This window comes from Coptis chinensis, chromosome 3, assembly GCF_015680905.1.
Source record: "Coptis chinensis isolate HL-2020 chromosome 3, ASM1568090v1, whole genome shotgun sequence".
NCBI classification, from domain to species: domain Eukaryota; kingdom Viridiplantae; phylum Streptophyta; class Magnoliopsida; order Ranunculales; family Ranunculaceae; genus Coptis; species Coptis chinensis.
The window spans coordinates 102,276,696-102,347,577 of NC_141458.1; the positions used below are offsets into that span (position 1 = coordinate 102,276,696).

The 70,882-nt window shown below is 38.0% G+C and overlaps 6 protein-coding genes across 9 annotated transcripts; 4 read left to right on the forward strand and 2 right to left on the reverse strand.

Moving 5' to 3' along the window:
* The first annotated feature begins 1,065 nt into the window (after window positions 1-1,065).
* Window positions 1,066-9,320, forward strand: LOC147512282 (dihydrolipoyllysine-residue acetyltransferase component 3 of pyruvate dehydrogenase complex, mitochondrial-like). The gene is made up of 20 exons (XM_086595258.1): window positions 1,066-1,344; window positions 1,418-1,487; window positions 1,571-1,665; window positions 1,733-1,794; window positions 1,877-1,899; window positions 5,155-5,210; window positions 5,307-5,381; window positions 5,492-5,584; window positions 6,399-6,632; window positions 6,896-6,968; window positions 7,127-7,215; window positions 7,291-7,376; window positions 7,489-7,564; window positions 8,026-8,093; window positions 8,184-8,250; window positions 8,348-8,443; window positions 8,535-8,637; window positions 8,744-8,839; window positions 8,938-9,056; window positions 9,145-9,320. Exons 1-19 carry the CDS (start codon window positions 1,306-1,308, stop codon window positions 9,006-9,008), a joined length of 1,572 nt encoding a protein of 523 aa, XP_086451384.1. The 5' UTR covers window positions 1,066-1,305; the 3' UTR covers window positions 9,009-9,056; window positions 9,145-9,320.
* Window positions 9,321-14,270: 4,950 nt separating this feature from the next.
* On the reverse strand, window positions 14,271-31,590 carry LOC147512283 (U-box domain-containing protein 52-like). Of its 4 annotated transcripts, none has more exons than XM_086595261.1 (9): window positions 31,385-31,590; window positions 19,439-19,539; window positions 18,923-19,044; window positions 18,631-18,834; window positions 18,173-18,476; window positions 17,915-18,016; window positions 16,919-17,347; window positions 15,605-16,473; window positions 14,271-14,652 (listed from the first exon to the last, which is right to left on the reverse strand). In XM_086595261.1, exons 2-8 carry the CDS (start codon window positions 19,484-19,486, stop codon window positions 15,631-15,633), a joined length of 2,052 nt encoding a protein of 683 aa, XP_086451387.1. In that variant the 5' UTR covers window positions 19,487-19,539; window positions 31,385-31,590; the 3' UTR covers window positions 14,271-14,652; window positions 15,605-15,630. The 4 variants fall into 4 exon arrangements, with proteins under 4 accessions (XP_086451387.1, XP_086451386.1, XP_086451385.1 ...); XM_086595260.1 differs by lacking the exon at window positions 31,385-31,590 and adding an exon at window positions 19,699-20,056 and having other exon boundaries at window positions 18,631-18,825; XM_086595259.1 differs by lacking the exon at window positions 31,385-31,590 and adding an exon at window positions 19,699-20,055.
* Window positions 23,157-24,515, forward strand: LOC147512284 (uncharacterized). The gene is made up of 3 exons (XM_086598695.1): window positions 23,157-23,475; window positions 23,620-23,796; window positions 23,956-24,515. Exons 1-3 carry the CDS (start codon window positions 23,157-23,159, stop codon window positions 24,513-24,515), a joined length of 1,056 nt encoding a protein of 351 aa, XP_086454821.1.
* On the forward strand, window positions 26,876-28,938 carry LOC147512285 (nuclease). Its single transcript, XM_086595263.1, has one exon. The coding sequence runs from the start codon at window positions 27,109-27,111 to the stop codon at window positions 28,642-28,644; it is 1,536 nt and encodes a 511-aa protein (XP_086451389.1). The 5' UTR covers window positions 26,876-27,108; the 3' UTR covers window positions 28,645-28,938.
* Window positions 31,591-33,285: 1,695 nt separating the features above from the next.
* Window positions 33,286-34,651, reverse strand: LOC147512286 (ATP-dependent DNA helicase PIF1-like). Its single transcript, XM_086598696.1, has 3 exons — window positions 34,593-34,651; window positions 34,039-34,534; window positions 33,286-33,900 (listed from the first exon to the last, which is right to left on the reverse strand). Exons 1-3 carry the CDS (start codon window positions 34,649-34,651, stop codon window positions 33,286-33,288), a joined length of 1,170 nt encoding a protein of 389 aa, XP_086454822.1.
* Window positions 34,652-52,805: 18,154 nt separating this feature from the next.
* LOC147512287 (uncharacterized) lies at window positions 52,806-55,122 on the forward strand. Its single transcript, XM_086598697.1, has 4 exons — window positions 52,806-53,196; window positions 53,352-53,603; window positions 53,697-53,776; window positions 54,082-55,122. The coding sequence occupies exons 1-4, from the start codon at window positions 52,806-52,808 to the stop codon at window positions 55,120-55,122; spliced, it is 1,764 nt and encodes a 587-aa protein (XP_086454823.1).
* Window positions 55,123-70,882: the final 15,760 nt, after the last annotated feature.

Consider the following 70,882-nt stretch of genomic DNA (forward strand, 5'->3'; position numbering starts at 1 on the left):
ACAATTATATTTTGTTTATGAACAGGGAGCGACTCTAGATATTTTGTGGTGTTTTTTGTGCACAATGATATTTTGTTTATGAAAGTTAAATATTGGTGTTCTCAATGTGTTTTCTTGTTATTATTTATATTATGTTTATTTATAACTAATTTTCATATTATTTATATCCTTTTTCATAACTGATTATCATAATTGGGGCTATGAACATTGATTGTTCATACCTTTAAACAATGAGTGTTCATAGCTTCAATAGGTATGAACAATCAATGTTCATGTCTGGTTTTGGGTATGAACAATCAATGTTCATATCTGTTTTGGGTTCATGTTTTTTTGGGTATAAACACGGATTGTTCATACCCAAAGAAGGTATGAACAATCAATGTTCATATCTGTTTTGGGTGTGAACATTTATTGTTCATATCTGTTTTGTTCATACATATTGTTCATAGTTAATGTTCATAATTTGGGGTATGAACAATCAATGTTCATAGCTATTGTTCATACATTGATAGGTATGAACAATCATTGTTTATAACTGATGTTCAAAATTGGGGATATGAACATTTATTGTTCATACCTTTAAAGAATGAGTGTTCATAGCTTCAATAGGTATGAACAATCAATGTTCATGTATGGTTTGGATATGAACAATCAATGTTTATATCTGTTTTTGGTTCATATTTTTATGGGTATGAACACAGATTGTTCATACCAAAAGAAGGTATGAACAATCAATGTTCTAATCTGTTTTGAGTGTGAAGATAGCTATTGTTCATATATAGATATGTATGAACAATGATTGTTAATTGTTCATACTTATTGTGGGTATGAACAATCAATGTTCATAATCGGGTTGTTTTAGTTGGGTCGGGCCATTTATTTTTTTTCTTCAGGGGCATACTTGACCTTTCATCTATTCGAGCCGTTTTTATTTCGCGTCAAGGATAAACTTGAACTTTCATCCACCCGATCCTTATGAGTGATTACAAAAATAACGTGTCTTCTAGAGTTTCTCTTTTGGCCGAATTGTCCTCTAAAGTCGCTCCCTGTTTTTTATTTTTCCACGAATACAATAGAAACAAAATTGTTGTCGCCTATAAATTTGGACACTTCCACATATAGGGGTTGCATTTAAGAATTAGTAGAATTGGTAAGGGCCAATATATATAAAGTTAAAATAAAAGCAGGGACCTGAAAGCAATATATAAAAAAGCATAAATGGAAATGAATTTCTCTGGAACATTATTTAGGGTAGGAAACACAGAAGCTTGTTTTTCATTTCCTCAATAACAATTATAATAAAAGATGACGTACGCTTCTCAACTCTTGCGTCACTCCAGAAAGGTACATCTTCTTAAAACTCTCATCTCTTCCTTTGAATTTTTGTTCACGACTGATTATTTGCATGCGATTTCAGTTAAGGAGCGCTCCTATTATGGTTCGTTGGTTTGGTAAAGAGGCGAGAACATCGATTGATGGAGGAAAAGGTTCAAAGCTATCCTCAATTTTAGTGTCAGACTCAATGTAACTTAATTTACGATAGCTTTGTATTTGGATTTGCTTTTGTCAGATCTTCTAAAGGTTCGTCAACCTAACTATCGAGAGTCAGTTGGCTTTGGAGGTCGACCTAGTATGGCAGGGAAATTAAATATGGAGATATACTCGGTGATTATACCATTCATTCTTGCTTTTCTTCTTTTTTGTTCCTTCATCATTTTGAATCTCTCTTTAGGTATCTATGCAAGGCCATTTAGCAAGAACGTCAGCAGTATTAAGCAATACTACTTCGAATAGGTGGTTGCTCTCCACTTGTGCATTTTAGTCTTGTATTGTGATGATTTAGCAAACTGATAAGTTTTTATTTGTTTTTTACCAGCCGAGCCTTATCAACTGATTCAGGTGTGTTTTAGACTTATCTCTTTTGGTCGAACTTATAATTGTCACAAGCATTTTGCATATGCATTGCGTGTGATTTACTGTTTAAGATAGTATGTTAATATGAAAAAAGAAGAAGAAGAAGATTTCAATGGTATGGATCGAAAAGAGAACATAAAACTTCTAAGAAAAAACAATCTCAAATGTACATGTGTGCAGTCATATATCAAATTAGTGTAATTATATAATGCTATATATGTTTAGGCCTATGGGCTCAAAGCATGAAGGACCATGATATCAAATAAAGAGTTGAAAGAGATTAAACAAACTATCATATGCGTGAATGTGAAAACTGAATAATGGTTTAGACTTTAAAGCTACACATGTTGTAATTGGTTCCACCAGTTCTCAGCTATACATGCCAAATTCTAAATTACAGGTTTAGCCCCAGTCCACACTCAAACAATAATTCCATAGTTTGTGTGGAAAAGCTATTGAAATTATGTGATAAATAAGGGGAATATCGGCATAGAGGGATAAAAAGTATTGGAAAAAAATGTGGTGGACTGAAATAAACACATGCATAGGCACTGTAGCTCATCCCATAGACTTTAAAGTAGTTAGATATTGTTAACTAATTGTCTTCTTACTTCTCATTTTTATGGGTTAGGATTCACCTCATTCAAGAAGTGTGTAATATATGCAACCATACTATAAATAAGTTCTACAAACATTACATGCTTTCTTTTGGTAACTTCTTGGGTAATTTGAATAGGAGCTTTATGCGAGTTAATTATCAAAGATAGAAGAATAGCTGAAATCAACACATTAATCCTGTGTGGAGGTTAGAAAAACACATCGAAGTGCACGCCTTGAGACAAACACCACTTGGTTTCCTCACAACCACCCTCAATCTTTGTTTGAAGGACAAAACAACCTATTCATGTGGAAAATTGTTCCTTTCAGAAAAAGTAAATAAAATAAAGTTAAAAATTGAGTTGTTTTTGCCAGAGGTTTATGCTCCTGAGAGGCTCCTTAAGCCTCTTGGAGCTGTAGCTAGCGCCTTAAGGTTCTTATGAGGTTTTTTAACCTTGATCCTGTGGAAAGTAAAAGCTTTTTAAAGAATAAAAGTGTTGTTTGTGAAGGTTTAGATTGTTATAGGCCCTCCTCGGTATGCTATATCTTAACGCGCTAATGAAAGTGCATTCATATTTAGTTCATTCATATGTATTTATTTACTATTGATTGATAAAATGTAATTTCATTGCTAATATGAAGTAGTGTTACAATCATTAAAGGACAGCCTTTCCTCAGCAAGAAGTGTTACAATTAATAAAATGTTTTGAGATGTGTTTGGTTTAAGTAGTGGTTTTGTTGGGAATTACGATAATGTAAGAGGTAAGAACAGTAAAGGAGATGGGAAGAAATTGACTTAGTAGGAAAAAAAAGAAAAAGAAAAAGAAAAAGAATACAGGGTAGAAGTGTTCTCTGTGAAAACCTAAACTATAAGAACCCTGAGAAGCTTGTTGGATTTTATTACAAAGGATAAACCTGCTTTCTTTGTCAGGTGGGTTTCATGTACTGCTACTTTCACTATAGAGCTAGAGGTGTCCTGTGCCTCACGACACAATCACGAGTTCTTGAAACTGATATATATCTCCATCTATTGAAGTAATCTAACGCAAGTAGCCATGACATAGCATTGAATTGCAAGCAACACTCGCTATGTCCACTTTTCTGTTGGAAAGAGAAAGAAAGACAGTTCTTATTTTACAACGAACCCAAATCATCATGGGCTGTGTGTGACTAAGTAAACTACGTTGTGGTCCATAAGCCTACACAAAATGCTTTGACCTGAATATGCATGGATTCTTTGGTCATACTTGCTTTCCACCTTTGTTGGCTTAAGCAACGTCTTTTGAGCTTTTGAAATAGGCGCTATCAAATTGACGCCTTGCCACACAACCTTCCTAGATCTACTTTTGATAGTGTGGCTTACTGGTCAAGCCTTGGGATATTGGGCCCAAGTTCTTGGGTTAGATTACCACCTTCACAGTGGAAAAGAAGGGTAGCGAAGGGTTTGGGAATAAAAGTCTATCTATAAAACAAATGAATAATTTGACTTCAGTATATCCTGTTTGGATTGAAATGAGAAAATTTTGTCAACCATTGGATTAATACAACTATTGTGCAAGTGGAGACTGAGTTTGTTTTGTAAATTATTTTTGCTTTTGAAGAGGAAGACATTTTATTGATTGATCTATAATCTGTTAACATCCTGGGTCTTGGAGTTTCATTCTCCCGCGTGTAGCAAGCTTTGGAACATCATCCTTTCCCAATTATGTGGGAACTTTGTGTGGAGAGGAGGAGACATAGTGAGCAGATCCCTGTAATGCAGGAGGTCGTCATTCAAGGGGCTGAGTGTTTAGTTGCTAAAGAAGTGGGAGGACTGGAAGGGTAGGGGTGCACTTTTTTTGGAAGCTTGGTCTGTTGTTGGAAATCTTTGTTGGACAGTTGTAGCTTTGGGTCATTGTGATATATTGCTTCTGCTTTTTCTGTATTCTGTTGTGGTTTCTTGATGTTCATAGGCTATCTAATCCTAGAAATTGTCTCTTTATTTTGATATAATACATCTCACCTTTAGCGATGTAAAAAAACAGATTGTCATGGATTAGGTAAAGTGAGTACTCTATTAACATTAAGTCACTCAGATATTTAAAGAACTAAAAATAAAAGGTTTGTACTTCTTTTAATCTATTGTGAAGAAAATCTAGTTTTACTGATAAGAAGAGAAGTTTGACAGACAGATCTTCACTTATTGCATCTAGTTTGGAGCATTAATTTTATTTGAGTGGGACTCCAAATTAAGGAAAGACGTTATCTAGTTACCTAATATGGGTTGGTGGGGTTTGTATTGGAGGAGAGGTGCTTTTGATTGGGCACTGGGCAAACCTACTTTTAGTGGGATGAAACTCCAAATTGGTATTTGGGATTCAATGGTGTTGTAACCTTGTTATGTTCATTTGGGGGATTAGCTTTTCTTAGTGCCATGCTAAGGAAGCAAGAGGTGTGATGGCATACAAGGAGTGGGTTAAGGGATATCCTCTGTCTTCTTGATTACTTTCCAATTAGCCTCTTCGTTAGTGAAAAACGATTGTTTCATGATAGTAAAGTTACTTTTCATCCTTTACTATCTTTTTTGTTGTTTTTGTATATGCATACAGTTTGGGTAAGTAAGAATTCGATTTACGAAGAACATTGTATGCAATGTGTTTTCAGGTCTTCCTCCGCACCAAGAGATCGGAATGCCATCTCTATCTCCTACGATGACAGAGGTATATACCTTTCCACTGCATGAAGTTAGAAGAATAAAATAAAATAAAAAATACAACGCCCTAATTTTTTAATTTGTTGTATTTATATCCTTACAGGGTAACATTGCACGGTGGTTGAAGAAAGAAGGGGATAAAGTTGCTCCTGGTGAAGTACTTTGTGAAGTTGAAACAGTAGGCTCTTTGCTTACAATTTTCTTTGTTCAAATTTATTTTGTTTTTGGCTATCTGGTTTATGAATTTAGCTTAGAATCTTAATTGTCACTGTCCTCATGCATATATAGGATAAAGCAACAGTGGAGATGGAATGTATGGAAGAGGGTTTTCTTGCTAAAATAATCCATGGTGATGGTGCAAAAGAGATAAAAGTTGGCGAGGTATTTATTTCTTAACTGTTATCAGAACAACTGCACCAATTGTTTTTTTTTTTTTCTAAAATATTCTTGTGTGATAATGTTCTCTTGCTTTCATTACTTTTTGTTTGCTTGCAATTTGTGGAAAGTTTGTTATTCCTACGTTATTAAGCCGAGTGAAACTCTTGTTACTATTATATGTATGAATATAGTAATCAGCGTATCCCACTGTATACATATCACATATCCACGTGTTGTCAACTTGTTGTCTCCTATCCATATCTGTGCTTCGTTCCCTGAATCTCTTTGCATTTCATATGTACTCTGGTTTTCCGGCATAGATGATAATATACATAATTGTTCCCGTTACTGTTGTAGTTTGTGTCGTTACAACTGATTTTGTATTCTCTTATGAGATTCTGATGTTCTCTCCCCCAAAGTCTAAAACTGGAGTTCAGCCACGAGTCTCTTCAATTCTATTAATCTGCTCAGTCAATTCTCCAAACTCTTCCGTGTTTCTAACTTTGCAAAATCTTTCAAGAAAATTACAAAGTTGCTCAGGGCCCTTCAAATTGTTGAGTATTGGTAGTTGAGGTAACATGTTAGAAATTGATCAAATTGGGACATTGTGGAGTACATATTAATGGTCCTCACAGTGAATAATTTAGGCAATTGATATATTGAAGGTGGCAGTTTGAGGCGTATGCTTTTTCGGCCGAGATCTGCTCTTTGCACTGATATGTTTAGTGCAAATATTTAAAAATTTGAAATATTTTGTGTGGTACTACTGGATCTCATTCTATATTCTAATATGGTAAGACATGTTCTATTCCATTAGGTGATTGCCATAACTGTGGAAGAAGAGGATGATCTTGGCAAGTTTGCAGATTTCAAGCCTTCATCATCAGGCTCTGGTGATGTAGTTAAAGAGTCGCCCACCCCACCCAAAGAAGAGGTGAAGGAGCCAGTTCGTTCATCCGAGCCAAAAGTTTCAAAGACTGATGAAGCTCCTCAATCGGGCGATCGCCTTTTTGCAAGTCCTCTTGCAAGAAAGTTTGCGGAAGATCACAAGGTTAGTTAGGCGATGTCTTCCTTGTTAAGTGAAAAATGTCATGATTGTTTCATTATCCTCTGACTTGCAATTTGGGTGGTTGGCTGGGCTGCCGTTCTGATCAATTCAAACCGAGCTGCACCCAGTTTAGTCCCAGTTCAATTGGGTTTGTTTGGATTTGGTTTGGTGGGTGCTTACTGACGTGCTCCTTGCTCAGGCCCATGCCAAGCCCAACCAAAGTCAAAATAGATCTAGCTTAAACCTGAACCACATTGTGAATGCAGGTACCTCTAACAAGCATAAAGGGAACTGGTCCTGATGGGCGAATTGTGAAGGCAGATATTGACGATTACCTGGGTATACTTTTCTCCGTTTGTTTATTTCTTTTTGATTACCAGTGCGAAGGCAAATATTGGTTATTTAGTAGCTGTTCTGCTAACTCGAATCTTCTTAGCCACTTATGTTTTGTATTTAAATATCTATTTTCTTAACGTTTTCTTTTGTTGATGGTGTAGCTTCAAGTAGGAAGACTGTAGAGCCACAAGTCTCCAAAGCCAAGGACACCTTAGATTACTCGGACCTTCCACATTCTCAAATAAGAAAAGTAATTTTTCGTTGACTTTTTGTGTGTTATTTAGTAATAAATATGGACCTCTATCTGACATGCCCTTTGTTGCAGATCACTGCTTCACGCCTACTGCTCTCGAAACAAACTATTCCTCATTATTACTTAACAGTTGATACATGTGTTGACAAACTTATGGAGTGAGTATCAATGTGATAGATTTTTGCACTTTTGAAAAAATTGAAATTGTCAAAAGGAATGTATACATGTTCAATTCTTACTATTGTCTTAAACTTTTCTTATGGCTGACAGTTTGCGGAACGATCTTAATTCTCTGCAAGAAGCATCTGGTGGCAAGCGGATATCTGTGAATGATCTCGTAATAAAGGTACACTGTTTTCATGTTAGCCCCAAAAGAAAACATTGAGCGACAATGGACGAGAGACTCTAAGCTGTTGAGGCAAACTGAAGAATGGATATTAGGGCTGAGGCATTAGACCATCAGTCGCACTGCATAACATGAAATGACTCATCTATCACATTAGATGTTAAGTGTAGTTTCCATTGGTTGTATAATTTAATGTATTAAGTGTACATCTTGTGTCCTAAGGTGTATTTTTATGTGTTTTCATTTTTTTCTCTTTAAAAAGCAAATGCTGGGGTGCAAGATTGGGTGCATTGGGATATAGGGTTGGGCGTAGTAGGGACGGGGCATTAGATCGTCAGTATTTGGCTGGTGGTTTAATGATTTGATGTAATCTGTTGGTTTTATCAATAAAATTAACTTTTATTGTTTGAAAAAAACGAAATAAAGAAGCGAATGCTGACTGGGTTTGAACTGTGTATTAGGCGGCTGCTTTGGCTCTTCGAAAAGTACCTCAATGTAACAGTTCATGGACCAACGATTATATCCGCCAGTGAGTAATGAGGGCTATGTATTATACTTAACATTGTATATATTGTGATTAATGGTTTTGGTTTTAATGGTTTTCTGTCTACTTGTCTAGGTTCAAGAGCGTGAATATCAATGTTGCAGTGCAGACAGAAAATGGATTGTATGTACCCGTTATCAGGGTGAGTGATGGGATCATTCAACATGCCATATATACTCTATTTTGTGTTACTTTTCAAGTCTTATGCATTTTTGAAAATTCATTTTGCATATTTGCAGGATGCGGACAAGAAAGGGTTGTCTACGATCTCTGAAGAGGTTAAATTCTTGGCAGGTAAAGCTAGAGATAATAGCCTGAAGCCAGAAGATTATGAGGTGAGAGATACTAACGTGTTACGAGAATCTCTTATTGGATTATCATAATTCTCATGTCATCAGCGAGTAAAATTTTATAATTCATTTGCAGGGAGGTACATTTACAGTATCGAACTTGGGAGGACCCTTTGGAATTAAACAATTCTGTGCTATTATAAATCCTCCCCAGGCTGGAATTCTTGCTGTTGGTTCAGGTAATGTTGACTGTTCAAGTGTTCTGCTTCTTCTATAACTCAATTTTCTTCTTCTTAATAGATTTTCCCCCTGTCAATGTTGATGGTTTTACTTTATTATGGGCAGCTGAGAAGAGGGTGGTACCTGGTGCTGGTTCTGATCAATTTAGTTTTGCTTCTTTCATGTCGGTCACACTAAGTTGTGATCACCGTGTAATTGATGGTGGGTAACACATTTTTTGAAATATTAGATATTTAACCATATTCTTCCAGGTGCACTTCATTGCGATTGGTATATAATACTGTCATTTTCTTTTTCAGGTGCAATTGGCGCAGAATGGTTAAAGTCATTTAAGGGCTACGTTGAGAACCCGGAGTCTATGTTGCTCTAAATCACGGTGTCCCTTCTCAACATTTTTTCTGTGCCAAACTGAAATAAGGTACAAATTGAAGCCCGATTCTGAGCCAAATTACTATAAGAGTTATTACCTATAGCTAACTGAGAGTTCACCGATTTCATGATCTTAGGACGAAGGGGATTGAGGCGTGAGACCTGGTTGTATTGAACATTGATCAATTGAAGTTTGTTTTTGTATAGAGTGTAAAGACTTCCCCGTCTTGGAGGAAAGTTTAATTCCCTGCTTTCCCATTTACTTGGTAATTCATACTTGAAGTGATCAAAATTTTCTTAAAATTTTGCTCGATGTGTTGAGTTCATTGATTTCTGTCTATGTTTGATCTGCCTATAGTGTGAATCTGCAGCAGTTTTTTCATCTCAGTTTTCCATGGGTCAATTCAAAATATGTCCGAAAATGTTACAGGAGCTATATGTTAGACATGTCCGGACATTCAAGATATCAAGATGTCAATGGCCCAGAAAAGGTTGCCCAGTTTTTTACTCACTTTTTGTTAACCCATGAATTTGTTTGCAATCAACCTGCTAAGGAGAAAATTAGAGTTACTAGACGCATTGGTAAGTCATTATAGAACCGAATGAGACAGATTCTGATGCATGAAGAAAGACCAAGATACGATATATTTAGATAAAAATAAGGGTTAAGTAGTATTATCTCCTACTAGATGGGAAATTAGGGTCTCTCCCAACACACAGTCAATTTGGTTTGACTTGACTGTTAACTTTTAAGTCAAATGGTTAAAAATGACACAATTGCCCCCACCTGGTGAACATTTGTTTTTTGAAAATAATAAAAACATTTGTATAATTTTCAGTTACTTGACTTGAAATTTAACGGTTAATTTGTGTTTAGGAGGTAATACTAGTTAACCCAAAAAACAATACTAATAAGTTTTCTTGCATATAGCTACTTTCACATTAGAGATCCTATGTATTTTGAACGGATACTTAATGTCGTTTCTAATGTGATGTTAAGGGATGCGACAGAATTGGTTTTTCTTGCATGATAGCTCATAGTTGATGCTAGAAGCTATTAAGGTTCCTTTTACATTAATATATTTGACATTGGATGTATAATATGTGTCTACATATGAGGCAGATAATGATGCTAATGATTTGAGTATTTTTGTCACTATGAATATTAAAGTACTGCCCCAGTTCACATAACTGATTTGATGATCCAAATTTGATCTTGGCATTGTAAATAGACTAATAAATCTAAGAACGAAGTGAAGAAAAAACTCAATTTTGTGCGTCTGTGCTAGATGTGTTTGCAATGTTTAGGTTGTGTGTGGATTGACTGTTAGACTTGAGAACTGATTGCAAACTTTTTAGTGTATTTTAACTTTTTTCTTTTTCCTTGAACCAATGATTTGAGCCAACAACAAAGCTAACTCGCCCCATTGTGACTAACTGAGCTGTGAAATCTCGTTATCTTCCTCTCAATCAGGGAGTCTAAAAGGCCCAGGTCTACTGCAGAATGCTATACGAGGCCGGTGCCCTTTCATGGGTATCGTCCCCAAATTTTGAACAAACAGTTTAGGCGAAGCAAGATTCTAAGCTAGGGGTGCGAGACCCCACCCTACGAAGATGTGTTTGCAATGTTTAGGTTGTGTGTGGATTGACTGTTAGACTTGAGAACTGATTGCAAACTTTTTAGTGTATTTTAACTTTTTTCTTTTTCCTTGAACCAATGATTTGAGCCAACAACAAAGCTAACTCGCCCCATTGTGACTAACTGAGCTGTGAAATCTCGTTATCTTCCTCTCAATCAGGGAGTCTAAAAGGCCCAGGTCTACTGCAGAATGCTATACGAGGCCGGTGCCCTTTCATGGGTATCGTCCCCAAATTTTGAACAAACAGTTTAGGCGAAGCAAGATTCTAAGCTAGGGGTGCGAGACCCCACCCTACGAAAAAAAAATATGCAATTTTTTTAAAATTTTTTTTGTCAAAAAGTCTAAACAATAAAAATAACAAAATTATGCATTTATTTTAATTTACAAAACTAGAGTGGTTTGACTACTAAGAATTTAATATGGACTGATGAATTTAACTACTTAACCACTTAAGTCATTAATTGATACTACTATGTCTATATATATCTACATAATCTAGTATACAAGTCTACAACAATTCAATAAATGGTTAACTTGTTAACTTCATATAATATTATAAGTCTATATAATAATCCTACTATCATGTGGAGAAAACTATAAAAGATTAACATTGAAAGTATTTTTTTTAAATTTAATTTTATTATTAATTTTATTATTATTATTATTATTATTTTAATTTTTTTTATATTTATTTTTTAAGTGAAAATTTTATTGATAATGATAATGAATTTTACAAATAATTAGGACAAACGTGCAACAAGCTGAGCCGCAAGTCCTTTATGAATTTGTTTTTTGTTTTTTGTTTTTTTTGGGTTGAGTTCTAATTTAAGAATTGAGAGTGAAAGAAAGAAATGAGAGCTTACGAGTTTGTTATGGGTGATTACAATTATACAAACTGACCGGGCTTTGGACCTTTGACTATTTATTTTAGTCTCATTAGCCCATCAAACATTCAAAGATGCATTTGTCCATCTTTAATAGTTTTGGACTCGAAATAAATGAGAAATGATAATTCTGGAAGGCAAAAAGAAAGGTTAAAAAAAAATATTGGTTAATTAGAATGTTTTTTGTTAGTTCTTTTTTCATACTATTTTTTTTTGTTGATTATATTCTCATTATTCTCACTGTAAATTTTTTGGAATGCGGTAGTGGAAGTTTGTTAAAATAATTGAATGTTTATAGTTTGAAGCCCTATATCTCCATCTATGCAACTTTTAAGCTATAGCTAGCTTGCATATACTGACATACATAATTGGAAAAAAGTTATTTTATTTGTATGTGTTAGCTAGGATCGCTTATTTAATTTGGAGAATCAGAATGGAGTTTAATGTAGTTACATATATTTAGGACTTCCAAAAAAAATGAGTTGAAACATTGTAGAAGCATCATAGTTTCATGCCAATATATATCATAATCTAAAGATTTCAAAGAGATATATGATGGTGAAGCTAGAGAGCATATTATATATACATATATACAAAATACCAGTCAAATATGGAAGTAGAAGCCTATTTATTGGCATATGCAAACATGAAGAACCACTTGACCATAATTTGTACATGTTCTCACTAACAAAGATACAAGACATGAGAGAAGAAGATGAGGAACACAAGGAAGAACGAGAAGGAAGTTGGAAGAGAGTTGTGAGAAGCATTAGAGCCATAGAACATATAATAAGGATAGGAGTAGCCTCGGGGATCAACATTTGGCGGTAAAGGTGGCGAAGGTATGTCCACATAAGTCAATGAAGGAGGAGGTGTTGCTAAATAGTATGAAGTCGTTGAAGGACTTGGCGGTGCTGGTGGTTGGTTGATATAATATGACTCCGGTGGTGGATATTGAATAAATGGCTGTTCTGGACGTGGTGGTGGTGATAAAAACAGTACTGGTGGAGGTGATGCACATATCATTGGGCATGTTGGACAATCACTAATACATACTAAACCTGTCGCCGTCTGAGCATCAACTTGATCGCCGCCCAATGCTACTTCCATAAATAAGATCACCGGCATTATTCGGACCCTTAGAAGCTTGGACATATATCCTCTGGCCAACCCCTTGCGACCCATCTTACTTATTAATTAGCAGTTGCATAAGCTATAGGGACTAACCGTGTGCTATATCTTTGTCACTCAAAGTGTGTGATGTTTATTTGTTTCTTAACTTTATAATATCTTGGCTCTACAGCCATATCTAAAAGAATTGATCTCCATAATCTTCCTCTAATCTTTTTGTCAAAAGTGTACTCTTCTTTTCATGAATGGAAAAGCCCAAAAAGGAGTATTTGTCTGCTGTAAGCTGGCTCAATGCTTCCAATTGCTTTGTTATTTGATCTTAAAGAGAGAGAGGTCAATAATTCTGTAGAATCAACTTGTCCGTAAATTATTGAAGTGAAAGTATAACGGTACAGTTTCTCTTTCGGTGGTGATTGACAGATTGACACAGAGAGTAACATTTATCAAGACTGACCCTACTTGATGACACATGACAGTACTTCATTTTTTTTTTGACAATGACTTTTATGACAATATTGCTTATACGAAAGACTTGACCAAAATCTTTGGCTCCAAAGTTAATCATTTGTTGTTCCGAAGTATTAGTGTTTATTTTGTGACTATAATATACAAATGAATTGATCATGATCATGCCAAAGCTTGATGTGGACATGCTTAATGTGTGGGTTCAGCTCGACTACTCAAAGTGCAAAAGTTTAGCTTAACTTTTGTACCATTTGACCAGTTTAGGCATGGTATATTGATCCTTTTATTTTCATGGAAGGGATCCAAAGCTGAACGTGTTGGCAACTTGGCATGCAGCATGCTGTACGCCTGTACCAGGTTGCTTTCTGAATTCGCAAATCCTTCAAAATGTATAGGTAAAATTTTCTTCAGAGTAGTAAACTGTAAACTCATGTTTTTGACAACTCCAAAGCCACTTTTATCAAGTAAAATCTGCCTTATATCACAAGAAGTATTTGTTGGTTGCTGTAGCATCCTTTTAACTTGAATCAATGGAACTAGAACAAGAGAACATCAAATTGCGCCCTGAAACTGGTTGTATAAAACTGAAACTGATACTAATTTGTTCGTTTGGAACAAACTTAATTTTGCAAATTCTGTTTCCTAGAGGTCTTTTCATGGAATCCTGTTCAAAATAGGCCTTACTATTTCCATGCTACTTTGAAACTAAAAAAGCAAAAAAAAAAAAAAAAAAAAAATAAAAGGTAAAAGAAAAATATAACATTTGGCATTTTGGCAGTTGCAAGATATATAATTTTCAAGAACATGAAATGAAGAGCGAGGTTGAGATAGGCACACAGCTCCTTTAATTCCTTACAACATGAATACTCTATCTGATTGAACACGAATTGCACAAAAGAATTGAAATTTCTGACAGAGTAAAAACTGTCGAGGGTTTCTACCATACACATCCTAAAAAGATTCAAACGCCAACTCAATATTGGTCTATGTATCTTCTTTCCGACTGATTTTTGTTTTCCTTTATTTGCATGCAAAAAGAAAAAAGCAGAACGTAAATTCTGTTTTAAACCTAAGGTAAGGAACAGTAAATCTGTTAACTCAAACTTTTAAAACAGAACCTAAACTGAATTAGGTAAACAAAAATTTAACACTAGAGTCTGGAAAGCTATATTACACTTCTGTCTGATTCACTGAAACAGGATTCCATGGAACTTATGGGTGTTTTGTAACAATACAAATACCTCCTGTGTGACAAAACAGGAGCCAGAAATTTACAATACATTCAAGTTACAAGAAATAATCTATGACCAATAAACGTTTGAATCACTAAGCTTAAGAGTTGAAAATTTTAATTTCCTTCAAAAACTTACAGACTTAAACACACACATTGGAAGCTTCTCCTACACCTTTTATTTGATTGAACAATTCCTTTTCACTTCACTTGAATTGATCAACCTTTGGCACTAGACTTTCCCTTCCATTTCGTGCACTTGGGCGTGAGCTTCAGCGAACTCCTTTAATGTTGCTAAATATTCACCAACAAACACAAAAAATTATGACTATCTCAAGAGGTTTTATAATCGACTTAATCGCGCATATATTTCCTAATTTTTACAGTAATCATCACGCACCTGACTTGGGCTTTTCATATCTCCCTGATTTATCTATTTTCTTCTCAAGTTTAACTTATAAGTAGAGATTCACTATAATTGACTCAGTTGTAAGCCAGTCACCTCAGTTAGATTTGAATTTATTCGTTAATACATGTCGCAAGACTCACTTGTAATTGTATAGCAGATTAAGATCACAACTCCTCGTCTCCTAAGTTCGAGTCAAATGCTGAAAAAGGTATGTAGAGATCGAGTACACAGAGTTTGCAGGTGCCAACTTGCAAAGTTAGTAAAACCTTTGGGTGATGATACCAGAGCTCTGGGGATCAAACCCCGCCCAGGCGCCAACGTCAATGAGTTACTGGTCTCATTTAAAACATGCTTGCCAATTTAAAAAATAAAAATAAAAGTACACAGTTCCTGATTGCCGGTTAAATGCTCTTCATACTCAATATGCTGCTTATACATATAAGTTAGAGGAATGCTAGCAAGCTACCCTTTAGGAGGTATCACCGTGATACCTCCATAAAAAACAATAATTATGACTTAGTGACCTTGTTCATTTTCTCTTGTTGCAATAGAATAGAACTGGTCTGAATAGCTCTTGTAGCCAAAAAAAGATTAATGGTAAAACATCATCTTCTTTCTCTTCTCCTTCACTCCTTTTTCTCTACTTCTCTTATTTGATCTTATTTTATTCTTCTTCACTGAAGCATGTCACCAAAGTGGAACTCAACTTCAAGTTTAAGAAATATCTAGTTATGACCTTTATAATGTGAATCATTTTCATAATAATTCAAACAACTAACAATTCAGATGTGTAGATAATCAAACCATTACAGAAGAAAGATAAGTAGATAAACTAACCTGGCAACCACATGCTACTGCCAACCTCATGTATTAGAATTTTGAGAGCTAGAATTGTTGGAACTGACATTGTTTGAATTGCTGGAATTGATATTGTTTGAATTGTTAGAACTCTGAGAGCTTGTATTGTAAGAATGGTGAGAGCGTGGGCCAAAGCCATAGTTGTGAAAGCCAGTTCTTTCATTACATCCAAGATTTCTCAGCCTATTAAGTTCTGGTAATATGACAGAACTAAGGTCTGGTCTGTCTTTCCTTCTAAGTTCAGCACATTTCAATGCCAATTTGGCAAATGAAAGAGTATCTTCCAAGGGCCAATCTGGAATAGAATGATCAAGCAATTCTGCAAAAGTTCCCTTGTCGATGGCCCTTGCCGTATGATGAGAAAGTCCCATTGGAGGTTTTGCTGTAACAATCTGCAACAGCATTATTCCCAGTGAGTATATATCTGACTTAATTCCCAACATTCCTGTTTGTTGGTATTCTGGATCAATGTAACAAAATGTTCCTGCAGCCGAGGTCATGTGGTATTGAGTCACACTATCAGCTACTGATGGTGGAACTAATCTTGCTAGACCGACATCACTGATTTTGCTGACATAGTTCCGGTCGAGTAGAATATTTGCTGGCTTAAGGTCACGATGTACAAGAGGTTCAGGCTTGGTTTGGTGAAGGAAAAGAAGTGATGTTGCAATTTCTGCAGCAATTTTGAATCGAATTTGCCATGGAATTGTAGGAGTATTTCCCCTTCGGAAAAGCCTATCTTCTAAGCTTCCATGGTCCATGTACTCATAAACAAGGCATCCATATTCAGGACACGCACCTAATAACAGAACCATGTTTGGGTGTCTAATGCAGCTTAATACTTCAACCTGCATGATCATGACAAAGGGAGAATAGATAACATTAGGATATGAGAATGATTCTAAAAATTGTAAATCCATTAGGAAATGTGGCCCACTTGACTTGACGTACTGTACTTATGAGACGAATCGATTTCTATAAACTAGTCATTTTTAAAGAAACTGAGGTACGTAGGTCAAATTAGAATTTATTTAAGTAAATTAAGCCAAATTATATTCAAATCTTGCTTACCCTCCTGCAGTGTATCTATAGCAGAGTAGCATCGAAGTTAAAAAGCACGTTAAGAGTGTCAGCTGATCCTCATTTGTGAAAAGCACATATTTTCTCAGTAGATCCAAGTGCACGTTCATTAAGCAAGTCAAGTTACCAATTGTGTTATTCTTATAAAAAAGTAAAAAAATAAAGAAAAAGAAAAGATAAACAACAATAATAGTATTATACATTCATTTGTACCTCTTGTTGAAATTGCCTTTTCCCTTGTGCAGCATCTGCTCTTAAAACCTTAATCGCCACAAGTGTATGGTCAAGTGTAGCTCTAAAAACAGGTCCATATCCACCTTCTCCAATCTTTAGTGAATCTGAGAAACGATCTGTAGCAGCTTCAATCTCTTCTATAGAGTATTTTCTGTATCGAATGTCATTATTAGCCAACACATTTAATGCTCTCTTCTTTTCTGCAGCTTCTTTTCTGGCCTTCATCTCTGCATTCCTTCTCTTTTGTGCCTCCATTTCAGCTAACCTTTGTGCTGCCTCTGCAGCTTCTATGGCTACTCTGCACTTTGCTTTCTCTCTTTCGGCAATGGCAAGTGCCGCTTCTTCAGCTCGTCTTGCATCCTCAAACCTGCGAGCTTCTTCCACCTTCCATCGGTGAAGTTCGTTGGCCTGAGGTTAAATTATTAGTGCGTAGTAAATTCTTTTACAAGATAATATTATTCAAGTTATAGGACATGCTACATAAGCATGGTCAGTGTACTCTTGTAAAATTTATTGAGAATTTTACCTCTTTGTTTTATTCATGTAGAAGTTTCAAGATAAACAATGAATGATCACACTATCATAAACAAACTTTAGCCATTCTCCAGAAAGACTTTTGTTGTCTGCCTAATAATGGATGTACTAATTAATCGATGCTTCACAAGTTTTCAGGACTAAGCCATGTTTAAATTTTGCTGCTCACCTAAAATATTTCAGCTAATTCTAAAGCTTATAACCCTGAAGTTGAAATGTAAACATATTGTTCCTGCTTACAGAGTGAAAATTCGCTCCACAAGGATTGGGAGGGATCATTCTCCCAAGCATCAAGTCACCACACATGGTAAATATCTATGTAAATAAACCTAGAGATACTTTTATATCACTCTCCTAAGCAATTTGCTGTGTTAACTCTTTGTTCAAATCAAATAGAGTATAATTCCACTCAATCTTGAATGTAAACGCTGATATCATTACCTTCTGTTTGGCTGAGATTGCTTCTTTGCAAGCTGAGCTATACATGTCCATGGTTTGCTTGAGCTCGAGCTTTAACCTCTTCATCTCTGCTTCTATATCTCGCTACAAAAGGAAATTATATCAAGACGATACGTTAAACACATTGGATGTATCAAAAATTCACGAGGACTTGTTTGTGAAACTTTTACCATTTATTGATATATGACTTCAGTTAAATGATCAAATGTTTCAAAAAATCACATCAAAAGTTGCACATACCGATGCTGGCGACAAGGACAATGAGTTCCTAGGGCTTTCAGAAGACAGACGGAAATCAAGATTTTCAGCTGAGATATCAACAGATCCGAAACGTAGAGATCCTGTAAAGTCAATGTCATCTGAGATGGAGTCACGGTTGCGAGGCAGTCTTGCCGTAGACATCAAGTCATATTCTTCAGTTAAAAGATTTTCTGAAACGCTCTTGGGCCTCTCCCTCGGAGGTGTTCTTGCAAAATCCTGGCTGCCTTTCTCCAAAGACCTTCTCCCAGGAAGTACTCCATTCCTCCCCCTAACAAAAGGTGTCCTGTTTTTCCAAACACCGCACACCCAGTATAAAATATTGAATATCCTTCATCAACATATATAAAGCTTGCTACATTGAAATTGAACTGAACAAATTGAAATGCAATTTAAAAGTGTTTAATGATCAGTTAGATAATTTTATTTGTGAAACTCACTTGACAGCCTCATCTTGATCAGGATGACTAGGTGGAAGTCCAATTGGAAATGGCTGCTTAGGTGGAGTTGGTGTATTAGGCAGTGGGCGATTTGCTGATCGAACCGTCGCTACTTTCCCTTTAGCTATAACATACACAGTACAAAATTCTGGGGCAGACTTTGTTAAAGAAGTTGGCACATCATTCTTAAATTTCCTGCGAACGCTAAAGAATTTCCATACACCAGTCAATATGTAGACTTAGAAATTCTCATTTAAAACCGAAATAGAAATATAGCACTTGTTGTAGAAACCTTGCAAGGGCACTCCGGGTTGATGCACCCACTATGATAGTGCTAACTCGATTGGTGTTGATATAATCAACAAGTGCTTTTGAAATATCAGTTTCATCAAGCACCACCTCCTTTGCTTCAACCTGAAATTGTGTCACACGTTACAGTGAGCATTTTCCTTTTAAAAAGTTTTAAGGTTTTTTAACAGTTCAACAGATACCTCGTTTTATAAAAGATAAGACCGTATATCGAATATGATGAAATCCTATGTCGACAAGTATTTGTTTGCCAACAAGGGTCTGAATTATACTTTTGGATTATGAGTACAATGTGACTTCTCATTCCCCATAAGTTATATTTGAGAAACTATGATCATCTACGTACTATCAGGTGTAAATTCAAGAAGGATCAACCCTTACAAACTAGTTAAGGATCAGCCCTAAAGCTGTTGATTTGCAATATTAATCAAACATTTTGCGCACTAACATAACATTTTGACAAAACATAAGTATAAATAGAACAAAAAGAAAATCATACCCCTTTCCGAGCACAATATCCACGAAATGGTAGAAAAAATTGTTGCATCTCTGATTCAGTTTGTTCAGGACCAGGTTCAGGAGTTGCAATCACAAATCCAGCTACATCAAGAAAATCATCCATCTCAATAACAATACCAATTAGAGGCTCATTTTAACATTGATAATAGCAATGCTCATATTTGTATGCATGCATGCATGACTGCTAATTATGACCACGACCACGACACGAAAATGATAAACAAAAGAGAAGGTACCTACGGTTTGTCACATTTCGGACCCGGACATGAACAAGAACCAAATTTGGATTGTTGATTAAAAGGTGATCAACTGTCCATTTAACAGCAAATTGGCTACTTTTGTCCCTATCAATTGCAACAACAGTTGATAATGAGGATTGATCTTCCATTAAGGAAGAGATGTTGGTAGGTGTTGTTTGTGATGTTGTGCAGTTTTATGGTATCACAATATTTTTTACTTTTTTTTTAACCACCCCAAACAAGCAAGCAAAAAAAAAACAAGAGAAAAGGCTTGATTAATGTTGAGGACAATGGGATAAGTGTGTTCTCTCTTTCTCTCTCTCTATCTCCCCATTGCTATTCTAAAACATTTACCTAAACTTGGAGTTGTGGAAGAATAACAGAAATAACTAACTCAAGGAATTGTACGCTTTTTTGCTATTTTTATCTCTTAAATCTCTGACCTATTTTGTCTCTTCTTTATATTATGTTTGACACTTTGACTTAATCTACAGCCTAGGATTTAACTACTTCAAAATTTTGCTCTTCGCAGAATCATCTGTATGATTATATGAAACTCAATAATATATCTATGCATTTTAAGAACTTGCAGGAAAAATTTGGAAATTAAAATACAAATTTTTTTGGACTTGGCCCCTTACTACTACTGTTGAGTTTTATTATCCCACACCTGGTATCTAAAGCTTCCGGCTATCTATTCATTGCCCATTTGATTTGAGTTGCACGTCCAAATTTAATGCAATATCGAACATAATTTTTTCTCAGACTAAAAGACGGCCTTATATACTCGAGTATTGAAATTATTTATAATCCCATATCGTTTATCTTCATTGCAAATAAAGTGTGAATGAAAATGGAAAAGAGGAGTGGGAGAAACTGACATGTACAAGTCAGCGAAGCGAAATGAAAAAAAAAAATATACATGCCAAGTCATACCAAGAATGGCCTAGCCCATGCCGCCCAATCCAAAGCCTTGTTAGCAATTCAGAATATGGCAAAAATTCGGTACGAGCGACTCAAATTCGCAATACGAAAATTATGTGGTGTTTAATTAATGCGCGTTTTAAACATTTTATTGCAAAAATTTAGAAGTAAAAAATTAATGATATTATGTTAGTAAATATTAATAATAGATGTCATTCTTTACAACATAACAAAGTAACAAATATATCCAAGTAATTTAACTACAAAAACATTGAAACCAATTGAACGGTTATATAGATACTTTCATTTATTTATTTTTGGATTGAAATTACAGTTCAAACTTCAAAATACACACACTATGACATGACAATTTAAATATTGTCCAAAAACTTTAAAAATTTGATTTATTGCTAACAAGGATCCAAAATTCCAAACTCGAAAACATTTTTATTACTAATTTACCACCTTAATTTTTACACCATGAATCATATGGGAGGCAATGCCTATGTTTAAAATCTACCCACACCTCCAACTAAATTATTTATTATGAAGGTCATGCTCTAGGGAAAATTAGCCGCTTGAAAATTATCTAAATTGATGAAGAGTTAAAAAAAAATGGACCTAGTCGAAAGTTGAATAGTCAATACATATGAATTTTGTCGAATGATCTTAAAATAGATCATATTCATTAGCAATCAGCCTCAAAGTAACCCACGTTTAGAAAATAGAGACCAGCCTCTAATTTAAAGCAACCCACTTTAAGAATTTCTTAGTCAGTCCGTATAATTTTAAACATGTTTTTTATTAGGACAATTTCAATCAAACATTTGAACAAATGAGATGGAACGTAGACGTTAACCCAAAGGGACAAATAACGTAGCCTCTCCACTCTTCATCATTGAAAATGTAATTGAGTAACCTGTAACCTGTTGATGCACTCTGTACGCTCTCTTTTCTAGGAAGAAAGTCTACCACATGAACACTATCAGTCAGTCAACGATTACCATTACCCGTAATCATATGGAATAATAAAATGTTTGGCCTTATTCAGAATATAATTATTCTGGAAGAAAAGTGTAAAGAGGTTTCCTGTCCTTAAAAAAAGGACAATGTAGTTATCACTCTCCTTCTTTTCTCTTTCGTTTCTGAGGCACGTTGTCGTAGATCTCTTCCCTTTACGCGTTTTTGTTTACCGGGCAAATTAAAGTCCACGTACTTCAGCAAAATTTCAAACTTTTTTCTCAAATGTGTTCCATATTCCCATACTTGATCATTCATTCGGTTGGACAATTAACTAACAGCTAATGATAATTACTCTTTGCTTGTTAGAAGAGAATTTCCATTTCCAAAAGTTTGTTAAAGAAACATTTGCAAGAAATTATTGTAAAATAAGTTAAAATAAGCATGGAGGTGAATAAATATAAAATACTTTATTGATTGGATGTATTTACAAGTGAGCATACAATAAAAGTGAGTGTGCACTAAAATGAATGTGCTACCCTTGATTGATAGGATGCATTTACAAGTGAGCGTGCGTAAAAATAAGTGCACAACACTTGAATAATTGGATGCATCTACAAGTGAGCGTGCTAGAAAAAATGCGCAACACTCGATTGATTGGATGCATCTATGAGTGAGTATGCGCAAGAATGAATGCACAAAACTTGATTGATTAAATGCATCTACAAATATGATTGCAATAAAAGTGAATGTGCGCTAGATTGAATGCACAATATTTGATTGATTGACTGCATTTAAAATTGAGTATGCATTAAATGTGTGCGTGCACTAGAATAAATACGCAACAGTTAATTGATTGGGTACATCTACTAGTGAGTATGCGCAAGAATGAATACACAAAACTTAATTGATTGAATGCATATACAAATATGCATGCATATGACACGTATAATATTTTGTGATTTATAAATTCTCGAATACACTCACAGATTTTGACACACGTTAGTAGGTAGTTAGTAAATAACTCACTAAGTATGTAACAGATGCCAACAAGCAAAATTGGTAAAACTTTTGGGTGATGCTATCAGAGGTATGGAGTTTGAACTCCATCAAAGAAAAAAAAAAACTCACTAAGAGCATCTCTAGGTGGTTGTATAACCTATCAAAATCTTCAAATTTGAAGAAATACTTCAGAATTTTCCGGAATTCCAACTCTAGGTGGCTTCAAATTCGGTCGCATCACCTGTTCGTTCTCATTCTTGTTCGCAAATTTGGCAATTTGGATGCGGATGTAGAACAACATTGGTAATGTCGTGCGCCATTACAAATGTCGCTCAAATTTTTTTTTGACTTTGATCAGCACCATGCGCCAGTGGTACTATCGTGCGCCATTGCCAATGTCGCGTGCTCCAACGATAAAAAAAATAAGCAAAAAACGGCCATAATTCTACATCCATATATCTACACTCATCTCCTTATTCATTTTACATACACTCAACTCAAACATTCTTATAAAAAAAAACTCAACTATTTTACATCAATCATTAACAAACAACACACACACATTGCCAAAAAATGGATCATGAAGTGTATGAGATTTTCCCCCTTCAATCGTTATCTTCATCTTCATCATCATCTTCATCTTCATCTTCTCCAGCGGAAGACTCGGCAAATTGTCTTGATAAAGAATTTGTTAACGTCATTCCCCTTATGAAGCACCATTTGGCTGTACTTGCACAAGCACAAGTACATGCTCCAAAGACACCACATGGTGGTTCAAAGAAAGGTCGAAAAGTGAAACATAAAAACTATGCTTTGACTTTGGAGATCTTGAAGGCCAATTACTTCGTCGATCGTCCTGTTTTTCCGAAAGAGGATTTCAAACAACGCTTTCGTATGATTTTTTTTTATTCATTCACATCTTCAATGATATTCAGACTCATTTTAAGTACTTTTATCCTAAATTTAACAATGCTGATAAACTTGGTATAGATCATCTGATCAAGGTGGCTACAGCTTTGCGTATTCTTGGTTATAGTACGGTGGCTGATCAAATTGACGATTAATTATACATTTCTGAGCAAAAGTGGAAACCAGGCATTGAGGCATTTCTGTGATGCAATTATCAAACTGTATGGTTCAGTCTACTTGCGAAGGCCAAATATTGTAGATACAGAACGCTTGCTTGCACATTCTGTCATACGTGGATGGGCGGGTATGTTGGGAAACATTGATTGTATGCATTGGGAATGACATAATTGTCCAATTGGATGGCAATGTGCTTACAGTGGTTGTTCTAAAAAACTATCTGTTATTCTCGAAACGGTTGCAATCAAAGACCTGTGGATATGACATTCTTTCTTTGGGATGTCAGGGTCACACAATGACATCAATGTGTTTGACAACTCACCGGTATTTGAGCACGTGATCAATTGTACTTCTCTACCTGTTTATTTTGATGTAAATCAGCATAGCTATAATATGAGTTATTATTTAGCTGATGGTATCTATTCTGACTATGCGGCATTTATACAAACAATTTCAAACCCTAATGCTCTAAAGACGAAGTGGTTCACAACGATACAAGAAGCCACAAGGAAAGATATTGAAAGAGCTTTTGGGGTTTTACAATCTAAATTTGGGTTTATGGCAAAACCTTGCAAATTATGGCATGTGGAGACAATGGGTATTGTTATGAGAGCATGTATCATATTGCACAATATGATAATCGGAGCTAAGAATAAAAATTATGAAATGAGGAGGTACATTCCTAATCTAGAAGGGCAATCACAGATCCCACCTACTTGGGAACACTACATTGAGGGGACTCTACGAATTCAATCAAAGACTATGCATGATAGACTTAAAAACGACCTTATCGAGCATCTTGGAGCATTAGGGGTGATCGACATTGATTGTTGTAATTTAATTTAATTTCGTAGATACATATTTATTCTTAATTATCAATAAACAATGTTAATCAATTTCTATTTTATTATATATGTTTTAATTTAAACTAACATATATTTATATACAATTAAAGTTTATTCATATTAAAAATATATATATATATATATATATATATATATATATATATATATATATATATATATATATATATATATATATATATATATATATATACATAGTCACATAAAATAAAATGATTAACCACTCTTAACCTTTTCTATTACAGCACCCAACTACTCACATTTTCTACACACCAAACATTTCAATAGATAAATACCTTTTTCTTCAAGGTTCGCAAACTTTTTCAGCTATCTAACACCATCACAATCATTTCAGCAATACCTATACCAATGATCATCCTCGCGACAACACGTGCATATCAACAAATTGTCTCTATATATATATATTAAATACCAGGACATATATCATACATGCATTTCAAAAATCTTACTTCTTCACTATCTTCGTTACAACTTCTATGTATGAGCATATAACCTTGACAATGTGGTGTTTTAGGACACCTTGCATTCAAATACTTGTATGATAACGCAAGGTGTTTTCTTGAGGTGCAAATTTGGCACCTCTTTTAATCGAGAGTATCAAAATAATATGATTGTTGAGTTGATTCACCAATGTCGGTATGTTGGCTAGTTTTTTGTAATAATGAAGAAAAAGTCATGGTAAAATGAAATGGTTGTGGAAATAGTTTGGAGTGTTAGATGAGAATGAAGCAATTTGTGAAATTCCCAACTTTCTATTCGATAGCACGCGACATTAGTATTGGCGCGCGACAGTATTAATCGCGCGCGTGGTGGAATCTACAATCAATTTTACGATCGATATTTGCGACTACTCAGAGTTGGTCGAAATTTGCGATCAGATTCTCCAATTTTTTTTTTTTTTCAAATATGAAGAGATGCTCTAACTATCTAAGAGCATCTTTAGCAGAGCAACAAAAAAAACACCAAAATTTTGAACAAAAAAAACACCAAGCAACTACGTGGGTTTGCCAAAACCGTGTCATATAGCCTACGCGGTTTTGCCAAAACCGCGCCACTAAAACCCAACTAACAGGCCCAAGACCACGCGGTTTTGAAAAAACCGCGCAATGTATCGCACATAAACTTTTTTTTTTTCTTTCATATAAACCCAATTAGAAGCCCAAGCCCACGCGGTGTTGGCAAAACCGCACGGTTTTGGCAAAACCGCGTGAGTGATTTGGTACAGCACCAAACCTGGAACCAAATATTGGTCGATTTGGTTTTTGGTTTGGTGTTTTCATCAACATGTAGTTCTCTTGAAGTTGAAAAAACACCAAATATTGAGAATTTAGTGTTTGATGCTAGGTTGATATCACGGCTAAAGATTAGCCGTGATATCTTTAGCATCTTTAGCAGAGCAACAAAAAAAACACCAAAATTTTGAACTACATGTTTAGCATCTTAAGAGCATCTTTAGCAGAGCAACAAAAAAACACCAAGATTTTGGACTACATAATCATAATCATAATAATAGGTTTTTAATTTATTTAATTTTTTCGATTTTGAATTACAATTCTTAATTTCTTCAATTGCACAAATGTTAATTTCTTAATTTCTATGCACAACTCATAATTTTTCAAGTTCTATGCACCACAGTTCTAATTTTCAGAAAAAACGCATGCGATTTTGACAAAACCGCGCCCATTGAAGTCCAAGCCCACGCGGTTTTGCCAAAACCGCGCTATAGAAACCCATTTAGCAGCCCAAGCCCACACGGTGTTACCAAAACCGCGCGGTTTTGACAAAACCGCATGAGTGATTTGATACAGCACCAAACCTGAAACTAAATATTGATCGATTTGGTGTTTGGTTTAGTGTTTTTTTGGTATTTTTATTAATATGTAGTTCTTCTGAAGTTGAAAAAACACCAAATTCTTGAAAATTTAGTGTTTGATTCTAGGTTGATATCAGTGCTAAAGATGCTCTAAAGACATCAAAGCTAAACTCAAAAACTTCACAAAATCTACAAAATCTGATTATGCACATGCCTCAATCCTTACACACATTTAGTGACGTAGATTTAAGTGTATAACATGTGGTAGTTGGCTGTCAAATGTCTGCAGTCCTCACCCTCGAAGCGTACAAACTATAAAGGTTATTTTCAAGATTCCACAACAATCCAAATAGAAATTTGTCAAACACCCAATTCAAAAATAATCAAGTTTATCAGCCCAAGTACGCAACTAGTAGCATTATTTAATACATCAATTAAACCAGCTAAGCATTTCATTTCAATCAAGCAACCGCGTTGTCAACCCAAAGTCACCGTCAGAGCGTTACACACACACCTACCAAGAAACATCGTCTCATTTTCTGACTCCAGCCGCGTTCGTTCACACACATACAAAAACACGCTTCTTTCTTCCCATATAAAACCCATCCTATTATCAACTTGTATAGTAGTATAAACCTCAACTTAGTTCACACTTCACCCCATCCACACTATCTATCTACACTAATAATAATAGTAATAATTCTGTTTCAAAGTCTCTGTCTTAAAACCACCCACAACTCAAATGAGACTATCTTCAACAAATCAAGAATCTGGAGATTTATCTTCTTTCTATAGTTTTTTTGAAAACGCTATAAGCGAAATGAGTACTTCATCAAACATCAAGAAAAGAAAAAGAAAAAATACACAAGAACAAGAGCAAGAGCAAGAGCAAGAATCGTCAGCTAATAAAGGTGTGAAGAAAAGGGGGTTGAAAGAGATACTAGCATCAATTTTAATAGATGAGCAAGAAATGGTTGATGAACAACAACAACTTATCAACTCATCACAACAAGAGAAATCCCAGTATGAACAAATTCATAAAAAGAAAACCCAAGCCATGCTTGACATATACTCAGATTTTGAAACCCATTACTCTGATTTAGACGAAGCTGATCGACTACGCGTTAAACGCTCACGTATTTCAGCTGCTACAAAAGCTGTTTCAGCTGTATCTCTCTCTGCGCCATTAAATCAAACCCCTACTGGGAGTGGTCAACAAAGGAGGCTTTGGGTCAAAGATCGTTCCACAGCTTGGTGGGATCGGTGTAATGATCCTCAGTTCCCCGAATCAGAGTTTCGCCAAGCATTTCGAATGAGTCCAGCTACATTTGATTTGATTTGCGAAGAATTGAATTCCGTTGTGGCCAAGGAGGATACTATGCTTCGCGCTGCGATACCTGTTCGACAGAGAGTTGCGGTTTGTATATGGAGATTAGCTACAGGTGAGCCACTTAGACTTGTTTCTAAGAGGTTTGGTTTGGGTATTTCGACTTGTCATAAGCTGGTTCTTGAAGTTTGTTTAGCTATTAAGACTGTTTTAATGCCTAAGTTTCTTCAATGGCCTGATGAAGATACACAAGATGGTATAAAGAAAGAGTTTGAAAAGGCATCAGGAATACCGAACGTTATAGGGTCTATGTATACTACTCATATCCCAATTATAGCTCCCAAAGTTAGTGTTGCCGCTTATTTTAATAAGAGACACACGGAGCGTAATCAGAAGACCTCGTATTCGATTACAGTTCAAGGGGTTGTTAATCCGAAAGGGGTGTTTACTGATATTTGCATTGGTTGGCCTGGTTCAATGCCTGATCATGAAATACTTGAGAAATCAGCTTTGTATCATCGAGGGAGTGGAGGAGCTTTGAAAGGTGTTTGGGTTGTTGGAACCTCTGGTTACCCTCTAATGGATTGGGTCTTGGTGCCTTACACTAGCCAACACCTTACCTGGACACAACACGCGTTTAATGAGAAAATTAGGGAAGTTCAACGTGTTTCCAAGGAGGCGTTTGCTAGATTGAAAGGAAGGTGGTCTTGTTTGCAGAAGAGAACAGAAGTTAAACTCCTCGACTTGCCAACGGTTCTTGGAGCATGTTGCGTATTGCACAACATTTGTGAAATGAGGAATGAAGTAATGGATCCAGAGTTGAATTTCGACCTCGTTGATGACGAGATGGTGCCTGAAATCAACATGAGATCAGGAAGTGCAATGCAAGCCAGAGATAGCATTGCTCATAATCTCTTGCACCATGGCCTTGCCGGCACTAGTTTTATGTAGTTGGAATTTTGGAAGATGTAATTCATCTTTTTGGCTGCGACTTCCTAGGGCGATTTACCATAGAATTCGTGACGAAGCACTGCAAAGGATTCACTGACCCCCAAAATATAAAAGGACGGTCTTTCGACGTCACTAATAGTAGAGGCTCGACTGTGTAACCAAGTTCACATATATACAAACAGATGAAATTGATCCTGATATTCCTTTTGTGCTTATTTGACCTTGTCAAATGATTTTGTACTTTATGTAGAATGGTTGTATCAATATATTGGATTTAAAAGGTTACATTTTTAACATTGACCAATTTTTATACTAATCCATTTTTTCATTCATCAGAGCTAGCACTCTCTTATTTTCATTGTTGTGTTGAAGTGTAAAATCTGAAAATGTATGTTAATGTTAATTGGACAAAGATTGAATGTGGTGATAGAAATCGACAAAAAACAAATTAATTAAAATACTTACTAATGCAAAGTGAATGACCAATAGAAGTGGAGACGAGATTTACGTGGTTTGGCATTAGCCAGTAAATAACCAATAGAAGTGAATACGATATTTACGTGGTTTGGCGTTAGCCTAATCTACCAAACAAAAGAGGAGAATTTTACTAATCAAGAGATAAATAAATAGAGTACAATCACTCACAAACGAATCCCGAAAAATTCACAAATTTTATCTCACAAACTTGAACATAACCAATCCCACAAACCAGTCTCGTATTTATAGAAGTCGTGGGTATCAAATTGGAATTCTATTTAGAATAGAAAACCAAAACCTTAACTGTGTGGTTTATCCAAATCTGAGCCGTATACCAACAGTTAATTGAAAGGTGTTGTGTTGAAACTTCAATTTGAGCCCAACTTTTTTCATCTTCACAGAGTGGATACCGAAATTTTTTCTGTCAGTTGGGATTGCTGTTCAGGTATTGTTCATCATAATGTGCAATGGCGCTCCGACTATAAAGATTGTCATGCACTTCCTGTAGCAGATTCATGCATAAAGGTAATAATATGATCGATATTGTATATATTGACTGTCATTCTTATGAAGTTTTTTTATTTTTTTTCGATAAACCTGTCATTCTTATGAAGTGAATGTATATATCAGTCTCATTTGGTCGTGGTTTCAAATTATTGGTGAACGGAACACCATCAGTGCTTTCTGACTATGTCTTTCTTTGAGCTCAATTAACTCAAAAGTTTCAGTATTGCTATGAGATTTAAGTTGTCGATGAAATAATGTGAATCTTCGTGGCAGGCTCAACCCAAGGTGAGGCCCTAGGCGGAAGCTCTAAGTTGAGGCATTTTTTTCACTATTTTGAAAAATTTCTTATATATATAGAATTTTTTTTTTCACTGGAACGTTTCAATAAATATTTTTTTAGGGCAATGTTTTTTAATATAATAGAAATTATTGCCTATGTTTAAAGAGGTTTTTATGAGATTTATCACCTCTTTTATAGGAGATTATTTTTTTTTCCCATACAAGAGAGATTTTCTTACCACTTTATAAGGGATTTTTGCAATTTTGTTTGAAATTTGAGGATTTGCACCCATGAGAGCATTAGGAGTTCTGGATTTTGATTGTCGCTTGATGACTGAGCACTCGAGCACTAAAACATGTGGTTAAACTTGTTAATCATTGTTTTACTATCGATAGAACTTCATTGTAAATTTGTAACATATAAATATTACAGACATACACAAGGTTTTTTGAGATTTTGTGCTAACCCTCAGCTACGTGAGCGACGGTCAACTGACAGTGCCAGAGGAGAAAGGAGAATCCTTCAAAACAGGTGGAATACTGCAGTTGTAGGCCTGTAGTGCTATTATTCCAACTCTATGTACTGTACAAAGCTCGGCCCATTAGGTTGCGATTATAGAGTCCGTTTGGCAACTGGGATTAGAAACTACATAAGAATGAATAGGAGGGAGTTACTAGTTAGAATACTTTGGAATGGAATTTGATTCCAACTTAAAAAATATTTGTTTGGCAAATTTTATGAATTCACCACAATCCTATTCCAACTTAAAATATGGTTGTTTGGTTGTTATATTGAATCCTCAATTTTGTTATTATTTTTTTTAAAGTCAAATGGATTCTTTTTTTTTAAAAAAAAATTAGAATGCAAAAAATAAAAAAGAGAAACGAATTCCATTGGATTAATAAGGGTCCTCAATGCAAATAAGGAAATAGATTCTATTTAGAATCCAATTCTTTTAAATTCCAAGCTATACAAACTGGCCAAATTAGAGTGGTCAACAAAAAATTCCACCTAATTCTTTTCCTCAAGTCCGATTCTTGGCAAACAAACGCACTCTATAATGTTACGTAGATTGAGGTTCCCCCACACAACAGCCAAGAGAAGTATTATAACTCATACCAACAACAAACCAGAGGAATTGTTGGTTTATTAATTTTTTTTTTATCTCCTCCAGCTTAGATTCTAGATGATTCACTTGATTACAGAGCAAGACTTCAAATGAAATTAGTAATTAAACTGATTTTCAAAAAAAAAAAAAAAAGAAAAGAAAAGAAAAGAAAAGAAAATTGATATTAGAAAGATTAAATTGTTTAGGCAAGTTGGAAGGGTTATTGCATTAGGACATCAATCGGAACTGTCCTAAGGCTTGTATGGCAAGATCATACTGTGGCAGAAAGCGTAGAACTATTCTCAAGTTGAAGGAAGAACGAAAACGCTTATTAAAAAAACGAGAACTAGTAATCGATGGAAACTTACCGAGTGATGTTTTGCTTGAAATCCTATCAAGAGTACCTCTCAGTTCGCTCTCTCGTTTTCGTTGGGTGTGCAAGTCGTCGTTCAATGCAATCCGTCACCTTTTTTTTTGCTAAGATGCATTACTTGAATACAGTTATTCCACATAGGTCCCCTTCGGTGCTTATTGACCAAGATTTTTATTTGGTTGATCGCCATGGTTTCGACCATAATACAAAATATCAGGATATGGGTATTTATAAATATTCAATTTCTAGATATGTATCGTGAATATATCCCTCTCTTTCGGGATATTTGATATTCTTTCACATGCAAATATCGTGGATATTGTGGATATTTCTTAATATATCATGATACATTATTTATATTTATTTGAAATATAATAGTAAATATTAAATAAAATTATTATATACACAAAATATCTCCAAATATCACAAATATCGTTGAAATATCACCGATATTTACAGTCGTATATATCTCTGAACATATCGTGATATTTATATATCTTTTTCTAGAATATGGATAGATATCCCCAAATATCGGGATATTTTGTACTATGGTTTCAACAATCATGAATTGTCAGCAACTGCCTACAGGCTCAAACTTACCAGATTCCATCTAGTATTTGCTGAAACCATAGTGGGCAGATATGGCTGTGTTATACTAGTATACTGTATTACAGTGGGACGTGAGCGTAGTATATAATTTATTTGGCTATCTTTTTTTATATATAATATATTATATTATATTTATTTATTTCCACGACTTGATTAATTCTTTGATAATTAGGCAGATAAATTAAGAAAAATAGACTATATCATTGTCTAGTTTATTGCAAGTGTAACAATATTGAATGAATTTTTTTGCTACAGTTATTTTATTGTGTACTTGAACCAACAGTCGTGTACTAACATGTGTAACGCTTTAGCACGTACACAGAATTATATATCAATGCTTACATGTGTGGTAAATGTGAAGAAGTAGACCTTTATCCCAACAATGAAAGAAGTTAGTATTTGTTGGAATTTCTCCTCTTAAATAGTCATGCATTACGATGGGCACCCCAATGGAACCCTTTTATGTTTGGAGCTAAGTCATATAATATCCTAAAAACATACATTTAATTTTAAAGCAGTATTACATTGTCCAAATAGATAAGAATGAAATTTTCGGCAAAATCTTCTCTATATTTGCAACATTAAATCATAGAACCTGTCACTCCAAAGAAACATGTTTTTGTCTTTCGTTATTTGAATAACCAAATATATATATATACAACACCATCAGAAAACTAAAGTAACATCCCAAAGGTTTTAAAACACTATACATATAAGAAGTTGCACAGTTATTAACTTTAGAAGCAAATATTACATTCTCAACGTAGAAAAATCATAACACATATTTTACGAATAAAAATTTCGACAGAGTCTCCTTTGTATTTTCAATATTAAATCATAAAAAATCTGTCATATCTAGAAATCATTAAACCTGTCATATGTCCAGAAGAACCAAAGTAACAACATCCCAAGGGTTCTAAACTACTATACATATAACAAGTTGTACAATTATTTACTTTACAAACTGCTCAACTCAATTCAAAAGACACAGAGAGGGGGGTTAGCAAAAGTCCAAACAACTATAATATAAAAGGCAGTAGCTGCCATCTGCAGCAACCATCAAAAAATGTCCTCCTATACATTACTTGTGGAAGAACCTACATAAATCCAAACAACAAAATTAAGCATGATAACGATATTAGATATTCATTTATGAGAAATATAAAACATCTTGATGAAGTGAATTTGCAAACAATATAAATAGAAATAAAGGTAGAAAGATGAATACTACATACCGAGATAAAAAACAATTAATTAACATTTCAACGATAAGATTTTCCTAGAACATCAAATGGTTGAAGCAGACAAGTGCAACAAACGATTCTCCTCTTGCAATCGGCCTCTAAGACCAACACATTTTCCAATCTGTTGAAGTCTTTCCAAAGAGAACATAGGGCTAAATGCTAGATCACACAACTTTCTTGTGCGAGACAAAGCAACAAAAGTCAAACCGAGGCTTTCCCTTTCACCAATATCTACCACAGCCCGATCAAGAGTGAGGCCTTGACTCTTGTGAATTGTTATCACCCAACAAAGTACAAGGGGAACCTGAATGCGCTGGCATGAAGCATTACCTAACTTCCAATTTGATGTCTGTGGAGTAATAGGTATTGCATTAGAATCTGGACGGAACCTAGCACCACGATAGTGGTTGAAGTTAACCATAACAGCAAGAGGTATATCTTCTGGTGATTTGCAGCCATTTCCGTAAACAATATCTACAACAGTGCCCATTGCACCATTAACCAGTCCATTTGTGGTGGCAATGTTTGAACGAAGCATAACACGTGCACCAAGTGATAGACACAGAACTTTCTCCAAGCCTTTTGCATCATCTGATGAAGCCTTGGTAGCGGTCTCACAATTATTTAGTGATACAATTCGAGCAACTGGTTTACCAAGCTTAATAAGTCAGGTGAGATTGTAATCATGTGCAGGCTGTTTGGTAGGAAAAAGACGCAAATCACCTTTGAAGGTGTTAATTTCATCCATATTGAGTGAGAAAATATCCCGAGTTAGAAATAATTGCCAATCACTGACGGTTGAAGTTCCATTACTGAGTTTGAACAGTGTTTCTCGAAATGATGCTTGGTCATCCCCTGCTTGTCGAAATATATGTGATAACCGAACACATTTATCGAAACTAGAATACACAATTCCACCATGTTGTTTTTGAATAGACCCACCTTGGACATATAATGCACGGTCACATATAGGAGGTAATTGACACATATCACCAACGAGGATAATAGATACATCATCAAATGGCTTGTTTTTTGCGAAAATATCTTGACAACACCGGTCAATATTTGCAAGCATACTTCTTCCGACCATGCTGTACTCATCGATAATGATAAGTTTGGTGTCTTTAAAGTCTTCTTGCATACGTCGACATTGATCACCTTCAATCTTTTTGGAAGTTTCTTTCACACCTTTCTGTTCCACAGTGAAAGAGAGTTCATGATGGATGGTTGCACCTCCAATATTAAAAGCGGCAACTCCAGTAGGAGCCATGACACGTACTGCTTTGTTTGTTCTGAAAATTGCAAGAATCAATACACAATTGCATTTATGAGTGTGGACTTGCACAGTACTGCTCCCCACAAACAATTAACCGAATACATGCTCCAGCTTGTAGTGCTCTAACAACCATTTCATGAGCCAGTCTTTGTTCATTAGATAAATCATGATCTGGTACAACGGTTTCGCGAGCTGCTTATGAATCGATCTTGGAGGTCAATGATATGGGTTCGTTACGATCTCTACTTATGCTCAATGCGTGCTTAATATTCTTCAATGAGAATATTACTCCCTTACACAGTCCTCTCTCAGTAGATTGTGTTGTTCATTGAAGCGATCTACTGAGAGAAAATGGTAATACGTGTTGAGCATGAGTGGAAGAGCGGGCTGGTGTGAATGGAACTGACTTGTTGTATAACGGCTTGATGTGAGGTGGATGTTGTCACGTGGTTGGCACGTGACGGAATCATAGTAGTTGGCGAGGAAACGTGTTGCCGCATTTTCCGGAATCTTGAAAAGACAGGTCCTTGAGACACGTGTGCGGGCTAGGGCATAGGTTGTAATCATAACGCCTTGGAAACTGAACGGGCGGTTGCACAAAATCAAATTTAGGAGAACTGAAAAGCTATTTTCTGTTTTCTTCTACAGCAAAACTGCAAGCTAGGGTTTCTCAGGTGAGTGCTTTCTCTACCGCTGCTTTTCCATTTTCAGCTTTCTTTCTGCTTGTGCAAGTGTTGTGTGTCTAATAAGTAGGTCGGTGTCAGGTTTTGTTGCTTAGGTTTGGGTATTTGATAAGAAGAAAACGCAAAAATATCTGACTCTGACGATACGCGATCGGAAGAGGTTCAGGAAGTATCTTTAAGTTGTGGTGGATATGAGGAGGATAACGAAGAGTCTGTGAGTCTTGAAAGTCGTTCTGAGTATGGTGAGGTTGAAGTTAGGGAAGATGAGGGTAGTATACGATCTGGCTCTGTGGGTGCTGTGGCTAGCACGTCAGGTCGTGATGAAAGGTCATCCTCAAGTGGGTTGCCCCCTAAGACGGTGGATCATCTTACAGCAAGTGTGTTCCCCAAACTGAGGGCAGCTTACGGGATAAATATACCCGACCTGGAGATATACGAACCAGGGCCGAGTGAAAATGTGCGGAGTGAGGAATACAACCCACCGAATGGTGGGGTAATAATCTGTGAGGGTCAGCTGAGAGCGCATATGCAAATACCATTCTCGAAGCTGGTTTGTGACTTTTTAGCTCATTGTTGGAAATCCCCTTGTCAGTTTGTTGGTAACACTTGGCGGCTGTTCAAGGTGTTCGATCTACTGAATGCGAGTGGTGAATACCACATAGGGGTATCTGACATTATTGAGCACTTCGTTGTAGAGCGATCTCGTAATTTCAATTTTAGCTTGCAAACTATGGCGAAGCATTCCAATGTGATGGACGGTGTAAGCAACGAAGCTTGGAAAAAAAGGTCGTTGCTGCTAGTTGGCAACTACTGTGCTAGCGAATGTAGGTTTTGCCAACTAGGATTTGCAATATCTCCTGTGGGTGGGAGTGTCTTGCTCATGTCATTTTAATGAGTGAATTATTGTTATTTTAAGTGACATGTGTTTTCGTTCTGCTTGCAGAGTTCGCTACAAAGACACGAACTAATCGGTAAGAGATAGAGAGGTTCGCACGGTTGAATCGAACCCATAAGCAAACAAAACTGCCTGCAGTAGCTCATTTTTTTGTAGAAAAGGGAGATCCAACAATCAGGGAGAAAAGAAGAGTTCAGAAGAAAAGGGCTTGGGGTCAAGCTAGTGAAGGAGTGATGGAGAAAAGAACAAGCGATCTGGTAACTAGGGAAGATAGGAACCGAGGTTGCGCTGGTTCTAGACGACCCTCCGGAGGTGCTGGTGCCTCGGGGGCTGGTGGGTCAGGCTGGCGACTTGAAGGGGGGTCGATTGACGCGCCTGTGGAGCTGGAGAGGGTGGTCTTCAACCCTCGTCTTGCCGAACAGCTTCGGTGAAAAAGGAAAGCGCGACGCTGGCGAGGGCGGTGACGCCGGCTGCCAAAGCTGCGAAGCATGTACTGGGGGAGAGTTCCAGTACGGGGGGCGGGTTTGGTGATGGTCGAGTTTGCGATAAAGCCACTCGCAACACCCGGTCGAGGCCGACACCAGTTATGGACTTGGCAACTTTTGGGGCTAGACAGAGCTCGTCCCCTGTGCTTCGAGAGCCTACCCCGCTGGCGAAGGCGAAGGTTCCAAAAAAGGCTAGTGGGAAGTCAACTATGACTGCTGAGGACTTGGAGTCGCAACTAGTGTACTTGGATGATCAGGGGGTACAGCGGATTGTGAAGCGAACTAATGTCAGCTTCAGGTCGAGTAAGGTATCGACATGCTTGCTTGAACATATAGCTCTAGATGGTAACTGTAAGGAGCTAGATACCAAGGGGTTGGCTGATAACCTGAAGCGAATGGAGATAGCGCAATGTCTGGTAAGTGAAACTATCCCGATTTGGTTTGCTTGTTTGCTTACGAGACTTGCTGCGAACTAATTACTATTGTATGTGTGCGATTGCAGCTTGTGAGTAGATTCCAGAAGCTGAAGGAGATTGTCCAGTTCGCTGAATCAGACAGAGAGACTGTGGTAAAGTTGAAAGACCAGCTGAAGGGGGTTCAAGATGCGTATGGCATAGATCGCCGTGAGCTTGAAGTGGTGAAGAAGGAGTACCAGGAGCTTAAGTTGGCGAAGCTGCTGAAGGATAGTGAGGTGGAAGAACTGAAGCTGAAACTACAGGCTGCTGAAGAGAACGTTAACGCTGCTACTATAGAAATTGGTAGGTTGAATGACTACGCCATACACTGCAAGGGCGTTGCTCAGGACGCTACTAAAGCTTATAACGTTCTGGATGCTGACTTTGTTGAGCTGGAAGCTAATTACAAAGCCTTAAAAGAGGAGCATGAACGCGAGGCTCAGCTCCCCGTACCTCAGTGGTATAGGTACAGGGAGATGCAAGTGATGCTCTTACTTCTGCAGTCGTTGTGTAAGAGGTTGATGAACCTTGAACTGAAGCTATCTTGTCAGATGTATTCGTGAATTTGGATGTGGATGGTGTATCAATTGTGGTCGAGGAGAGGGATGCCGCAGTTGAGGACTCGTTGGCGGCTGAAAATTTGGTTGTTCTACCTGGAGCTGGCGAGTTGTGAGAGTAGTTTGTTAATTTTGAAATTTGTAAGTTGTGATACAATAGAGCTGGTTTCCCAGGGTAACCTAGGCAGTTCGCTTTTCTTGTTTGTGTTTGTTAACATACTGAACGACCTGGTGCCTCGTATTGGTCTGGGGTACCAATGTGATGATGAATGGTGGTTAGCCGAGCTGGATTTCCTGAGTAGACTCAGCAACTCGGCTAAGATGTGAATAGTGGTCTAGGTTTGTTCGACCAGTTTGCCTTTTTGCTCATATGCCATGTTTGTTATTTGCTTCTCCGTTCTGTTTATTGCCAGTATGATTGAATGTATGAGTTTTGATATTGTGATATTTGCTTGGCTGCGTAGGCAACTCCTGATAAGAATAGGTACAGTTAATTAAGTTGTGGTTCTGAGTGAGCGTCCTGTATTTTATTTGTCCTTAGCGTTGTAGGTCGCGTTGGACGAGAATTAGTGACTCTGTACGAACTGCATATATAGTAGAATGTATGTCGTGCTCTTCATTCTGGAGAGTTGAAGTATTTTTGCACGTGTGTAACACGTGTAGGAATGTGAGCGGTTGGAAATATGAAATGATGGCTGCCAGGTGGCCTGACGTTTGGCGTCTCGATGTAATTATGGCGTGCCTAGGGAAGATACGTTATTTGAGAATAAGTAGAACTGTTCCTAGAAGACCAAAGACATTTGCTCTTCTTCTTATTGCATCAACTCTTCTCCAAACTTTTGAACGCCATTTTCTCTGCTGATCACTTAGGTATGTTTGCTTCTGTATTTGGCTAATTCTCTTGAACAGAAAAACCTGTGTCTTGGTTGCTAACTCGCTTGATGTTGGTTTTGTTTGTAGGCTTCACTATGGCCAGGTGTCGTAGATATACTAAGGGTGAGGGGAGTTTGAGGGAGACCTCCCCCTTGTAATGGAAGAGATGGAGTTCCACCCTTATCAGCATGGTAACCGTGGCAAGAGGAAAGTAGTTGCTTCAGAAGCTAAAGGTAACAAGCGACCCAGGAGTTCAGGTCTCCTCGTCAGATGGATGAGACCGATGTGGCTACTGAGGAACGTAGTGGTCAAGGCCACCACGTCACTGGAGAGAGTTCGCCCCAGCGTCTTGGGGACGTAGGGAGCGAATTCTTCTATGTGGGGAAGACGGGGAAGAAGCGTGTTGTGAAACATTCTGACTGCAGCTTCCACTCAGCACCCAAAGCGGCCAGCCTTCTAAGAGGGATCGTACTGAATGGTGATAAGGCGGAAGTTGAAGATGAAGAGATGGAGACGCTGATGGGGACCATGGACATGGCCTATTGTTTGGTGAGCTTTTTCTTTTGTTTATCGGGCGACTCTAATTTTGATATTGTACTTGTAGTTTCTTGTGGGATATGATAAGCTGAAGAACGCTGTGCAACATGCTAGTACTGATGTCAATGCTCAAGGCGAACTGGGATGTATGCGAGCTGCCTAGGGAGTTAACAAGAAGAAACTGGAAGTGATGACCAAAAAGTACCGGGATGTTGCTGATAAGAATTCTGTGCTAGTTAATGCGATGAAGGATCTGCAGGAGAAGCTGACTGAAGTTACGGAGTATGCTAAGCAATGTCAGGGGGTTGTGCGCAAAGCACAAAATGCGTATGACGTGGCCTGTATCCAGTATGCCAAACTGGATGAGAAGTATTTCCAATTGAAAAAGGCGTGTGATAGTGGAGATCAGGGTACGGGTATGCGTGTGGTGTTGAGAGCTGCAAGGCACACTCCCTCGACTAGTGCTGCCCCAAAAGATAAACATGTTGTTGCTACTCCTTGATGGTGATTTCCGATCTTGTCTTTGTCAGTGTTGAAAATTTTGAGTATTTTGTCTGTTCTCCTCTCAGTATGAAAGTTAAACAATAGAGTTGAGTTCTCAGGCTTGCCTGATCAGTTTGCCTTTTTGGTATAGATACGCAGTGAATTGGTTTCCACGAAAGTGGCAGTTCGACATTTTACTAACTTGTACGAATACCGATCTGGATTTCCTGGATAGACCCAGCAGATCGGTGGATTCGTGAACTGGTTTCCTGGCGTTGGCCAGGCAGTTCCATTGATGAATGTGTATGGAATGCATGTCTTTGCTTAATTTTTGATTGCTTGTAGCTAAAGTTTTTATATGTAAGCTGCCTACGCGTAAGAACCGTATAGGCTGTGAACCCTGGTAGTTTAGGTGAGCGTGCCGGCTTACTATGGCGTAAGGCTCATTGAGAACGTTCTCGTGGAGTTGATCCTACAGTTAAAGGTATTCAATTGAGGAGAATTTGAGAGGTTGTAAAGCCTGTGATCTCAAGAGAGCGAGAGGCTCGTGGAGAGCGTAGTGTGTGTGTAAGCGTAATGAGAATTGGAGATGCTTAGGAGCCTATAAACTCAAAAGAGCGTGCTACTCGCGGAAAGTGGGTTAGCTGATGAAAGCGTATCGCTCACTGAGAGCGTTCTCACTAAGTTGATTCTAGAAATATAGGTCCTCAACTAGTGCGAATTGGAGAGGCTCTGGAGCCTGTTAGCTCAAGAGAGCATGTTGCTCACTGATATATGCTTCTTTACTACTACTTAGAGGTTGAACTCTCTAAATTGGTACAAAAGCAACTCAAATTTCCTTACTCACGATTTTCATTTTCGTAAAGCTAAAGTAAGGATTCGAACCAACCTAAAGTCTAGGACAACTACAAATTGGTTGTTACAATAAAGGGAACTAAGGAGTAATGTTATAATACTAATGCTAGGTTTTCTTTCCTACACAACATTTAGAAAAACATTAAAGTTTGAAATCATGCACTTAAACAAAATACAAATTACTAAGAAAAAGGAGGAGAGTTGATCCTCCTCATGTGAAACTAACATTTAGTTTATTGATTTGAAAAGGTTTATTGATTCTTCCTAGACTCATAGACAAGTCCCTAATGGAAAAAAAGATTTGATCCCTAGCATGTATGGCTCACTAAAGAGCTCATACATGCTAGCAAGTGAAATCAAACAATGACTTATCTCTAAGCTCATTGCTTGATTCCTAACTAGACACTACACCAACTATCATTTTGGGATAGGATGTAGAGTTAGTTGTTCTTCCTAAAAACCTACCAAACCAACAACAATTGTTTTTCCCTCACATGAGTTGGATTAACTCCCCAAAAGAGAAGTTAGCTCATGATCCTTGAGACAAGGAATTTAAACTAGAGAAACAAAGAAAGAGAGAAAAAGGAAGAAGATAAACAATCAAACTCACTTCTATTTATTTTATAGAAGAAAACAAGTGTTTCCTCCATTAAAACTATTACAAGCTTTCTAATAAAAACTAAAAAACTAAACTTATGATGTTTTTCACTAAGGAACTAAAATAATGCCATGTAAGGAAAATAAGTCAAGGGAGTAAATGGAGTGTCCCCCACCCTTGTCTAATTTCTTCTCCATTTGAGAGAAATCTCATTTCCTCCCACGTGAATCATCAAACCACATTAATTTATTTTTATCCACCACATTAAAACAAAGTGACACCTTGCCTTTTTTTCACTATTAACACCTAATCTAATTTATTACATGCAAGGTGTCAACTTTGCACCAATAATTTGTTATTTTTGTATTGACATGCTCTATGATTGATGACTCATCCAATCTTGTAGCCCCGCATAGTGGGTCCATTTATAGTCCAGTGGCAGTCCGGTATTTGGGCAGTTTTACAACTCCCCGCCTATGCGTAGAGTTCATCGCCCTGATTATCTGAGCAGCTCTCTTGTCGCATTCAGAGTCCTGGTTCGAGAGGTAGGAGCTTTGGAAGTTTGATGCTTATGTGCGGATTTGGAAGAATTCATATATACGCCGTTCCTCGTGCTTTATCGTAGGTTTAACCAATATTTCCATGTTTACTGCAAATACCTGCAAAAGTATGAAAACATATTTATTTCATGATTATTAAACACATAATTAATCAAATTTATATGTCTCAATGGGGTTTCATAATACACTTTTGGGTGCTTATCACTCACGGAGAGCGTGTTAGCTTATGAAAGTGTACTGCTCACTGAGAGTGTTCTCACTGAGTTGATCCTAGAAGTATAAGTCCTCAATTAGTGCGAATTGGAGAGGCTCTGGAGCCTGTTAGCTCAAGAGAGCGTGCTACTCACGAAGAGCGTGTTAGCTTATGAAAGCGTCCTGCTCACTGAGAGCGTTCTCACTGAGTTGATCCTAGAAGTATAGGTCCTCAACTAGTGCGAATTGGAGAGGCTCTGGAGCCTGTTAGCTCAAGAGAGCATGCTGCTCATGGAGAACGTGTTAGCTTATGAAAACGTCCTGCTCACTGAGAGCGTTCTCACTAAGTTGATCCTAGAAGTATAGGTCCTTAACTAGTGCGAATTAGAGAGGCTCTGGAGCCTGTTAGCTCAAGAGAGCGTGCTACTCACGGAGAGCGTGTTAGCTTATGAAAGCGTACTACGCACTGAGAGCGCTGGAACTCAAGACGGTGCTGGAAGTGCGCATATACTGGTGGTGCTCTCTTTGCGAATTTGGTACTTGATCGACGAGATTAGGTAGAGTAGATTGTAATACATAAATAAACTAATCTTGAATTTACAGTAAATGAAAACATGGAATATACAAGAATGTACTTTTATTGATAAAACTTATTTAACAAAAAAAGTGTTCCATGGTCGTGGCAATGATTTCCCTTCTTGGGTTTTGATCCAATACGCTCCATTACCTACAACTCGTTCCATTATGTATGGTCCTTCCCATGTTGGTGCTAGTTTGGAGTCATCTTGAGTCTTTTTTAGAACTAGATCGCCAGGCTAAAAAGATCGAGGATGTACTCCCTTGTTGTAAGACTTCTTCAGTGTTTGTTGATAAGATGCCACTCTGATGGCTGCTAGGTCACACCGTTCTTCTAGCAAATCGACCTATCGTGCTAGGACGGAGTCATTATGTCCGACTTCGGCGAAGTTCGATCGAGTCAGAGTGACCGGCGGCCGGTGGGGATGGCGAAATTCGTGCCATAGCATAAGGAGAATGGTGATTAACGCGATCTTTGGATCTTTGAAGCCGTGGTGTGATGAGCCCACAATATGTTTTCTAATTGATTTGGCCATTGACTTTTGTTCTTTTCAATCTCCTTCTTCAGACTTTCTAAGATTGCTTTGTTGCTGGCCTCTGCTTGGCCATTACTTTGGGCGTACTGAGGAGTGGAGAATGCATGAACGATCTTCCACTTGGCCAGAAACTCCTTGACTGTTTTTCCCTTGAATTGGGAACTATTGTCCATCACCAATATGTGTGGCAAGCCAAATCTGGTAATGATATGAGTCTAGATAAAGTTTTTGACGTGTGATTTCTTGACATGAGCTAAAGGAATTGCTTCGATCCACTTAGTGAAGTAATCAGTTGTGAATAAGATGAAGCGAAAATTGGTACTCTTTTGTGGGATGAATGGTCCCATGATGTCCATGCCCCACATGTGAAATGGCCAAGGGCTCGCGATGTTAATCAATTCACGAGCTGGTTGTATGAAGTTGTGGTCAAAGGTCTGACATTTGACGCACTTGAGTACATATGTTTTGGCGTCGATCTGCATTCGAGGCCAAAAGTATCCCTGGGAGATCGCTTTGTGAGCCAAAGAGCGACCTCCCGCATGGTTTCCACATTCTCCCTCATGAATCTCAGCAAAAATCAATTGACCTTGTTCTGGGCTTATGCACCTTAAGTGAGGGCCGCCAGTGGATTTTCTAAACAACTTGTTATTGACCAAGCAGTAACGACACGCCTGATATGGGATTTGCCTGGCTTTGGTACGCTCTTCTGGGAGCGTGCCGTGTTGTATGTACTCTATGATGGGCTGCATCCATGTTTGACTCATCTGATTCTCAGAGAGTGGGCATAGGTCGCTGATTTCTAAGACGTGTTCTACTTGGTAAGCAGGTCGGTCAACTACCTCAATGAGTAATTGTCTAGGGGCGCAGTTCGGTGTTTGAGTAGCCAAGTAAGCTAAACTATCTACGTGACGGTTCTCGTCACGCAAAAAGTGATGTATGGTGGCTTTCTTGAAAGCTGGAAGCAACTGATAAACAACTTGAAGGTACTTAGAAAAGTTACCTTCGTGGGTAGTGTACTCTTTAGCAATCTGGCGAACGACCAGTTGCGAGTCACTAAAGACTTGGAGCTCTTGTACACCAAGTTGCAATGCCATGCAGAGCCCCATGATTAATGCCTCGTACTTCCCTTCATTGTTGGAGGTCGCGAAGTCTATGCGAACTGATTTCTCCATCATTGTTCCATCTGGCGATACTAGGACAACTCGGATTCCACTTCCTCCAGGATTACTATATCCATCTACAAAGAGAGACCAGACGGTCTTGTCATTCCTCTTTGTGGATGGAATATCAATTTCTGGTTCCCAATTTAGGTCGTCGACAGGAAACTCTGCTAGAAAATCTGCCACGACTTGTCCTTTCTGTGAGGTACGTGGGACGAACTCGATGTGGTGCTCCCCGAGCTCTTCGGCCCATACTGCCATGCGAGTTGTTTTGTTATCCTTGTGAAGGATTTTCTTCAATGGGAGGTCGGTGAGTACTTTGATTGGATGCGCTTGAAAGTAAGGTCTAAACTTTCGTGCAGAATATAACAATGCTAGTACTGCTCTTTCGATGTAAGAGTAATTCTTTTCAGGTGGAGTGAGCGTCTTACTTGTAAAATAGATCGGCTTCTCTTAGTTGTTTTCCTCTTTGAAGAGAACCGAGCTGATGACAAAGTCTGATATTGCTAGATACATCCCCAGCGTTTCGCCATCTGTTGGTTTTGCTAGGACAGGAGGTGTAGTCAGGTACTCTTTGAGGGTGGAGAACGCTTGGTCACATTGATCGTTCCACGAGAACTGCTCACCCTTTTTGAAAAGTTGCAAGAACGGTCGGCATTTGTCTGACACCCTAGATATGAATCTGTTTAGTGTTGCAACCATTCCTGATAGCTTTTGTATTTGCTTCTTTGTCTGAGGGTTGGGCATGTCTAAGAACGCTCGGATTTGGTATGGGTTAGCCTCGATCCCACGCTATGATACTTGGTACCCCAGGAATTTCCCAGAGGACGCTCCAAAAAGGCACTTTTCCGGATTCAGCTTCATTCGAGTTCGACATAACCTGGAGAACACTTGCTCAAGGTGAGTAAGGTGGTCACGTGCTTTCTTGCTCTTGATGACCATGTCGTCGATATAGACTTCCATGGTATCCCCTAACATGTCTTGGAACATGTCAGTGACCAGCCGTTGATAAGTCGCTCCAGCGTTCTTGAGGCCAAACGAGAGGACGTTGTAGCAATAAATTCCTTGTTCAGTGATGAATGATGTTTTCTCTTGGTCTTCTTTAGCGAGTGGGATTTGATTGTATCCACTGTATGCATCCATAAATGACAGGAGCTCATGGCCACAGGTCTGGTCCACAAGTTGGTCAATTCTAGGCAAATGGAAGCTATCTTTAGGTGTTTCTTGGTTAACATTGGTGAAGTCAACGCAAAGACGAACTATGTCATTCTTTTTTGGAATGGCTACTATGTTAGAGATCCAGTCTGAATAATCGATTGTTCTGATGAAACCGACTTGCTTGAGTTTGTCGACATCATCGTTGATTGCTTTTTGAAATCTCAGAGATAACCTTCTAGGTTGCTGACGAACTGGCCTAGCATTAGGATTTACATTTAGTCTATGACATGCAACATTAGGATCTATACCCGGTACATCGATATATGACCAAGCGAAAACATCTTTATTCATTGTTAAAAAGTTTACAAGTTGAGCCTTGAGTGTAGGGTCTAAGTTAGCCCCTACGTATACGAACTTAGGGTCATTTTATGTTCCTAGGTTCACTTGCTCTCTGTCTACAGGTTGAGATGCTTCCTTTGATGCTGATGCAACCTCAAGTGGACCGATCTCTGGAGATGCTTTGTCGACCTGAGGGAGAGTGGAATAGGCAGCAGGAGCTAGAGCGACCTCTGTGGCAACGATAACAGAGGCTGATGTGGCCTCTGTGGTCATGACAACAGGGGCTAGAGTGATCTCTGGAATCAGTGTTGGCTGTGTGACCCATGATGGTGCGACCTCTGGAGTTTTGACGAACGGTGCAACAAATGACGGAGTGACTTCTGGGGTCGTGGCTAGTGAAGCAACAACTACTAGAGTGACCTCTGAGGTCTTTACTAGTGGAGCAACGACTACGGGAGTGATTTCTGGGGTCTTGACTGGTGGAGCAACAACGTCTTGAGTGACTTTTGGGGTTTGAACAGATGAATAGCCCTTCTTGCTGGAGCCCCCAGCGTTTTGTGTTGGTGCTTTGGCTCTGACCTCAGTGACCAAGTCTTTGGCCATTGTGTAGCTGGTGGGCTCATTCCTTGTGTGGGTAGGTAAGTCGGCGGTCTTGTTCGCTGAGAGTATTTGATTACAATGATAAGCCTTGAGCTGATTGCTTCGAAGCTCCATCATGCCTCTTGGGCCTGGGAAGCGGAGAACTTGATGCAACATTGATGGTATAGCTTGCATTTGATGAATCTAACGCCGTCCTAGAATAGCATTGTAGGACGACTTGATGTCTAGAACGCTGAAGCGCGTATTGAAGCTGACTTTGTCCTCTCTAGATCCCACCGAAACTGGGAGTATGATGTCATCGATCAGGTCGGCTCTGAAGCCGTTGAACCCGTAGAGAGGAGCGATGGGGTCTATGAAGACCGACTTGGGCAAATTCATCTCTTGAATAGTATGGTAGAACAGAATGTCACATGGACTACCGGGATTTATCAAGACGCATTTGACTGTCCAGTCACTGATTTTGATGTAGACAATAAGTGCGTCATTGTGTGGGAGGCAAACCTTGTTGAGGTCGGCCTCCGTAAAAATAATATCACCTGAACTGCGACCGGAACTACGTGGGGCAGGTGCGGCCTGGGAAGAAAAATGGTAAACTTCTTGAAGGGCGCCAACACGCCGTCTTTTCTCTCTAGACGATGTTACTGAATCATCTGGAAATGTTATCATGTGAATGGTTCTGTCATTGTCTCGGTCTGACGAATGCTGACGACGCTCGTGGCGGGAGCGATCTCTTGGTCGTCCTCTGCTACGGGAGCGAGCTTGGACATTGTGACATTATGGCGAGGTGGAGATCAACTGCGCACTCTGCTAGCCATGAGCTTATGGTGCAGATCGCCATTAGCAATGTTGGTCTACTGCTTGATATGTCCTGCTTCGATGAGGTCCTGAAGGTAATGCTTTAGTCCCCTGCACGCATCGGTCTTGTGACATTTGGCTCGGTGAAAGGCACAATAAGGCCTGCCTGATCGATCTTCTGGTTGTCATACGGTAGGTCGGTAATAGGTAGCTTTCTTGATCTTCTCCAGTATGTAACTGGGAGATCGTGTGAGAACAACGAACTCACGGTCATTGCTCATTCTGTTTCCTGACTTCCGTTCTTGCTGTCGAGGTCGCTTTTTGGAGGCTGTTGGATATTAATGACTTCCGTTCTTGTTGTCGGATATTGCTGCGACCTCCGTTCTTGCTGTCGGATATTGTTATGACCTCTTCTTCTTCTGGTAGGCTTTGGTGCTTCAGGCTTTCCTGCAGCTTAATGTACTTGTCGACTCAAGCGTATAGCTCTGATAAAGTCTCAGGGTGTTCTTTTATCAGCGATCTGGCGAGTGCCGTGTTGCGCACACGGCAAGCGTTGGAGAATGCCAGGGTGGCAAAGGACTCTTTCAGACCTGTTTCCATGCACATTAGTTCGACTTTGAACCGACCTAGAAGTTCACAAATTGTTTTGTCTTCACCAAGTGAGAGCTGAAATAGTGAATCAAGATCAGCTTTTTTACGCTTGTTATGGATGTACTGACTAGCAAATGAATCGGTGAGCTGCTCGAAGGTCTTTATCGAGTCTGGCTCGAGTGAGAAAAACCAATCGAGTGCGCCATCTTTGAGACTGGCGGAAAATAAATGACAGTAGAGGTGATCGAACTCTGGTGCACTATATAGTGCCAGGCTTTGAATATAGCGAGCCACGTGTTGACCAGGACACGTGCTCCCATCATACATTAGAAAAGTAAGGTTGAATGAAATTTGGAGGAGAAGCCTTACTAAGTACCTCAGCAGCGAATGGAGATGCCCGGTATGTCTTTATCATCTTTTGAACGATCTGAGAAGCATCTTTCTTGACTGCACTTTGGTCGATTCTTTGTGACAATTCATTAATCTGTTGATTAACCTCGTTGATGCCGTCCTCTGCTAAGGCAGCAGGTGGATTCTACGTATCTACTTGCGCGCGGAGAGTGACATTCTCTTGCCTGAGCAGGGTGATTTGTTCATTCATCGTTCATAGCTACCCTACCAAACTCTGGATTTGAGCTTCGAGGCTTGCCATGCTTCGTGGGCTTAAGTGTTTTTTCTTTTTGGTTTAAGGATTTGTTGAGTGGTTTCTCAAGAGATCGAGACCACAGACGACGCCAATATAAAGGTGTGTTTTAGTTTTCCTTTAATACGAGGGAAGAAGGAGAATGGGGTTGAATTTAGGAAAGACCGAGTTCGCTGATGAGCGAAGTGCCTACGTATCTTCTCTTGATTCTGGGGGGAGAGAAGAATCAGGTCTCACGTAGTTCATGTAGGTGGTATTTATAGACATTGGGAAGTGGAGATCCATAAGACACGTGCAATGACATGTACATATGTAGGGTGGAGATTGAGAATGAGTGTTAGGTTGGTTTTGGTAGGAATTGCGTGATGATTGGGAGTGGGTGCAGTAGTTCATATATCACGGTGATTGGAAGTACATGTATGGCTCTGGTGATGATTACATCTGGACAAGGGATGGTGTAATCACTCGAAGCGTTCTGCTTGAGGTCATCTGTTCGACTCGTTCTGCTTGAGGTCGTCTGTTCGACTTGAGGTATTATGGAGCAAGCTGAAGCATACCACCTACATGAAGCGAGCTACTTACGAATCGATCTTGGAGGTCAATGATATGGGCTCGTTACGATCTCTGCTTATGCTCAATGCGTGCTTACTATTCTTCAATGAGAATATTACTCCCTTACATTATGTTTTCCGAAAGCCTCTTTTCTCCAAGGAGTATTGAAGGTCAACATAGAGGTAAGATGATCCAAAAAAATGGTGTGAGTGGACTGTGACAAGTTCACATCTCACTCAGAATCAACACTAGGTCTTTACAAAGATTCAAAAAAGTACAAAATACTATCTAAATCTATAGTAGGTACTCGCAGGATGCTCCCATCTTGTAATCCATGAAGGTCTACCAAGATATGTTCTTCCCATGTTGTCTCAGAAGTGTGACTCCCTTTAAACAACAAAAAGATCGCGGTGAGAAGTTTGCTTCTCTCCAAATTGAAGTGATGACAAATTTTTGTAGCATATTTTGGACATCTTTCCATCTGTGCATCAAGGCCCATGGCAGCTGTGATGATCCAAAAGCCTGGACTGCTGCTTCAGAGTATGTTTCAACCTAAATGTCAGACAATCCCTTAGTGGCTGCCAGTTCAAGGGCTTCAATGATTGCCGAACACTCAGCCCAGTAACTCGTATAGTAGTCAATCCCACTGCCCTGCAGTAATTAAGAGAAAATCTCTGTTATGATCTCTAAAAGTAGATCCAATCCCGGCAAGTCCTAGATTACCCCTAGATGCCCCATCAGTGTTGACTTTGATGGTTGGAGCATTTGGTGCAACCCAGTTAACACTCTCTATTCGGGGAGCAGTTCTTAGTTTCCCTTGAATGCCCCAATCGCTGAGAATTTGAGTGTCTTTTGAGTACATGACAACCATGAGAATTCTTCTGAGTACACGAGAATTTGAGTTGTGCTGGAACTAAGGGTACTGTACGTACCTCCACATTCATACCCTGGCTAACGAACTCATTAGGGACTTAGTCTTTATATTAAGTCTAAGTGACCGATCCTTAGCCACTTGGACGGCTCACATGTCCACTTAGCCACCTAGACGGCTCATAGTTCTAGTTAGCCACCTGGACGGCTCACATGTCCACTTAACCACCTAGACGGCTCACAGTTCTAGTTAGCCACTTGGACGGCTCACATGTCCACTTAGCCACCTGGGCGGCTCCGCAGTTCTAGTTAGCCACTTGGGCGGCTCACGTGTGAAGTAGATATCGGACGGCCCGGTCGATCCACCGAGCGGTCACATGTTCGATTAACCCGGTCCTATCTAGTAAGAGTCCTTGTGCTATCGGGACTCTTATTTTCTATTTCTATAAATAGGACTCTTCACTTAACAAAGAACTACGTTTTAGAGACTTGATTCTCGGATACATATTCGGATAATGTGAGGCAGCCATTAAAGGCACGATCTCATTCTTTATATAACATCTCCCCTTGCAGATTCAATAGTGTGTGCGGGTGAATTCCTACCCAAACATAATTGGCCGTCTCATGGTTCTTGTTAACGTTCTCTCTTCCACGTATCTCTCAATCTTTGTTAATGGCTACTATAACAAGATCTCTAGCGAACAAGCGAGGCAAGAGCACGACCATCGAGGGAAACAATCAACCAAATGCCGGTTAGGTCGATCAAGTTGCATCAAACCAACAGACTCCACCTTTGTTGCTTCCAGTACCAAGACAGCACAGATCTAAATTTCCAAGGTCACAGGCTCCAGTATCTTCTCCTCCTAATGATACTAATTCGCTAGATGCAGATCCAGATACAGATGCAGATGCAGATGCAAATATGGTTGCATATCCAAATGATAAGGACACAGGTGATGAAAAAATGACTCTGGATGCTCTGCGTAACAAACTTAGAAGGGAAAAGGAGCATAATGCAGCTTTGCAGAAGCAAATAAATGAAGGGAAGCAAGTACAGATAGACAACAATGATACTGCTTCATCTATTCCATCAAGAATCCCAAGATCCGAGAAAACCGCAAGTATTCCAATCACGGCTTGCAAAAGCAATAGCGAAAGATTCGAACCACCGATGATGTCCCCCCGAAAATCGTCCAAATCAATCCAGGCCACGACATATTTCAACCAATTTATTAAGGCGATTGAGGACTCCTGATGTCAATGGTCGTAATAGCAGGCATGATAGACAACATCACAGGTCACATACTAGTCGTCGTATCTCCCCAAGTGAGTCTGATTCACACCGAACAAGCCACCAGCCATACTACCGAGGTAATACAAACTTCGTAAGCCAGGATAGCAGTACATTACGGCGGTCAGATCGGATGATACCACCCAACATTAGAACTCACTTAGGGCAATCAAGCTGTGACCTCAGGCAAGATCTGAATCACGACCTACGACTTGACTTGAACGAAAGGAATCAGTGCAGAAGACAACTGGAAGACCGACATAGAGATAACACTCATCATATAGATTACTCTCCAGTGCACCGAGACACTTCAAACTTCCGTCATAGGTCTCGCAGTCCAGAGCACCCAAGGTTTCCAGATATGGGCAACAACTGGGGGCAGGCGCATATGACACAAGGTCGAGAAGTTCAACCACAAATCGTCCGTCGCCAAACAAATGAAGGAATAACATATACTGAACAGCAGATTAAAGACATCGTTAAAAAGGCAATGAATAATACTGATCTAAAGGAAAAACATTGGAAAGACTTAGCCGTAAATGAAGACATCGTTGGACGTTTTTCCTGGCATATACAAAATGCAGAACATCAGGAAGGTTTCAAACAGCCAGAGTTGCCTAAGTACGATGAAGCAGAAGGTGATCCAAACAACCATGTTATGGAGTTCAAAAGCAGGCTAGTTCTTTGGCGTAAGGATGACGCTCTCTTATGCAAACTTTTTCCGGCAACCCTAAAAGGGGAAGCTTTGCGATGGCTATCGGAAATTCCAGCTAGATCTATCGAATCTTTCCAGGAGTTAGCAGATCAGTTCACGGATCGATTTCAATATAATTGGACTCGGCCTAAAGATGTCAATATCTTGCTAAACACAAAATAACAGAAAGATGAAACACTTGCAAAATTCGTTGTCCGATTTCGCCAAATCCAAGCAGGGTCACAGATGTGCCAAATATGATGATCATTCACGATTCAAAGAAGCTCTCCGCTTTGATACTAACGGAATATATAACTCACCGGGTAAGAGATCCTCCCCTGCATTTAAATCTGACTTGTTCACCTGACCTAACGCTACATTTCATCAATGTTGAAATAGATCGCGGCCAGCACGAACTTCAAGGGACAAAGATTTTAGAGGAAAAGAATCTACGATACCAAAAGCAAGCGTAAACAAAGCCTGATGGAAACTCAACAACCGGCGTAGGATCTTAAAAGACCAACAATTTTTTGAGAAGAGATGAAGCTCACTCCAATCGAATGCCAAATATGCCTCGATCTATGAGAAGATTAAAAGTCGCAATCTGCTTTTCCCTCCAATGCCTTTACCGAAAGTACAAAGTCTACGTGATAAAATCTATGGTGTCTTTTCCACAATGACTTTGGTCACTTAAACCAACAATGCAGATCCTTACGAGGAAAGATACAAAAGCTAATAGAGAAGGGACATCTAGAGGAATTCTTAAGCACTAAAAGTGCTCAACAGAATTTGTCAATCTCAGGTTACAACGTCATCAAAGTTGGTCACACCAGAATCAATGACGTGTCACGCACAAAACAAAAATGTGAGCAAAGAGAGAAGTTGGGATTTTTACGTGAGTTATATCACATAAATAGCTTTGATTTTATTGAAGGAACTCGCATAGAAACCATCGAACCAAGCCCACTATGTTTTACTGACAGAGACCTAATTGACATCCATCACCCGCATTACGATGCCGTCGTTATCACAGCTTACATTGGTCTATGGCGAGTACAGCGTGTCATGATAGACACTGGAAGTTCTGCTAGTGTAATTTTTGCAGGTTGTTACGATGACATGAAACTGTCAGAAAATTTGATTGTCACAGATAACAACCCAATAATCGGTTTTGATGGAACAGCGAAAGAACTCGGGTCGAAGAGTTTCTTTACCAAAACTCATGGATAAGGCGGTCAACATTGATTTTCTTTTAATGAACTGCAAATCTTCCTACAATGCAATTTTAGGTAGGGATTGGCTCCACTGTATGGGTGCTGTTGTCTCTACCCTCCACCAAGCAGTGAAATTTCCATCTCTAGACAAAATTTGCAAAATACGAGGAGATCAGATGGCTTCTAGCCGTTGTCACGAAAGAATATTAGATGATTACCGTCAATCTGATATGCATGGAAACACAATTTTAAGCAATTCACAAGAAGTCATTCAAGCACAATCCGCACCACAAATAAACTGTTCCACCATATCATCAAGTGAAGGACCACCGACCATAGACCGCCTCTTAGAAGTTCAAATTGGAGAATCTAGCAAAGAAACAACCTTCATATCAGCCGAGCTATCAGAAAATGAACAAAGGGAAATGGTTACTCTACTCAGAAAGAACAAGAGCATTTTTGCTTGGTCTTTGGAGCAAATGCCAGGTATACACCCAAATGTTGCCTGTCACAAGCTTGACATTGATATAAGTGTTAAGCCCTGCATGCGACAAAAAGCCCGCACGTATGGCTCCCCGATAGAAAGCTAAAGGTTAAAGAAGAGATTGATCGTTTACTCTCTGTCAATTTTATTCGCCCAGTTTCATACCCTAGATGGTTGTCCAACGTGGTAGTAGTGCCGAAAACAAATGGCAAGATGAGAGTATGCATCGACTTCACCAATCTTAACAAAGCATGCCCTATACATCCATTCCCTCTTCCGCGGATATCAGAACTTGTTGATGCCACATCCGGATTTCCACGCTTATCATTTATGGACGCTTCTTCAGGATACTATCAGATCCCGTTGTCTGTTGAAGATCAAGAATTAACATCATTCATAACTGATCAAGGTATTTTTTGCTATCAAGTAATGCCTTTCGGGTTGAAGAATGCTGGCGCCACTTACCAGCAAATGATCAATACTATATTTGGAGACATGTTAGGCAAGATTATGGAAGCATACATTGACGACATGGTTGTTAAGTCCAAAATCAGTAGTGATCATCTGGTAGATTTACAAAAAGTATTCACAAGAGTGGAAAAGTTTAATTTGCGGCTCAATCCTTCAAAATGCTCTTTTGGCTTGATCTAAGGGAAGTTCTTGGGTTACTTGATGACTCGCAGAGGCATTGAAGCAAACCCTGAACAAATCAGAGCAATCCTCGATATGCCATCACCAAACAAAAAGAAGGAGATACAACAACTCACGGGCGCTGGCAAAGAATAAATCGTTTCATCTCCAAATATTCTCGATAAATGTCGCCTTTTCTTTCGGGACGTTAAAAAGACTCAAAGAGATGGAATGATGAGTGTGAAAATGCCTTTCAGTCAATTAAAAAATATCTGGTTTCACCTCCCGTTCTGGCTAGTCCAGCTACAGGGGAACCTGTAGGAATTTACTTGGCTGCCACAGACACGGCGGTAAGTGCCGTTTTATTTGTTGATGGCGAAGATGGGCGTCCAATTTTTTTCATTAGCAAAACTCTAATGGGGGCGGAAACTAGATATTCAAGAATTGAGAAAATTGCTCTCGCTTTGGTTCACTCTACAAGACGCCTTAAGCCGTACTTTCAAGGACGATTGGTCAAGGTATACACTGAGTACCCTATTCGCAAAGTCCTCCATAATGCACAAGAGTCTAGTAGACTGGCTGAATGGGAAAGTTACTTGAGTGCATATAACATTACTTTCGAACCGCGCACTTCTGAAAAAGGTCATGTTCTTGCATCTTTGATGTCGGATTTTCCAATTGATGATATGGTCCCTGAAAATAATCAAGACGAAAGCCCATCAGTTGATAAGGCAACAATTGGGGGCAAGCAGGTATCATCCACATCTATTACCCCGTCTTCAGACGTCTGGATAGTCTACACAGACGGTTCACATAACAAGGTTGGATCTGGGCTCGGGTGTGTTTTTATTAATCCTGATGATTCAGTAATTGAGCGGTCAGTTCGTTTCGGTTTCAAAGCATCTAATAATGTAGCAGAATATGAAGCAGTCCTTTATGCCATGCGTACCGCTTTAGAATTTAATGTTCGAAAGCTTCAGGTTTTTACAGACTCTCGATTAGTAGCAAGTCAATTTGAAGGCTCTTTTGAAGCACGGGATGATAAGATGGCAGCATATCTAGACTTAATCCATAGGCTTGCTCGTCAATTTGATGACATTTCAATCATTCAAAGACCTCGAAACGACATAAGACATGCAGACGCCTTAGCATATCTCTCTGCAGCAGTCGCTATTGATGGACCAAGAAACGTCAGCATTGACTTCCAGCAAGACCCAAGTATTGACTTGTCAGTTGAGCAGCTCACTGACATATACATTAACGCTGCGTCTTTGCTTTTTTTCACCGCTTCTTCTTGAGCCATCACCTTCAAGTATTCATGTTGTGAACACCAGAAAAAGAAAGTATGACAATGATGACGTTTTGTTGCCTAACAAATTAAACATTGACTCCTTGCCAGATGGAGGAATGTGTACTGAAGGTGACACAGAAATTGTTCAAGGTGACCAGAATGTCGACAAATCAACAGAGGAGCCACACGTCTTTAATCTACCTATGTTAGAAGCACCAACTGAAGACTGGCGAACCCCATTAATTACCTTTCTGAGCAACGGCACCATCCCTTCAAACCCCAAACTCGCTGAAACGGTCAAGCGAGATGCTTGGAAATTTGTAATAGTATCTTCGTCAAATGGTGTTCTACAATTGTACAGAAAAGGACATCCCTTGTCTCCCATGCTCAGATGCCTCACCAAAACCGAAGGTCTACTTGTGTTGCAAGAAATTCATGCAGGCATTTGTGGCAATCACGCCGCTGGTCGAAATTTAGCTCATAAAGCAATGACACAGGGATATTGGTGGCCTCATATGCAGCTAGATGCCAAACATATTTCTCAGACATGCGTTCCTTGTCAGAATCACTACAACATAGGCATCCTACCTGCCACAGAATTACATCCAATTTTTTCTCCATGGCCATTTGCAAAGTGGGGTTTAGACATCATCGGCCCTTTCCCTAGAGCTCCAGGAAATGTGTGTTTCTTGCTGGTTGCTACAGATTACTTTACTAAATGGGCGGAAGTACAACCTTTAGTGCATATTCAAGCTTCCGATGTCAAGCGCTTTTTGTGGAAAGATATAGTTTGTCGTTTTGGCATCCCTGCTGAGTTAATATCTGATAATGGCAAGCAGTTCGATGCAACCGAAATACACAATTTCTGTGCCAATCTCCATATTCAGCATAATTTTTCTACTCCATATCATCCTCAAGCTAACGGACAAGCTGAAGCAACAAACAAGTCTATCCTAGCTATCCTTAAACATCGTCTAGAACAAGCTAAGGGGAAATGGACAAGAGAACTACCAGTCGTACTTTGGGCATACAGAACCACCCCAAAATGCTCAACCGGTTTGTCACCATTTAACTTGGCTTATGGTGCGGACGCAGTCTTACCTACTGAAATATTTGCTGAAACGACTCGCACCGCTGCAATTAAAGCTGGTTGTAATGACGAAATGGTGGCTCACTCTAAAGCTAATTTAGATGAAATTCGCGAAGAAAGTATAGCTCGTCTACTCCACTACCAGGCTTCAATGAAAAGACAGTATGACAAGAAACTTTGCCTAAAAGTTTTCCAGGAAGGAGATTGGGTGTTATGCAGAAAACCTAAAATCATCGACATGGGGAAGCTATGTGAAAATTGGGAAGGACCGTTTGTGGTTGATCATCCTGCCTCGAAAGGATCATATTTCCTTCGCACCATTTCGGGAACGCCTTTCCCAAAACCATGGAATGCACTCCATCTTAGGCGTTTTTATCGTTAGGTTTTGTTTGGTACTTACCATATCAAAAAAGTAATTGTTTCGTTTTCTAGTTTTCATGGTTCATTGGAAAATGTCATCGTACATCTTTTCATGTTTGCTCAACGTATCAATGATTAATAAAAGTTCATTTGTTAGCATTTATTTCAATTACCGCTTACACTTCGGGGTATATATTATTACTATTTATTATTATTATTATTATTATCAGAGTTTGCGTTTGCAATACCAAACTCTGTGCATTCAAAGTCATGGAGTTTGCGTTTGTAATACCAAACTCTGTGCATTCAAAGTCATGGAGTTTGCGTTTGCAATACCAAACTCTGTGCATTCAAAGTCATGGAGTTTGCGTTTGCGATACCAAACTCTGTGCATCCCAAGACATGGAGTTTGCGTTTGCAATACCAAACTCTGTGCATTCAAAGTCATGGAGTTTGCGTTTGCAATACCAAACTCTGTGCATTCAAAGTCATGGAGTTTGCGTTTGCAATACCAAACTCTGTGCATTCAAAGTCATGGAGTTTGCGTTTGCAATACCAAACTCTGTGCATTCAAAGTCATGGAGTTTGCGTTTGCGATACCAAATTCTGTGCATCCCAAGACATGGAGTTTGCGTTTGCAATACCAAACTCTGTGCATTCAAAGTCATGGAGTTTGCGTTTGCAATACCAAACTCTATGCATTCAAAGTCATGGAGTTTGCGTTTGCGATACCAAACTCTGTGCATCCCAAGACATGGAGTTTGCGTTTGCAATACCAAACTGTATGCATTCAAAGTCATGGAGTTTGCGTTTGCAATACCAAACTCTGTGCATTCAAAGTCATGGAGTTTGCGTTTGCAATACCAAACTCTGTGCATTCAAAGTCATGGAGTTTGCGTTTGCGATACCAAACTCTCGTGCATCCCAAGACATGGAGTTTCGCTTGCAATACCAAACTCGTGCATTCAAAGTCATGGAGTTTGCGTTTGCAATACCAAACTCTATGCATTCAAAGTCATGGAGTTTGCGTTTGCGATACCAAACTCTGTGCATCCCAAGACATGGAGTTTGCGTTTGCAATACCAAACTCTATGCATTCAAAGTCATGGAGTTTGCGTTTGCAATACCAAACTCTGTGCATTCAAAGTCATGGAGTTTCATGGAGCCATGATACCAAACTCGCGGCATCCCAAGACATGGAGTTTGGCGTTTGCAATACCAAACTCTGTGCATTCAAAGTCATGAAGTTTGTGTTTGCGATACCAAACTCTGTGCATTCAAAGTCATGAAGTTTGAGATTACAATACCAAACTTTACACATTCATATCATGGAATCGGTAATTGCAAGAATGTGCAATTTGTATACATTCAAGCCATGAAATTTGGTCTATAACCAAAAGATATACAATTAACGCCATAAACAGGTTAACATTTCAATGTTTATGCTTTAGTCAATTATAAAAGTTATATGAGCATTACGTATTTTATTTACTGATTTAAACAAATCAGTGATAAGATTCCATTTTCGGCATTACGTTCAATTGGATATATGCTAAATGACGTCTTAGACTTTTTCAATACATGATCAGTGGAATATCCAAGTTAATTGGCTTATTCATATCAATCTCTCAAACAATATCATCAACAGAAGAGCCGATTTTTTATTTTTTATTATTTATTTATTTATTTATTTATTTATTTTATTTATTTATTATTATTTTATTATTATTTGTTTGTTTTTTATTTTTTTTTTATTTTTTTTTAAATTTTTTTCCCCATTTTTTTTCTTTGCCACATCCAATCAATTCCATATGGCAAAGAGGGGGCAATGTACGTACCTCCACATTCATACCACGGCTAATTGAACTCATTAGGGACTTAGTCTTTATATTAAGTCTAAGTGACCGATCCTTAGCCACTTGGGCTGGCTCACATGTCCACTTAGCCACCTAGGCGGCTCATAGTTCTAGTTAGCCACCGGGCGGCTCACATGTCCACTTAACCACCTAGACGGCTCCACAGTTCTAGTTAGCCACTTGGGCGGCTCACATGTCCACTTAGCCACCGGGCGGCTCCACGGTTCTAGTTAGCCACTTGGGCGGCTCCGTGTGTGAAGTAGATATCGGACGGCCCGGTCGATCCCACCTGAGCCGGTCACATGTTCAGTTAACCAGTCCTATCTAGTAAGAGTCCTTGTGCTATCAGGACTCTTATTTTCTATTTCTATAAATAGGACTCTTCACTTAACAAAGAACTACGTTTTTAGAGACTTGATTCTGGATACATATTCTGGATACGTAGGCAGCCATTAAAGGCACAGTCTCATTCTTTATATAACATCTCCCCTTGCAGATTCAATAGTGTGTCTGGGTGAATTCCTACCCAAACAGGTACGTTTAGCAACCCTGGGAATTCTCACATTAACTAATTTTCGTAGGTATTACCATTCTCATGGGCTGTTTGGTAAAAATAACGGCATGAACTAGAATTACCGTGAGAATAGGACTACCACATTCGGCGGTACTCGAAGTCGATACCGAATTTGTTCACCAACATATTTGCTGGTGAAATCTACCAGTGCTAATTGGAGCCCATGTGTATTACTAAAACTTCCCCATTTTCTTTTTTCTATTTTTAGAGAAACTAATAAAAAAATCAAGAAATTGGGCTGCAGAGCTGCTTCAAAAATAAAATTACTTTTAAAGACCCGGAAGTATTATTTTTGGGTTTTAATACCATTTTGGTTATTTTCATTGCTAAAAGTCGTTATTTTTTAAAATGTTTATGAATTTGGGGATATGACTCGAGACCACCAGCGAAACCTTTTTTTTCAAACTTTTTTATCTTCTCTTTTTACCTTTAACCGTTTTTCAAAGAAAAAAAAACCCCACTTCATAGTTTCTGTGATTCATATTCTTCACCTGTTTCAATGGGTCTGTCAGTAATATCCGCAAAACAACCTACCCAAGTTGTAAAAACTGTTGACACTCAATATGTTCTTAAAAGGTATATTTAACTTTTCAATGTGGATAAATTGTTTGTATAAATTACTCTTTTGGGGTTTCTTTAATTATGTGTTTCAAGGCTTTCTTTGGGGTTGTATAGTTTCTTGAGTTTGATTCATTGTCACTCATTTCTAGTTGTTTGGTGTAAAATTTTGGTCGGAATCAGCGTAAAATTTAAGTTTGAGTCTTGATTGTAATTGTTTTTTGCTATTTGGAACAGGTTGCAATCTGAACTCATGTCTTTAATGGTAAGAATGGATTACTTTTTTTGCCTATTTTTAACAATTTTCTTTTGGTACTAGTGGTGATTTAATGATCTTTATTGGATACCATTTTCTTGGTTTATTACTGATGAGTGGCAATCCTGGCATATTGGCTTTTCCAGAAGAGAACAACATATTTTGCTGGAAAGGAACAATCACTGGTAGCAAAGAAATCGTGTTCGAAGGAACTGAGTACAAGCTCTCGCTAACCTTTCCAACAGATTATCCATTCAAGTTTCTGAAAGTTAAATTTGACACTGCCTATTTTCATCTGAATGTGGACGTCTATGGAAACATCTGCTTAGACATTCTTTAGGTATATGAGATAATCTATTACAGCTTAGACGTTATTTCTGATAGCCCTTTATGGTGAATCTGATGTTTAACTGAATTTCTTGTAAGATAAATGGTCATCTGCTTATGATGTCAGAACTATATTGCTCTCTATACAAAGTTTGCTTGAACTGAATTTATTCAAATTTATTTCTTTCACAATCTCAATGTACACAAATTCCGTCAGTACTCCAGTATTATTGAGGTCAAACTCTTTTCTCATTTTAAAATGCATGATATTAACGTCAGTACACTATAGATTTTTTTATTTCTGCATTAAATCAACATTACACAACAAATTATTTATCCACATTTTTTTGTTTGTGTTGCAATTCAATGGGATAATTGAGTTGTCAGTGGTTTCATACAGTATGGATACACTTGTTAGTATGTATACACTTGTTGTTCAGTGGTTTCATACAGTAATATGGATACACTTGTTTATGTTCATATACTTCAAGAAAATTGCGAGAGCTGTCAAATTTTGGTTACTCTTGACGATGTTAATTTTGAATTATGAATTATTTGCACCAAGACCTGCATAGTGCATTTTAAAATGCAGTGCAAATATTGTAATTTGCATCTTAAAATGCATAGCAAAATTTGTGAATTGAAGTATATGGTTTAGGTATTTAGGGTGTAGGGTTCAAAGTAAATGATTTTTGGGTTTATTGTGAATGCATTTTAAAATATGCAGCAAAAAATGTGAATTGAAGAGCATTGTCTAGGTGCTGAAGGGTTTATTGTTTACTAGGTTTAGAGTTTAGGGTCTAGGTTTTAGTTGGTTTATGGTTTAGTGTTTAGGATTTATGGGTGTTTAGTGGGTTTGGGGGATTAGTAATGGCTCTGTCATGTTGCTTAGCATTTTGAAATACATAGCTTGTTTTTGACCTCCATTACTTTTGATTTATAGTTTGAATTCGTGCTGAGATAAAGAAAAATAAATGTGAAGCTTTTCAAAGTACTGCAACGATATTTGTAAGTACTGTAAGTAAACATGTATAGTTTTAAGGTAGCATTGGAATATAGGTTATTTTCTCATTGAGTTAATTGTCTTCTTTGTGTATATTAGCTAGCTATATGTTGGTAGCTTATAGATTATTCAAGAATGCCAACAATTATCTTTTAATTGCAAAGAAATGCAGCAGATCTTATATAAACAATGACAAAGTCCACAGCAGATTGAAATGATTCCCTAGTATAACAGCAAAGTGTGTGTTTGTCAGAAGCATCGATGTAGGAATCAAATTTCTAGTGAAACAATTTACAGTAATTCCAAACTTTCAAGTTCACATACATTATAAACTAAACTTGAAATCCAAAATCGAAACACTCAGTTTCAAGTGATTCATGCTTCCTTTCCAATCACTGCATTTTATTCAGGCTTTAAGCTCCAACTTCTTTTCTTGTCAGACAAGATCTTGTATGTCAACTTTGCATGAGTTTTTTGAATTTTTTCTTCATAATTGCTTGCTGTGAATAAGAAGGCATTGTTTTTTTTATACGACCATTACATGAACTTGCATACATAAATTGCACAGTCCACCCTGAAATCATAATTGATATTAGAGTCCTCATAATGAGTCAATAATTTACAGAAACTTTAAAAGTATTGGGACTATGGGCATACGATGATTCTTGTTAGGGGCAATCCATAACTTGAATCGGCGAATCAGTAGGCCACAATTTTTTGCCTTCTTTACTGCGATGTTTGTTAACCAACTCAGTCACTTTATTTCTCTATAAATTTAATCATTTAGTTAGACTAGGGAAGAATAACAAAGGCAGATTAACAATCAAGAAATTGGGTCAGGGAGCCTCTTTTAGAAAAGTTTACAAATAATCAATTATAACCACCTATTTTGCATTTTTAAATGCATATGCACAAATATAAACCACCAGCATAGTAAACTTATTTTAAAATACTAATGCATTTTAAAATGTATATATAGATGATATGCATTTTGTGCACAAAATGCATTTTATTATTTAGTAGTTTCGACCAACTATTATGAAATGCAATGAGTTGGTTTAGGGTTTAGTGTCGAGAGGTTTAGGGTTTAGGCTTAGGGTCTAGTTTATAGGGGTTTAGGATTCGGTGTCTTGAGGTTTAGGGTTTATGCACTTAGGGTTTAGTGTCTAGATGTTTTTAGGGTTCAGGCTTAGGGTCTAATTTATTGGGGTTTAAAGTTTATTCTTAGGGTCTAATTTACAAGGATTTAGGGCTTAGTGTGTAGAGGTTTAGGGTTTAGGCTTAGGGTCTAGTGTCAACAAGTTTAGTTTGTGATACACCATATGCAATTTAAAATGCAAAGTCATTGTCAGAGTTTTTCACATCTGCACTGCTAAAATGAAATACAAAATGAATTTGCATTTCCAAATGTATGACCAATGAAGGGATTTTACATTTTTAAATGTTGCCAGAGATTTCACATTTTAAAAAGTTGGCATACTCATTCCTAAAACAAATTGAAACCTTTATTTACTAATTACAAAGTAAGCAATGCTTGTAAACAATTAAGTTCTGTTTTTTTTTCACAATGACAGTTAATGTTAACCAATCAAATAAAAGCTTTATAAGGAAAGTGAGAGAAACATCTACCAAATGCTCAAAAATGTTTTCGAAAATATGAATTCTGATTTTGGAAATAAATGAGAAATTAATGGAAGATGCTATACGTTGAATTCACTAATTAATAAATTCCTATATATGATAATATTAATCTTTGTTAAAATTGGAAACAAATTTATTACATACCTTTGATCACGATTCGAAATTGACCGTATTCTTCATTTTTTATCTCTCACAAACTTAATTTTTCGAGAATTTAGTTGCCTAAATTGAGCAACTTTTCATATCTAATTTTTTTTATTTAGTTTCCTTTTTTGTGTGAAATTCAAAATTTTGTTTTGCATCCCACTACGTTACTGGGTAGATAGTCGGTTCTGCTTGTTTCCAAGTGAGGATATTTTGGTCTATTCCTGATAAAGTTGGGTAACAGGTGTCAGTTCTATATTCTGGTCAAATTGGAGTATTAAATTCTAAAAATTTTTAAGAGGAGTCTTAGGACTACTAAATATTTATAACTAACTCCTCTAGCCTAATTTTCTGAATAAAAAATATAGAGTAAAAAATATATATCCAAAAAACCAATAAGGGAATAACGATTTCCTCCCAGATTTTTGTCTCCCAAACATTGGCGTACTCTCTCCCCACTTCCCTCCAACTTCCGCTCTCTCCTCCCATCCCTTTCTTCTCCACTCTAAAATGAAAAAAAGTTAAAATGAACATCACAGTAAGTTCTTGCATCTTCTTTTGATCTTTTATTCCGCTGGGTGAGCACTGGAGGTTTGGGTCATCCTCGGAAAGGATAGAGTTGTGGATTTCGAATGAAGAGCTTATGGAGTTATGGGCGGAGTACGTGGATATAATTTTGATGACACGTAAGTTAACATGACCTTACGATGCATTCAAGTGAAGGAGAACAAATTCTAGGTGCTTTATGATCAACAGGAATGCAATGTCGAACCTTAGAAGGCTATGAAGCAGATCAACAACAGATTTCCTTGGGTTCAGTATGACTTTTACGGTTTTACTATACCTTAATGGAGAGACGTACTGCCGTACAGTTGGTCTATTTTACAGAGCTTTCTATTAATTTTAGTTCTCCATTAGACTTAAAATTAGGTATCATTATATGAAGAACTCATGTACACCAAGTCACCAACCTTGGCATAAACCTTCTCACAAATAAAGAAACAGTAAGAAAGATATAGGTCGTTGTATGTCATCTTTTATTATTTGGTCATGGTTACACTATGGCCGTCCCATTTTAGCTTTTATTGACATTTCACAATCCAATTCAATTAATAAAATAGGTAACTGGCAACAAAACAAGAAACAACATCTGACTACACCAAAAGAAATGACCACAAATTCTGTATGCACGCGACAATCCGGCTTCATAGACTCAATAATTAACTTTCATCTGGTATGTGGTCTGGTTACGAAAAAATGGCCGATTACATACTTGTACTATATATTTTCACAATCAGTTCTTCGGAGATTAGTTTAAAAACTATGAATAGCATCTAAACATGCATCGTCATTGCCTTTTGTGTTTGAACCAATAATCCAAAAGTCAATAATCTAGGAGTTAATTAACACTTGCGCTCGCTGGACGTGCTTTGCTAAGGGAAATTGTCATTGCCCTTTTTGTTTGAACTAAAGCAAAGCAAGGAAGTGACCATCTTCAATGCTTCATGAAAGTTGATACAGGAAGAGCTTTAGAAAGGGATTAAGCTCCTAAAATAGGTTTTGCACCTGCAGCAATTGCCTAGGACTGATGTGTTGGGTATTAACCTCTTTTTATCTAAATTGTCGGCGTTCGGTATTTGTTTTTATAAATTGATTCAATGAACACAGAAGAGTGGAGAAGAAGAGGAATGGAGGGAGAGAAGGATGTTGGAGGGAAGTGGGGAGGAAATGGTTATTTCCTTACTAGTTTTTTGGATATATTTTTAGTTAGTCTCTCTAAAAAAAAAATGGGAGTTTTAGTAATACACGTGGGCTCCTACTAGCGCGCTGGTAGATTTCAAATTCAGACTCCTCGAAGTTGCACCCATTTGCGTGAGAAACGAGAATAAGGTTTTGGGGGAATTCTCGCAAAGTTAGTTGGATTATGCTCAAATCTATTTAACAACTCCACTCCAAGCTTTATCATCTACCTCAAACATATTCTCTTTTGCAACAAGTTCAACAAGGTACAGTAAAGTCTTCTTCTTGTAATTTTTTTTTCTCATTGTATGTCTTCTTCTTTATTTTTCAATGTTTTCTCTTGGTTGATACGCAAAGTCTTCGTCTTGAAAATGCTAGGTGCGCAAGTTCGAAAATCATTTTGTAGTAGCGGTGATACTCTCGCAGGTACTGCTACTTATCCTTTGGTATTTTATTTCCCTCTGTTTTCATGTTGGCGTGCTTAGAATAAGTGTGGTGCTGATTATAGTTGCAGTCATTATTAGAACAATCACTGTAATGGTAGTTTTCATATTTTGTTTGATTCATAATTGTTGTGATTTGGACTTGGTGGAAACTGTTCTTTTGTGTTTGTGCTGGTTGTCTGGAAGCCATTATGTGTTGTTTCTTGCATGTGGATTCTGAATTTGGGTTGGAAAATTCTATCACCCTTGTTATTGTTATGTGAATACTTACCTAAAATAGCACATTTTGTTCCACTTCATCAAAATCTTGTCTAGTAATCTTCTCGATGTTTCTTGCCAAAGCTTACAACTTGTGGTTGTGTAGTTCACTTGTTTAAAAGTGCTGGTTTCTTCTCTTTCATCTGTTAAAGAGTATGACTCTTGCTCTAGCCAAAAGAGAAGTCAATATATCAACTAAAGAAGAAACGGTCAGTTAACTTGCTGGTGAGGAAACACTTTCAAATGGCATTGGTCCAATTGGCTTATAGATGATTCCGCACTTAAGCAGTGAATTGAGCAAAAGAATGAAGCTTCAGACAAAGAGCCAGCTCATCAAAGATAGTTCTAGAACATTCTGTTGTAACTAACTAACTCACGTCATTCTGTTGTAACTAACTAATTCATGTCAACTATATAAAGGTGTAATCAAGATTGTTTTGAGTAATGAGAAAAATATATTCTAAGATGGTATCGGAGCCATTACGCCCAGTGCGATTTGATCCACCATTAAAGCTAATTTGAAGCTTTGTCTCAAATTGATTTCTTCAGTCAATTTGAAGTAATCATTCAATCATTCGTCTTCATTTAGATTCATCATCATCGAGATTCACCTCCTCTTATAGTTTCTGTGTTTCTGTGTATCAATATCAAGAAATCATCAAGAAAAATGGTTCGAACCAATCAAAATCAACAACCTTCTTCTTATACTGATGCGGTGCTTATTCAACAAACAATGGATCAAATAGCTCAACATGAACTTAATCGTCAATCAAATGATCAAAGTGATCCGATTCAAGATCAACAAATTCCAGATCAGAGAAATCAATTTCTATATCAAGATCGTAGTCATTCAACAATCAGTGATCAAGGTTTGAATTCAGTTAACTTCTCTATTCCAATGGCAGTTCCACCGTGTAATACATCATATTCTTTTCAGAACATTACAAATCTAGTCACTCTGAAGCTTAATAGGGAGAATTACTTACTATGGAAAACAGTTATCATGCCGCCATCGGGCCGATTTATTAGGACATATAGATGGTACAGATATTTGCCCTTCTCGTTTTATTATTGATGAATGTGGAAATCCCACAAACAAGATCAATCCTAATTTCACTACATGGCTCAAAAGAGATCAGATGTTAATGATCTGGATCAACGCTACTCTGTCAAATGAAATACTTCCTTATGTTGTTGGTGTCACTTCATCAAGGCAATTGTGGTTACAACTGGAAAAGAGGCTATCTACTCTTTCAAGGTCTCATATTAATCAACTCAAGGCACAACTTCAATCTTTAAAGAAAGGGAATCTTACTATGGCGCAATATCTTCAGAAGCTTAAATTTCTTGTGGCGATAGCCTTGTGCGCATCCGGTGAACAAGTTTCGATCTTTGATATGGTTTTTCATACACTGAGAGGTCTTCCAGAGGAGTATGCTGCTTTTGCTACTTCCATAAGGACTAGGTCGAACAATGATCCAGTACAAGTTGATGAATTGCATAGTCTTATTATCAGTGAGGAACTTTCAATACAAGATCTTAGAGGCAATATTCAAGCTGATCCAGTGCAAGCTTTTGCAGCTTTTAATCAAAATCAAAATCAATCAAATAGTTTTGGCAGAGGAAGATGGTTCGATAATTACAGCAGCAACAGAGGAACTGGTCGAGGTTTTTATAGAGGCAATGCCAGAGGAAACTATAGAGGCAGAGGAAATAATTTCACTAATAGTAACAACACTGGCAGAGGAAATGGATTTAGCTACAACAATGCCAGCACCTCTAATGGTTACAATAATGTCTCACAAGGTCGCCCTCAATGTCAGATCTGTACTAAATTTGGCCACTTGGCAATTGATTGTCACAATCGCATGAACCACTCCTATGTAGGACGAATTCCACCTACTAAACTAGCTATGCTTGCCAATATCAATGATGCTATACCTCAGCCTCATGGTTCTCAATATCATGGTTCTGGTTCACAGTACGATGGTTCTACTTCACAATATGCTGGCTCTCCTTCTTACTACAATGGATCTAACAATTATCCTGGTCCTAGTTCATCAAAGGAATCCTACTGGTATGCTGATACAGGAGCTTCAAATCATCTCACGAATTATCTTTCCAATCTCTCCATACACTCAGACTACAAAGGAGCTGACAAAGTCCTTGTAGGAAATGGCCAAGGTTTGTCCATTCTTCATACTGGCTCTGCGTCTGTTAAACCACATAATTCCTTGCATAACTTTCATATGAAAGACATTTTACATGTTCCCCAAATACAACACAATCTTCTTAGTGTCCATCGATTTGTCAATGATAATAACTGTGTACTCATATTTGCTCCAAATGCTTTCTATGTAAAGGACATTGCAACATGGAGGACTCTTTTCAAAGGTCCAACTGAGCATGGTCTGTATCCCATTCATCTCTCCATTTCGTCAAGTAAAGTCCTATTTCCTTCTGCTTTCATCACCAATAAAGCTCCTGTTGCAACTTGGCACAGAAGACTTGGGCATCCATCTGCTGCAGTTATTCACAAACTTCTTCAAACCAACAGTATTGATCTTCAAGGTTCAAAACAATTTAATTTGTGTGCTGATTGTGCCATGGGCAAAAGTACTAAACTTACTTTTGGTTCTTCATTTTGTAAAACTGTAAAACCTTTACAATTACTGCATATTGATCTTTGGGGTCCATCTCCCATTGTTTCAATTAATGGTTTTAGATATTATGCAAGTATTGTGGATGATCATTCTAGATATTGTTGGATATTTCCTCTTTGTAATAAATCTGATTTTTGCTCTGTGTTTCAATCTTTCAAGTCTCTAGTTGAGAATCTTTTGACTGGTAAAATACAATGTGTCAGAACTGACAATGGTGGTGAGTTCATCAGTACTCAATTTAAAAATTTTCTTATCTCCCATGGTATCAGTCATCAATTCACTTGCCCTCATACCTCTGAACAAAATGGTATTGTAGAGCGAAAGCACCGACATATATTAGATATGGCCAGAACCCTCATTTCTCAGTCTTGGATGCCACCTAAATATTGGTGTGACATTTTCTCTACCTCTGTTTATCTCATTAATCGACTTCCTTCAGTTTCACTTCACAATATTTCTCCTCTTGAAAAGTTGTTTCATGTCCAACCTAATTATTCCAATCTCAAAGCTTATGGATGCACATGTTTTCCTTGGTTAAGACCTTATACAACTAATAAGCTTGATTTAAGGTCTAAATCTTGCGTTTTTCTTGGTTATAGTTTAAATCACAAAGGTTACAAGTGCATGGATATACAAACTAGTCGTATCTACATATCTAGGCATGTTGTATTCAATGAGTCTGAATTTCCATTCAAAAACACAACTCTACATTCAAATTCAATGTCTCCTACAGAATTTCTTCTTTCATCCTTTTGCAATGATATCGTTTTCCTTTCTTCTCATACTTCTACTCCAACATCTTCTGATTCTACTGAAGTTATTACTTCTTTATCACCTACTGCACTACCTGTAGACACTTCTTTATTCTTCAACTCATTCTATGACCACAAGAGCCAAAAATGGCATTTTCAAACCAAAATATCTCCTCACCACTAAACATCCTATTCCTCATGCTCTTCAAACTACTCTTTCTTCTCTGCCTAGTACACCTACTTCTTTCACTCAAAGTGACAAAGATCCAAACCGGAGAGCAAAGAATGGTCGATGAATTTAATGCTCTAATAAAAAATGGTACTTGGATTCTTGTACCTTCTTCTCCTTCACAAAATCTTGTTGATAACAAGTGGGTTTTTCGACCGAAACGAAAAGCGATGGCTCCCTTGATAAGTATAAAGGTCGGGGCTAGCTAAAGGCTTTCATCAAAAACATGGTTTTGATTATGATGAAACCTTTAGCCCAAATTGCAAAACCTCCAACTATCGGACTTATTATATCTCTAGCAGTTTACTATAATTGGGATATCAAGCAATTAGATGTCTCAAATGCCTTTTTGCATGGTCATCTCAAGGAGGATGTGTTCATGACTCAGCCAAAAAGGTTTTGTTGATCCTACTAGACCTGCTCATGTTTGCAAATTGTTGAAATCTTTATATGGTTTAAAACAAGCCCCGGGGCTTGGTATGAAGAGTTATTTCAGCGCCAAGTATCTCTTGGATTCTCTACCTCACATGCTTGATCACTCCTTATTCATCAAGAAAGACTCGGCATCCATTACTTATATTCGGTATATGTTGATGACATTCTCGACATCGGGCAGGTTCTGCAAGTGTATATCAAAAGATTATTTCTTAGCTCGGCAATTGTTTTGCATTGAAAGATCTTGGCTCCCTTCATTATTTTTTGGGTCTAGAGGCTAAAAGAAACTCTACAGATTGTTTCTATCTCAAACAAAGTATACCTTTGATTTGTTGACAAAAGCAAAGATGTTAGATGCTAAGCCTATTGCTACTCCTCTTGCAACCAATTGCAAACTTGACAATCACACTGGAGAACTTCTACCCCATCCCATGGAATACGTGATCACTTGTAGGTGGTTTACAATATTTAACATGGTGTAGACGACATTTCATTTGCGTTAATATGGTTTGTCGGTTTATGCAAAGCCCAAGAGCTCCTCATTTATCGCCAGATAAAAGAATTCTCGTGTACTTAAAAGGGACTATACATCATGGCATATGGTTTACAAAGAGCAATCTCGAATACAAGCATATAGTGATGCAGATTAGGCAGGTTGTCCAATGGACGTAAGGTCAATTACTGTGGTTCTCAGTATTTACATTGGGCATAATCCTTTATCTTGGTCTCCGCTAAGAAACAAAAGATTGCTTGCTCGATCGTCCAACCTGAAGCGTAATATCGTGGCTCTCGCTCAAACCGGGTGAGATCTATTGGATATGTGTACTTCTAAAGGATCTCGTGATTTCTCTACCTTCACTCCATTGGTTCACCGTGATAACATTAGTGCAATTTCTTTAGCTCACAATCCTGTATTTCACGCGAGAACAAAACATGTGGAAATTGACTATCATTATGTCGAGAATTGGTCACTAGTAAACTTCTTGATGTTCAATATCTCAACACCAAGGATCGGATTGCCGATGTCCTTACTAAAGCTCTATCTTCTCAACGATTTCATTTTCTTACCAGCAAGCTTTCGGTGATTTCTAATCCCTTCACGAGGGAGGGAATTGAGCAAAAGAATGAAGCTTAATACAAAGAGCCACCATCAAAGATAGTTCTAGAACATTCTCACAGAACTAACTAACTCACGTCATTCTGTTGTAACTAACTAATTCATGTCAGCTATATAATGGTGTAATCAAGATTGTTTTGAGTAATGAGAAAAATATATTCTAAGACAGTGTGAATACTTGGTCTTACTCTCTTACCTTGTAGACTTGTAGTGATAATGCGTAGAAAATTAAGTTAATAAACAAGAGAAATTGACAACAACTCCCAGCTGGTGAAAGCAACCTGCGGATAATATATAAACTGCTGAAACAAATAAATAGTA

Excerpts from the sequence above, each read along its gene's own strand:
- LOC147512282 (XM_086595258.1), top strand. The coding sequence starts at position 1,306 with ATGACGTACGCTTCTCAACTCTTGCGTCACTCCAGAAAG. Across the intron at positions 1,900-5,154 it reads AGCCTTATCAACTGATTCAG|GTCTTCCTCCGCACCAAGAG; the intron begins GTGTGTTTTAGA and ends ATGTGTTTTCAG. Across the intron at positions 7,216-7,290 it reads CACATTCTCAAATAAGAAAA|ATCACTGCTTCACGCCTACT; the intron begins GTAATTTTTCGT and ends CCTTTGTTGCAG.
- LOC147512283 (XM_086595259.1), bottom strand. The coding sequence starts at position 19,846 with ATGGAAGATCAATCCTCATTATCAACTGTTGTTGCAATTGATAGGGAC. Across the intron at positions 19,045-19,438 it reads GATATTGTGCTCGGAAAGGG|GTTGAAGCAAAGGAGGTGGT; the intron begins GTATGATTTTCT and ends ACACAATTTCAG. Across the intron at positions 18,835-18,922 it reads ACCCGGAGTGCCCTTGCAAG|CGTTCGCAGGAAATTTAAGA; the intron begins GTTTCTACAACA and ends GAAATTCTTTAG.
- LOC147512284 (XM_086598695.1), top strand. The coding sequence starts at position 23,157 with ATGGATCATGAAGTGTATGAGATTTTCCCCCTTCAATCGTTATCTTCA. Across the intron at positions 23,476-23,619 it reads GGATTTCAAACAACGCTTTC|TACGGTGGCTGATCAAATTG; the intron begins GTATGATTTTTT and ends TCTTGGTTATAG. Across the intron at positions 23,797-23,955 it reads TGTCATACGTGGATGGGCGG|GGTCACACAATGACATCAAT; the intron begins GTATGTTGGGAA and ends TTGGGATGTCAG.
- LOC147512285 (XM_086595263.1), top strand. The coding sequence starts at position 27,109 with ATGAGACTATCTTCAACAAATCAAGAATCTGGAGATTTATCTTCTTTC.
- LOC147512286 (XM_086598696.1), bottom strand. The coding sequence starts at position 34,651 with ATGGTTGTTAGAGCACTACAAGCTGGAGCATGTATTCGGTTAATTGTT. Across the intron at positions 34,535-34,592 it reads TTAATTGTTTGTGGGGAGCA|AACAAACAAAGCAGTACGTG; the intron begins GTACTGTGCAAG and ends TGCAATTTTCAG. Across the intron at positions 33,901-34,038 it reads TCAGTAATGGAACTTCAACC|CTTGGTAAACCAGTTGCTCG; the intron begins GTCAGTGATTGG and ends TGACTTATTAAG.
- LOC147512287 (XM_086598697.1), top strand. The coding sequence starts at position 52,806 with ATGGGTGCTGTTGTCTCTACCCTCCACCAAGCAGTGAAATTTCCATCT. Across the intron at positions 53,604-53,696 it reads ATCATTCATAACTGATCAAG|GCAAGATTATGGAAGCATAC; the intron begins GTATTTTTTGCT and ends GAGACATGTTAG. Across the intron at positions 53,777-54,081 it reads ATCTGGTAGATTTACAAAAA|TCAATTAAAAAATATCTGGT; the intron begins GTATTCACAAGA and ends AATGCCTTTCAG.